General features: G+C 35.8%; 2 protein-coding genes across 5 annotated transcripts; both read right to left on the reverse strand.

Moving 5' to 3' along the window:
- Positions 1-2,610: 2,610 nt before the first annotated feature.
- Positions 2,611-14,611, reverse strand: LOC126818902 (protein madd-4). The gene is made up of 9 exons (XM_050546550.2): positions 14,416-14,611; positions 13,822-13,952; positions 12,952-13,056; positions 12,507-12,636; positions 11,723-11,933; positions 8,856-9,641; positions 8,208-8,393; positions 5,895-6,042; positions 2,611-4,736 (listed from the first exon to the last, which is right to left on the reverse strand). The coding sequence occupies exons 1-9, from the start codon at positions 14,427-14,429 to the stop codon at positions 4,624-4,626; spliced, it is 1,824 nt and encodes a 607-aa protein (XP_050402507.2). The 5' UTR covers positions 14,430-14,611; the 3' UTR covers positions 2,611-4,623.
- Positions 14,612-15,068: 457 nt separating this feature from the next.
- On the reverse strand, positions 15,069-57,651 carry LOC130012466 (ADAMTS-like protein 1). Of its 4 annotated transcripts, none has more exons than XM_056100469.1 (9): positions 57,060-57,650; positions 49,800-50,004; positions 25,556-25,726; positions 24,834-25,067; positions 23,978-24,131; positions 19,311-19,440; positions 18,727-18,943; positions 18,212-18,347; positions 15,069-16,707 (listed from the first exon to the last, which is right to left on the reverse strand). In XM_056100469.1, exons 2-9 carry the CDS (start codon positions 49,836-49,838, stop codon positions 16,601-16,603), a joined length of 1,188 nt encoding a protein of 395 aa, XP_055956444.1. In that variant the 5' UTR covers positions 49,839-50,004; positions 57,060-57,650; the 3' UTR covers positions 15,069-16,600. The 4 variants fall into 4 exon arrangements, with proteins under 4 accessions (XP_055956444.1, XP_055956445.1, XP_055956446.1 ...); XM_056100470.1 differs by having other exon boundaries at positions 15,071-16,707; positions 18,727-18,928; positions 57,060-57,649; XM_056100471.1 differs by lacking the exons at positions 15,069-16,707; positions 18,212-18,347 and having other exon boundaries at positions 18,788-18,928; positions 23,982-24,131.
- Positions 57,652-60,948: the final 3,297 nt, after the last annotated feature.

A 60,948-nucleotide genomic window follows, 5' to 3' on the forward strand; every position in this document is an offset into this window, starting at 1 on the left:
GTTCTGCACCGACTGGGTTAATGAAGACCGGCATACGCCATGCAGTGTGCTACGAGGGAAATTTTGCCGGTTAGGGGCGCTGTGGATTACTCTTATTTCGAATTCCAACTGTCAAAGGTTCTTTTAGGTGTACACGGGAACTCGGGTTTTTGTCCCACCCGAACGACTATACGTTATCCCTTGCCAGGCCACCCGTTTTACACCCCGACAAGGGGGAACCATGTCGGAAAATCGAGATGAACTTTCTCGGCTAACACTAGGATCGAAGACAAGACCTCCAGGTTAGCGAGCCAACGTCTTACTTACTGAGCCACAGTGGACCCCGAACCAAGTCCAACTTGAGTGTAAATCTGAAACAAGCAAATTGATAACGGGGAATTCCATACCCGTGGGCTAGAGAGCATTGAATGTTTTTTGGGCTGTCGGCTAAAACGTAATTATTTGGTATGCTCTTGTGCAAATCTTTAACATACTGAGAGTAATTACAAATCTCCAATCAAATATCTGTACAAAGAATGAATTATCATTTAAAAAAAACCCTCCGACTGGTGAGATAAAACTAAATTATTCTCGTAGGAGGCCCCTTTAAAACTATTTAACGTAACGTTAAACCGTTTCAAAGTTGGGTATTATAGTACACGGTACCATGTAACATAATTATATTTCATTGTATTATGATTCCAATTAACGTCTTCAATATAGGCTTTGATAATAAATAGGCTTGCGATAGGGGGTGGATTTTCTAAATTTAAGTCTTATTCATGTATGAAATGCTTATGTAGCATTAAAAGATATATACATCGTGGTTTTAGGCATGGCAGTACATTGCTTATTTATAGCTATAATATCCCTTTTCCCATCTAGAGGTATTAGTAAGTGTAGAGGGCTGCACCACACACAAACCCACGGACAAGACACAATAAACAGACACCACAAACAACAAATGATGATCTGAATTCGTAATGAAAATCTCACTGCAGCCTACCCTATTCCACGCCTTCTCTAACAGTACCATGGAAATACTATTTTGATGAGTGATATGAAACTGATACGACGTAGCAGTATCCTATGTCATTACAGCTTGATACCGTTGAGAGAATACTCGTCGAAACGTCGCCTAATACGAGTATGTGTTTTGTTTTTTAGTTCAGTTTTAGTGCAAAAGAATGTCAGATGTTGTCCTTTCTATGTCAGAATGCGTTCAGCCCAACGAAAACTTAGAGAAGAATTCGCCTAGTGGTGTCCATTATAGTCAACAAGCCAACAGTGAGGCTGATGTCCCCCGCCGAAATGGGAAAATAATTAGAGGACACATATAAATTTATCACAAATTATCTTTTACAAAGTATTGAACAATCAAACAGTATATCTTTACTTATAGTCTAACAATCAAATTGCGTATCGCTCTGCTTACCCTGAGCAGAAAATGCTCATTATCAAACTTAGTCAAGGTATTACTGTAATGAAACTATACACCAAGTTTCATCAATCTCACTTAATTAGAACTAAAGTTATCGTGTCCCAAAGCATCAACCAATCAAATTGCTTATCTCTGCTTACCCTAAGCGGAAAATGCTCATCTTCGAACTCCATCAAGGCATTGACCTAATCAACACATACAACAAGTTTGAACATTCTAGCTCAATTAGGAAGAGAGTTATCGTGCCCCAAAGTATCAACCAATCAAATTGCTTATCTCTGCTTACCCTAAGCGGAAAATGCTCATCTTCGAACTCCATCAAGGCATTGACCTAATAAACACATATACCAAGTTTGAACATTCTAGCTCAATTAAAAGTTATCGTGTCCCAAAGCATCAACCAATCAAATTGCTTATCTCTGCTTACCCTAAGCGGAAAATGCTCATCTTCGAACTCCATCAAGGCATTGACCTAATCAACACATACACCAAGTTTGAACATTCTAGCCCAATTAGGAAGAGAGTTATCGTGTCCCAAAGCATCAACCAATCAAATTGCTTATCTCTGCTTACCCTAAGCGGAAAATGCTCATCTTCGAACTCCATCAAGGCATTGACCTAATAAACACATACACCAAGTTTGAACATTCTAGCTCAATTAGGAGGAGAGTTATTGTGTCCCAAAAAGTGTGACGGACAGACAGACGGACAGACAGACGGACGGACGGACGGACAGACAGACGGACGAACCCATTTTAATAGTCCCCTGCTTTCTTCGAAAGGCGGGGGACAACAATATGATAAGATCTGGTGAAACTAACACTGTTCACGTCAATAAGAGATCAATGGCGGTCTGTATTCATTTCTCTTGAGTGATTATCTTGTTACGTGCACACCAACTATATTATAAGTTAGGGTAATAAATAAACATATTTTTTAATAAGATTGACAGAGAAATCAACTTATGGCGAGTGTGTGAATTTAAGGATTAACTAATATCAGCCAAATTCAAAGATAAGATTCCTGGATTTTTAAATAATGGTGTCCATTTTGAACTGTAATATGTTTCCTGGTGATGTCATGATGAAATGACCGACAGCTCAGTTTAATTTTCTGTAGTCTTTCCTTTGTTTTGAAGGTAACTATGGGTACTCCAGTGATACAGTAACTATATATTTTATAGATATTTATTACCAATATATTAAACTTAAATACATTTAATTTTCAATCTTATGTTAACACAAAGATAAATAACAATACCCTTGTTTAACGAGTCATATACATACAAATAACATTCACAGTTTACTTATAAATATTAACAGTGTCGCGTGTCCTACAAACAAAAAATACTAAGAAGCATTCTTTGAGCTTAGCACCCTTTCTTGAAATATCCTTAGGAGAAATGATATACATAAAATGTGTTGGAAACGTACAAAGGAGGTTGATAGCTACATAAAATATGTAAAAAAACCCAACAATTAAAATGACAGATGATAACAATTTTTGTTCGAAAATCATCCCCGGTATCCCCAGTGGTCTCATTCCGTTCTACTCCACTAACCCCCGGGTTAATCTATAGGGGAGGGGGGTGCACGTTTTCAAGTCATCTGCCCTTGATGATTGTGCTATTTTTATTGACCAATCCCATAAATCGTTAATTGCAAAGGAAGTTGACAAAGGGAAGTAACTCTCCTCAGGTAAAGTAAGCAAAACGCAAAGGCTCCCCTTCAAGAGACAATGTTAGAAATTAGTCAGTTAGTCAGAAGGTAGACTAAATGAGAGAAGTCCAATTAATTGCAAAGGAAGTTGACAAAGGGAAGTAACTCTCACCAAGAGACAAGGATAGGAATTAGTCAGATGGTAGCCTAAATGAGAGAAGTCCAAATTATGCTAAATGCGTATTTTTTAACAACAAATTACAACTATTATATAATATATTAATGAAGACCAGACAGGTGTGTGTATATATATATGTAGGTTCAAGAGTTTTATCGACATTGCCAATATAAGTTCAATAATAATAAACATAACAGAATGGAACATTTCAGACAAAGAACGAATAGTAATAATAATAACAAAAGTCAAACATATAGATGTTATATATATTTGAATCAGTGAAACATACTACAGATTAAATATAAATGAATTAGAAATATATACATTATTTACATAAATCATTCAGTAAATGGACATGGATAGGGTTACCTACCCTTATAAAAAACGAACACGAAACGAAGGCCGTTTCATTAGTAAGACTGGTTTGTAAACTGTTTTTGATTGGTTCGTAGAGTTTAGCTACAATCGAGACCAGGGCAGATAATTTGAAATCGTGGAAACCCTATGGATTAACCCAGGGTATAGTGGAATTGAATGGAATGAGATCACTGGGGATACCAAGGCTTTTCGAAAGTAAGCTACTCCAGAAATTCAACCTTCACCACCCACAGTAGAAGAGAACCTAGGTGACAGGATTTCATAACAACATCACAGCTTTATGAAATAAGAAAACAATTAATTTAGTAATGACGTTTTAGTAAGGCATCTCCAAAACCAAGTGGGGGCAGGCACCCATTCCAGGGGCATTCATCCAATACTTAATTACTGTGGTTGATTTATTTTGAATAAAAAGTTTATTGCATCTGTTTTTAATTTAAAATCTCTCCAGTTCTCACATTTCTCAGTGCAAGCCCTATATTGGGCATACAATCAAGGAGTTTGCCCCGGGCACCGACATACCTCTGCACGCCTCTGTCAAGACCCGGAACATTCAAAGTAACTGATATAATATCTCATACTAATTACATCTAATATAAAACATCTAATATCAAATTGCTCCATTTTTACTGAATATTTTATGAAAAAAGGTCTATGATATTTTCCCTATGCAGCAAAGGAATTGCACTAAGAAACACACACACACTTCGTAAAGTTAAGGCATAACCTTAAAATTATCCCTGAATTATAATTATGATATAAGAATTCATTAATATCAATATTTAGATCTACAGGTAACGCAGAGTTACTTCCCGTTCTGGACACGTCATACGGGTTCTGTATTTGGTTCTTCCACCATATTGAACACAGCGAAATCATTCAAATTTTTACGATGATACTTTAGTTGTTCCAGAAATTTTACCGATCACCAATTTGAACATGGTCCCTTTCATTATAAATACCATATATTAGACTAGTTGATGATGTCATCAAGATCGGGAATTTGTCGTGCATGTTTTACAACATGTTCGTTTAAATCTAGAATTGTCACAAAAGTTCACACGTTTCACAATATTACAATGCTCATATTTATCAGTACATTCTGAAAGAGAAAAGAGACAAGTGATCAGATCCTGTTTATAATGGTATAACATGGACTCAACACTTTTAAGGGGCAATAGGTCTATCTCTTTCAGCGAGAAAATAAATGTAACTAAATTTATATATCATATTTAGATGTCCCCGAGAGAGAGAGAGAGGGAGGGAGACAGAGAGAGAGAGAGAGAGAGAGAGAGAAATGGGGTTTAACGTCCACTCGACACAAACTAGGTCGATTCGGGACTAACATGGTTCATTTTTATTTCCATAATTCGCTTGCGCGTAGGGGTCTTTAGCAGTGGGAGGAAAAATATTATGTTGAAATTGACCATAGGAGATTCGCCTAGTAATCGGGAAGACTATATTTCGGCGATGGATTGACTGAGAGGGAGTGGGTGAGGATTAGGTAACGCCCACTCGACACAAACTATACCATTTAGAGACTACCATCGGGTAAATTTTATTTCAATTATTCACTTCCGTGGAAAGTCTTTAGCAGAAAACCCACCAGCCTTGGAGAGAGAGAGAAATGGGGTTTAACGTCCACTCGACACAAACTAGGTCATTTCGGGACTAACATATGGTTTAACTTTATTTACATAATTCGCTTGCGCGTAGGGGTCTTTAGCAGTGGGAGGAAACCGGAGGCCCCGGAGAAAACCCACGAGGTTAGACAGGCGACCCTACTCCTTGCCACGTACAACCGGGGATTCGAAACCCACCAGCCTTGGCAGGCGAACCTACTCCATGTTACCCTTAAGCTAGGGGTCCAAACAACGCCACGTGACTCAATGACAGACCACTATGCCTCTTCCGGTTTGATTAACTGGAGTATACAAATTAATTAACCTGTGGCCATTAGATATCTATGTAGCTTCATTAAGTTCACATCTTTCGTTTGTCAAAGACAGTGAAAGAATAAAACGACATCCCATCGAAATATTTCATCAACGTAGATTGTTCAGTGATTTTCCTTGAAGTTGGATTCATCACCAAAGATTACCCAGTCCTACATCTTAAAGGGAAACAACCTCTCCTACCTTAAAGGAATTCACTGGGGAATTCAGATTGGACATTTGGACAAGTAAATCAGGAAACTTAATGAGGTAGGAGACGCCATGATGGACCAAGCTCCATGTGCTATTTATTATTGTCGACTTACCTTGGGAGCATGGTTGTGCTGTACATTTTCTCATAACTACAGGTCTGAGCATATCAGCACAAGCTCTGCCAGCTGTTTTACCACTTACTGACCAAGTACAAGTTAACATACGAGATTGAAATCCCTTCTCACCACAATCTGCAACACACTGGAATATAGTATATAATATGCTAATGTTCATGTAGTTTACGCAATCAATCTGAGGTTTAACTATACTATTCAAAAAAAGTAGGGGATATTTGATTTTTAAGTGTTATTAAAGTCACCTAATGAAACTGACGAAGAAACAAATGACAAAATGAAATGAAGTTCACATTCATCGATTTATTCCAAATGATCGTTAGACTAAGTAAGGCACAGACTGACCATTATAAGGGTAAAATGATACCCGGGGTCAAACAGCAAAGTTACCACAGCATCACAACCAAGTCAGTAACGGGTAAATCCTCCTCTGTTTGCCAAATAAGCATTGATCCGACGTGGCATACTCCTAATGAGACGTCTAAGGTCATTTTGGTCCAGATTGTCCCATTCCTGTTGCAACGCAGCAGCAAGTTCTTGGACATTGGCAGGACGTTGTTGACGTTGACGTAACCTCTGTCCAAGCATGTCCCAGAAATGCTCGATGGGGGAGAGGTCGGGACTCAGTGCTGGCCAAGGTAATGTGGTGATGTTCTGTTGTTGGAGGTAACCTGTAACGATCCTGGCCCTGTGACATCTTGCGTTGTCATCCTGGAAGATGAAACGGCGGCCATGACGTCGTGCGAACGGCACAACATGGACTGCCAAGATGTTGTCCCGGTAGTACTGGCCTGTAACACGCCCTGCAACAACATGTAAAGCCGTTCTTCCAGCAACAGTGATGCCTCCCCACACCATAACAGAACCACCCCCAAATCGATCATGTCTGATGACGTTAACGTCTTGGAAGCGCTCGTTTCGACGACGCCACACCCTCCTACGTCTGTCCAAAAAATCAACAGTGAACCTTGACTCATCTGAAAACATCACATTGCTCCAGCGTCGATTATCCCAGTGTTGATGATCCCTACACCAACGACGTCTTGCCTGAATGTGATGATCTCTTAAACAAGGGATCACGCGAGGACGTCGGGCGCGAAGGTGATTCTATGCAGTCGATTCCGAATCGTCTGGCCACTCACTCTCACACCAGTGTCTGTTTGAAGACGAGCGCTGATCTGATTTGCTGTGATGACACGATTTCTCAAGGCCAAGGTACGGATAAATCGATCCTGGGCTTGAGTTGTCGCCCTTGGTCGACCTGAGCGTGGTCGGTCCTGTACAGATTGTGTATCACGGTATCTGGACCATAGCCTGCTTATGACAGACTGAGAAACATTCATCGTCCGCGCCACAACCGCCTGTGTTGTGCCGATCTGTAGCATGCCAAGGGCACGTAACCTTTCATTTTGGGTAAGCCGACGCATATCAAAATTTGTTTTCTGGTCACTAAAACAATTAAACTGATGTTTCCACCCTGGAATTCAATGCCACAATGACTGTAACATTCAAAGTCAGAGTCGTGCAAATCTTGGGTTGGACCCCCATGATGATCCCAAGCATCACCTGCATTCCATGCGGTAGCTATTGGTGCGTTTGGGCGTCACATGTAACTGGAAATGTTTCTTCTGTTAGGTTCTATAGTGACTTTTTTCGTAGTCATTTGCATATTTTAGTATTATGCCCCCAAAATCAAATATCCCCTACTTTTTTTGAATAGTATATTACCAGTCTGGTAAAGGCTATGACAATATTTAACTCTTGTGCGGGCGGGCAGACTTTGACATAACCGAATTAAAATCTACTGGACCAGCTAGAAACAAGAACTCCTGCATTTAGGTCGACCGCTTAACCGTACAAATGTTAACCAAGTTATATCTAAAAATAAAAAATCCAGACGTACTAAATCAAAACATAAAACCTTCATTTTTGACTCAAATAAATTTTTTTTCCCCCATTTTAAACTGCAAATGCGATTAACTAATGCACGTTTAAACGCTCCGTAGTACGTTTGTCATGACTTAAGGTCCAAGAGACCACCTTGCAAATTAGAATGCTTTCTTATTTCAGCTATTCCTGGTTTAGATTTACGATTCCTTTCATAATATTACACCCAGAATTGTAATAAAGACTGTCAACAGAACTCTGCATATTTACGGTATTATTTTAACTGCTTTTCATTATAAACCACTGAATAAAGATAAAGTTTTAATTGACAAAACACTACCGTAAACAGGAAATGCTGAACGCTGCATGTAATTAGGTTAACTAAATTCTATTGTTTATACTTACGTACGACCATTCTGAAGTATTCCATAAAGGTTTACATAAATCTAGTGTACATTCTTGACTATTTAACGGACGTGTGTAAGGATTGCATAAGTTTTCATCAATTACTCTTGCGTTACTTTCTTTGGTACAATTGACAGTCCTTGACTGTAGGGCGTGGCCTTCTCTAAAACAATTATCCACAGAGCACTGAAAAATAGAAAATAAAGTTTATATGCAGCATTTAGGATGGGAGGGTGGGGATGGCGTCATGGCCCGGTAGCTGAAGCCACATTATGTCATAAAAATTTCAATTCCATTCAAATCATCCATTTTTGGACACAAGCAGCTGATTCAAAGCAAAAGGGACATTTTATCTGGGCCTTTGTGGCAATTAACTTGTCTTTATTCTTGCGTTGCTATGTGTTCAGACCAGTCCAGAACTTGGTCATTGATTTTCTTGTTCAATTCCGGATTCCGGACATATTTTATACAATAACAAAGCCACGTGTGGATGGAAAAGCGGCCGATCGGGTTATGGCGTCATTTTGGGCAGACCGCTATACCGGTTCCTTTGGCTGTAAAAGTGTTAATAATATGTTTTGAAGTAAAAATTACACCCGAAATGAAACACTTTTAATTACTTTTCAAAAGGACGTTTAAAGAAATTACCTTGGACCAGTTTCCCACAGACCACTGAACACACATATCTCTGTTACAGCTTTTAGCATTTGAGGGTAAGACCATTCCAGCATTCTTACACACACGAGACGGTAGAATCTCAAAATAATTGTCTGTGATGATCTCACACGATACATTTCTACGTTGCTTTCCCCCACCACACGTTCTGGAGCACGAAGACCATTCTCCAACAATAATATTTAATGGTTTCTTCTTATGATCAAAGGGGTCCTTATAGAAATGAGTTTTGTTATCACTATTTTTAGTGTTTAATGCTTCCCTGAATGATAATTGTTGAAAAATGTCTATTAATTCACTAAACTGTATGTTTATATTTGCCGATACGCTATCAGCATAACATGTATAGGTCCCAGCGTCTGTGTCTGGGCGTATTCTTTTAAGTCTTAGGTTCCCCTTTCCGGAAATGTTTACACGTCTGCCCTTCTTTATTGGCCGGCCATCTTTATACCACAATATCATTCTTTTATTAAATCCTTTGGCAGGACATCGAACAATAACGTTAGTTCCAGGTAAGAGGAATGCTTTGGTTCCAACGACTAGTCGAATTTTTGACATTTTATTCAGTTGAAAGAACTTAATTCTTTGCTGTTTGATCCTGACAAGTGGGCAGACTGTTTCGTTACAAGGTCGGGATTGTTCGGGACGTTCACTTGGCCTACACAATGTATCACTGACATCTGTTATTTTGCCGCCTGCTGAATGTTTCTGGCAGAGGGTTGGTCTAATTTGGATTCCTTCACCACACGTCACGGAACACTAAAATGAAATAGTAGTAGATATGATATAAAAAAAAAATAAGCAGTTAAAATTTTCATAATTGGGAAAATCCTTATCTGGCAAGGAAAAGCGTCTAGTCGTTCGGATAGTACAAAAACCAAGGTTCCGTGAACACATTGTCGTTCACGTATAATAACATTTGTTAATTCGAATTCGAAATAAAAGTAGGCCGTATAGCGCCGCTGTCTGGGCAAAGTTTTCCTCACAGCACACAGTATATGCCCGTCTTCATTAGCCCGGTTGGTGCAGACAAGTATGGTATTAAACACCATGCCCTTTTCTATCAGTTAAAGCAGCTTGGATGGCCGAATGGTTAACGTGTGCGCGTTGCATCATAAGGTCTGCCATTGAGTCAACTGGCGTGGTTTCGATTCCTCGGTTGTACGTGACAAGGAATAGGGTCGCCTGTCCAACCTCGTGGGTTTTTTACGGGTCCTCCGATTTCCCCCCACTGCTAAAGACTCCTACGCGCAAGGGAATTATTGAAATAAAACTAAACCTTATGTTAGTCCCGAAATGACCTAGTTTGTGTCGAGTAAACGTTAAAGCCCATTTCTTTCTCTCTCTAATAGTTAAATCCTTACCAAGAATTAATATATTATGCGAGCTGAGTGTGTGTTTGCACTTCGTGCAGAACCCGAAAAGCTTTTTGTATCTGCACTAATAACTGACAGATGGCTTGAATAAGAATTTTGGTCTTTAAGAAACTATGCTTTCAATTTATTCGCTATTAAGACTTCATTTATTAAACCACATACAGGGCATTTTCCGTGGTATTATATGATACAGATACACTAATAAATAAAGTTTATAATATATACTCTTGAAAAAAAGTAGGGGATATTGAAATGAAAATACCTATGCAGGTTGTGATATGATAAATAGTCATGGACACTTGACATGCTTTGAGTGTATGTTCACAGATGAACCAACAGAACCACTGAGCTGCGCACAAGGGACACGCAATAACGCCATACACGTGGGAGGGGTTCATTGTCAAATTTGACACTTCAAAGAAGGGTTGATGGAAACTGCCGCGTGCTGGTTTATCCTATCCATGTTTGCTTTTCTATCGGTTCTTGCATATGATTTACTGTTTAGCGTATCTTTGCTTTAGTGTGTTACGTTTAATTTGCAATGAGACGCCTTCAACATGAAGAACGTCTACGTGCTATTGGCATGCTTCAAATGGGTTCTACACAGCGAGCAGTAGCCAACATGCTTAATTTGTCACAGTCTGTGATCAGCAGACTGTGGAACCGGTACCAACAAACACACAATGCTGATGATAGACCTCGTTCAGGTCGTCCTAGAGCCACTACACAAGCCCAGGATCGATATATTCGTACACAGGTCGTACAAAATCGAGGACAAACGGCCAATCAGCTTTCTGTAAACTTGTACCAAGTTACAGGAATTCGAGTTACACCCCAAACGATTAGAAATCGGCTGCATGCAGTCCATTTGCATGCGCGACGACCGCGTTATGGTGTAAGGTGGAATCGCCGTGGCTGGCAGAACTGACTTGCATATTGTTCAAGGAATGGTCACTGGTGTGTACTACCGTGACCACATCCTGGCACCGATAGTTCTGCCCTTTGCTCAACGTGCAGGTTGACTTTTCATATTTCAAGTTGACAATGCCCGTGCCCACCGCGCTCGTGTCGTGAATGACTACCTCCAGCGTCACCATATTGTCCATATGCATTGGCCAGCCATGATTCATTGATTCCTGACCTTTCCCCTATAGAACATGTCTGGGACATAATCGGGGGACGTGGCACTGCAAGAGGAGTGGGTCAGATTGCCCCAAATCGTGATTGGACGGTTGATTAGGAGCATGTCACGACGAATTGCTGAATGTCTGAGGATTGGTTGAGCAATTATTCATTATTAAGACAAAAATGGGGCCGTCTGATAAGACTGTTTATGTTCATGTGTAGGCAATTGGCCTGTTACCTCTAATAAAAACAGTAGTGCATTTCCGCAGTTTTGTATTGTTTCTGAATACACCCTACTTTTTTTGAAGAGTATATATATATAGGCTTACGGATACTTACACCTGACCACTGTCCTGTAGTCCATGATGCTGGACAATGTTGAACATTACATGATCTCTCCCTCTCTGGTACTGGTTGTTCACACATAAAGTCTGGTAGATTGAGTAGATTATCAGAACCATGGCTAAACTCTTGTATACATTCTACTTTTCTGATCATGAGACCACCACCACATGTTGCTGAACATTCCCCAAAGTCACCAATACGCCATCTATAAATATCGATTGTACATTCTGTAGGTTATGCTTCCTTTATCTGGAACATCTGATACGATTTCTCACGTATTTGATAATACCACCAAGCTAACAATTTATTTTGTGCTTTTGTATTTAAATGGCTTGGATTGAGCCCCAACACCACTGCGCTATGTAGACTCGAAATCCACGACCAAGCTAACTATCCCTTAATCTTTCACAGCCCAGCATCACTTTTCATTTATTAATATAAAGCCAAAGAAATATATTTCATTTGGCATTGCTGCATTATTAACTCTTTTTTTCATGAACACTACAATGGACATTACAATCATGCTGATAAGGTATGTTTGCTCACACAAAAATACAGCAAAAATGTTTTGTGCGAACTCCCAAAATTAGAAGCCGGTATCGGGTGTTTTAGAATAGGTAGACATATCCTGCCCCGTGTATAACGACCATTTGACAATGCCTTAGATCTAAATTTCATTAGATACACTGGACCCATATTCAGTTTAAATACTAAAGTAATCCGCCGTTATATAAATCAGTGATTCCAAGATACATGTAAATTATCAGATAATAGTTACCTTTGTGGACATGAGAAGTCGTTACATATTTTTCTCTCTATAGCAAGTGTTGGAGCTTCCTCACAAAAGTCATCTGGTACCATTGATCCATTGACTTTATGAACACAGATAAGATGGGTTTCCTGAGTACCTGATACAAAAATCATTCCGCTTTTAGATTATAATAGGGCAGTCTTAAAGATAAGATACAAGCAAGAAACACAAGCCCACAGCAGCCATGTCGCCCGTATGGTCCATAAATCTCATTTCACATTGGATCTTTAAATTTACACAAAGCTAGATCGGTATAGATGTACTGTATTCTAAAATTGACGCGTTGACAAAATTATATGACAAAATCAAGGTCAATAACTCTATAAATAGGTATAAATTGATAAAGAATATAAATTTTCTTGCAGAGTGATGTGTGACCAGTACATAATTGACGTAATTGTTATAAGCTCACCTCCTAAACAACTTCTAGTACAATCAGTGAATCCTGATGCCTTCCACATAAAATCATCGTAACATGGGTTCTGGATACATGGTTCAGTTTCTATTGGTTTAGAATCTGAAAGATTAATTATATATGTAGTAGACATATACAAAAACACCCGATTGGTAAAGCCGTTGCTCTTGATTATATTACTCTAAATACGAAGTCACTAAGAAGATAGCCATTTCGTTATAATTCCAAGGGTTTTCATTATTATAACTGTTTTAACAACAAAAGTTTGTTGGGCATGTTCATCTCACAGAACATATCATATTTAAAGTAGCTAAGTCTTTAACTCAGTATCATCCACACTCCACAACATTGCGAACACGACTTATTGGTCAATTTAAATCAGCATTGATGGTGTTATATCTTACCGTGAAAAGATTGTTTTCTGGTATCCAATATTTAAGACACAATGAAAATTTTAAACTTGACACACCAATCGCGTGCCAGAATTCTTGCGAGCGCCATTTATAATGAGCGACACGATGAACGAGGCTAAACATATCCCACAAGGGAAGACTACCGGAGTAGACTGGAATAATCAGACGGCAAAGAGTGCCATTCAGTTTGCACCCTTCGCGTATTTCGCCGAACATAGGTGATTAGAAATTACAGTAAAATCAGAAACGATTGAATGTAAATCAGTTTATATACATTCATATTACATTATTATATGCGTTGCGACCCATTTATGTCCACTTCTAGGTGCCACAGAATAGGGATTTAGCTCCTTTAATTATATATATAAAATTCATTCTTCAACAACACGGAAGCTGTCATGTTCATTTAATCTAGAATTCCAAAACGGAAGAAACGGTGTAGTTTTTAGCTTACCTTCGCATTCAGAGTCAGCTAAATCGACTATAGCTTGTAGATATAATAGAAAGACCTGACATCTGACATATCTTCTTGTTATACCAGTACCACATGTTACACTACATTGTCCCCAACTAGATACCACATACCTAATGGACGAAAATACATTAAAGGGGCATTAGGTAAGATTTAGATAAAGTACGGCTATAATATTTAAAAAATAAATAATTGAAAATTTCATTCAAATTACTTTATTTTGAGCTAAGTTATCAATGGATGTAGATTAGGCAAGCTGTGTGCATTGATCGTAACCAGCGTACTGGTCATTCAAGTCTTAGCCTCGCAACTTCATTTTTAAAATAAATCATTAATCTACTTAAAATCTGAACCATCCGTTGGCATTGGAGGTTGATTATAGTCTTGTCGTGTTAATAAATGTCTAATTAATAATTTATATAAACTTCAGGCAGATTCAGCTCTTACATAATACCTGTTTCAATTAAAATTCAGTAGTAATAAATCGCCGCGATTTGATCAGATCACAGGTTGATTACGAATGGGGCCGGTAGACATTCTCAAAATACTTTAGGTATCATTTGCAAGAACACTTACCTTGGCGAACTCATATCATGCCCTTGAACATCATCTTCGTGGACGATTGAATCATCATCTTCTGTATTATCAGCTTTAATAGCAGCTTGTCTTAGTTCGCCTAATGATATTTCTTGAACTTCTAAAACATGTATATTAACTGATCAAATAATAAGTCTATACGTATTAACCTTGATACCCCGATGTATGAATATTGTAAAGATAGTGGAATGCATCAACAATCTTTGAAATACTAGTCAATGTATATAATCCAAAATATTTTGACTTCAAAAGAATTAATGAATATAAAATCGTATACAACGTCATGTAACCAACAGATACTATCGAAAATTATTAATGTTTGATTGCAGGTTTTGTTGGGTTTATTGGGTTTTTTTGGAGGGGGGGGGGTGTTGCTATGTTGCTTTTTCAGGGCCTGGGGGTCATTTCCGATTCGTTCAAATTCAAATATTAAGCATCTGATTTCGCCTTTAAACCAACACATGTTTTTGTCCGCTTGAATAATCTTTTGAGTATAATAGTCGACGCTATTGTATGTATGAAACATGAGACAGCTGACTAATTGCTTATTGCGTACATAAAGGTTAACTTTAAAAACTTAATGTGTTTTATTTTTTCATCACACCATTAAATATGTAAATCAGTTATGAATGTGGTATACATATGTATTGAAAGACTATAAGATAAATACATAAGTAAGAATATAAACATTATATATACTATGTGATTATTGATGAGTTTTACACCTGTTACTAGTCAAATAACGGAAATCTGGATAAGCTACATCTTGTAAACATGATGTTACATGTTCGTCTACATTTCCAGGTATGCTAATAATTTACTCATATCTGTAGGATTGTGTATCATTTATGAGACAGCGGGTTGAGAAATCCTTTTCAATGAAATATCAAAGAGAATGTATGGGTATAATTACAAAAGATTTTTTTTATCTGAGATATGCAATGAATGAATTTTGCGACTATTTGTAGCCAAACATAACATGCTAATGCAATGCTTAAAACAGATTGTCCAGATCTCGGGTGGAGTTTATAATATTCACATTCCAGAATTTGACCTTGAAAAATAGTGTGTAGCCTTGGGACGGTTTCTAGAAATTCATGTTTTTTAATGATGAATAATTGCCTGCATTACAAATGTGCGATTTGCTGATGAACAACAGTTTATTTAAATAGGAAACATACATGTATTTCCAATGAGAGAGAGGGAGAGAGAGCGAGAGAGAGAGAATAGTTCAATTTTACTTCAATAATTCGCTTGAGCGTAGGGGTCTTTAGCAGTGGAGGGGAAACTGGAGGACCCGGAGAAAACCCACGAGGTTGGACAGGAGACCCTATTACTTGTTACGAACAACCGGGTAATTGAAACCACGCCAGCTGACTCAATGACAGTGACAGACCTTATGATACAACACGCGCACGCACTAACCATTCGGCCATACCCCCCTCCCCCTTATTTCCCAATGGCAAATAATCCATGATACGCCCGTGTTTCATTGATATAAATATTTTTTTATTAGGACTGGTGGAAGAAGTCTTGTTTCACTGAAGAAACTTGATTTTATTCGTGGAAGATTTGTGGTATTCCTACAGATAGACAATGTCTTTGAAAATGTACAGTGTCCGCGGCAGCTACATGGAGTCCTTGGAAATACAGATTCCTTGGACATACACAGTGTTCATGGAGATACATTGATCGGTGATAGATACAAAGTACAAAGTCCTTCCAGATATATAGAACTTTGTTAGATGAAGACGGTTCTCATGAATATACAGATCAATGGGCATTAGTTGATGATCAAGCAACTATATTGGTTCAAGCCAGATACACAATTTCTTGACAGATATACTCTACGCAACTGTATCGATTTAAAAACACAACACAATTTATATGGAATACAATCACTGGTTTATACACATATAGCACGACGTTTCGACAAGTATTCTCTTATCGTTATCAAGTACAAATGATCATTTGGTCGTTTGGTTTTGGGGGGATCGGGGATATGGGAGGTGGGGGGGGGGGGGTAGATTGTTGGCTCTCATTCTTTTGTTGAAATGTTGATATTTACTTTACCGTAAAGGTAGATGTTGGCACGTCGTAGACCGAACGGGCGTAATTTCTGAACCAGTGAGTACAAAAGTATCGCTACAAGATTCCACCAAGATCAATGGCTGGAAACAGTAGGGATTATTCTTTTAAAAGAAAAGGGGATGGTATGCAGTTCAAACGATACTTTACCTTTTTTATCGTGTTCAGCTACATAACGGCCATCTGCAATAACAAAACCCAACACAGATACATTAAAACTTTATTGTTTTAGAGAATAAACACGTGTTATAAAGATACACACGTTAGTATTTAATACAGAAAGAAACATGCAAATTCCATGTGCATATATACCACACAGATCTACCCCATACTGCTTTAATACACGTTCATATCGTTTTGGAAAGTCTAAAAAACTTAAAATAATCCTTTCAACATTCAAACGTGATTTTAACACATGTTCTGTGGTGTGTTTTCATTTTTTTCTGTCATGTTAGCATACCATTCATTCAACCTTCCAACATGGTTTGAGTTATATAAACTGTAAGGATTTTAAGAGTTAAAACAAGTTTTTGCTCGGTCTAAAATGGAAGAAACATAAGCCAGGTAGATTAGCCTGATAAGACACGTGGATTAAGGTAATTAAGAACATCTTAGTTTACATTAATTCACCTTACACACGTTCAAGGTGAATCTATACTTGAGACGTGAATCTATGACTGTCTATATTTTTTAGTATAAATATATGGTAATAATAGGACGAAAAGTGCTGAATAGTATTTATAACGTCCTTGGAAAATTAATATCACTTATTAAAAAGAATAATGTTTCACAAACAACCAAACTTAGAATTCACATAATAAAGTGGATCGCGTTAACATTCAAAATACAGAAATGAAACGAAATGGGGTTTAACGTCCTACTGTTCTGCTCCAACTGGGCTAATGAAGATGGGCATACGCCATACAGTGTGCTATGAGGGAAATTTTGCCCGGGCAGCGCCACGGCCTACTCATATCGAATTCCAACTATCAACGGATCTTTTAGGTGCACGTCAATGTGTACACGGGACCTCAGTCAACTGTCCATATCATGCCCTACGTCCTTCACCACTGACAAGGGAAAACCACGCCGGAAAATCCCGATGAACTTACTCGGTCAACACCGGGAGCGAACCTGCGACCTCCAGATTAGCAAGTCAGCGACTTAGCCACCGTGGCTCCCTATTCAAAATACAGCAACACTAGTTAATAAAATACATAATTGTCAAAGATACAATTTTTAAGGTGTTCAATATATTCATGTGTCCGCTAGTGTATGTCTCTTTTAACCTAATGTCGAGTTTCCATCTTTTATTTTAGTAAACGACTATAATAAACTCAATAAATATAAACCATGCCGCTTTGTCAAAATTTCAATTATTTATAGGATTGAAATTTATGTGAAACTTAAACGAGAAAAGGAATGAATGAAATAAGGTTAAACGTCCCACTTTTCTGTACCTGTACCGAATGGGCTAATGAAGACGGGGAACGAGAAAAGGAGTTTATATTATTGGTTGTTTATTTTGGTTACCTTTTATTCAGAGTGTAACCTTTTACCCAGCAACCAACACATGACACCCTTTTGAAATGCATTTAGTATTTTTTCTAAATTTCTCGTAACATAGCCAGGTCGTTAAATATGTAAACTTTGCTCATCACGATTACTACATTGTGTAGATTCTTACCTGTTTCAAAACAAGGAAAGTTTGTAGTACAGTTTTTCTTAGTCTCAGGTTTGATACTATCATTACAGAATGTATTGCCTTCATCCCGGCATACAACATCACGATTCTGTACTCCCCAACCACATGTTACGCTACACTGAATAATAAAATAAAAATAACATTGACAGGCTCGGTTGCTTAAAGTGGCATTAGATACGATTAGATCAGTTTCGATTATCCATTTTAACGGTAAATCTACTTAATATCGGAGCCACCCTATTGCATCGAGAGTTGATTATGGCCTTGGCAATTTAATTAATGTCTAATTATAACTCGTATTACAATTAAGACCTAAACAAAGACCTGCAATAGGCAGATTTAGCTCTTGCATAATGCCTGTTTCAGATGTCGGATGATGCTGTGATTTAAATTCATCTCATAGTATCAGAGGAGATCAATTATGTCCCCTTTCTCAATAATCAAAAATACAAAATCAGATTCTGGATTGATTGGATGAAAAGTAGTTCTATACTTACCGGCGACCATTCTCCAGCATACCATGTAGGACAAATCATTGTGTTACATGCTTTCTTATTGGTAGGTTTTGGACTAGGGCATAAACTGTAGTGAAGTGTCCGTTGCCTGTTATCCAGTAATGTATCAATACATACAACACTCCTTGTAGATATCCCTCCGCCACATGTCTTCGTGCAATCGTGCCATGGACCAACGCGCCACCTAGAAATTATGAGCCTATTCACAATCATATATTAATTAGTTTCATGCAGGATATATATAATGCGATATAATTGTCGTATTAGAGTTTTTTTTCTCGGGTTATTACTGCATTCCTATTATTTGCTAAACAGTAAATTAATCTATTTAAAACAACGTTTTTTGGGAACTCTGTTCGTTTTCTTTTTTATATTTGACAACTAGAATTCGGTGTAGAAAATAATGTGCAATCATTAGCCCAATCGGAGCAGAACAGTAGGACGTCAAGTTCCATTTCATTCTGGGGTTGGGGTAAATAAAAAGACATTAGTAATCATGTAGTTTTTAATAGACAGTGAAATCTACGACAATAAAGCAGATATCTATTTCAAAATAGTCAACTTACGATGGTGGACATCTTTTATAAAAACACTGTTTCTTTACGCTAGATGGCTTTGGTGATTTGGAACATTTCTGGTCTTTGGCGATTCTGCTGTGAAGTTTGTCTTTACACGAAAATAACTTCTCCTGATAACCTGTAATCAAACAATTATAAACTTCTAGTATAGTTCTGTAGGTTGAGCCATCTTTGTTATACGTGGTGGAGCTGGCATATCCCAATCCACGATCCACATTGAGAATATTTAAGAATATAAGTAACCGATTTCAGGGAACCCTTATTCAATTCGAAACAACTGATCGACCGTTACTTTTGCCCGTGAAATCCAGTCACCGTTACAGGTATATAGATTTACCTTTTATTAGGGTTTCATATTATTGTTTCAGATTATGGCTATTATTTTCCAACTCTCTATGTTCTCAGCAACTACTCGTAGGGTCGTGAAATTTTCGGTGTCGGTGAAAAATTGCATGTGGTTAAAGAACTCATCGAAATTTGTAATATGGCGCAAGTCAAACATTTACAATTTAATTTTGGAAAATATTTTCCTATAGCCAGCTTTCTTTTACCGTGGAAAAATAGGAATTGTGACATTTTCATAAAAACTTTTTTAAATCTAAATTCAATTTTTAGTTCGTCTTTTTATACCAATCCCCCCCCCACCTCCACCCCACCCTTTCCTCCCCTTTTGCAAACCCATTTGTGTTGATTGTTTTGTCTATATCGAAGAAGAAAGTTTGAATTAACATTTTCTGTCAGGTTGTGGTAAATATTCATAGGTTAGAGGCGACAGGATAGCCCAGTTACGAGGTTGGTTAAGGCGATATGTACGGCGAATGGCTACACGTTTTTAGTATGGTACTTAGTTTGTGTATCTCCAAATTTCAGGTGTTAACGGCATACAAAATTTGGAGCCAGTAGCAACAATTTATACATCAAAATCAAGTAAACAGTTATTTGCTAATTGCAGCCATTTCCGAGAATCATTTTGGCGTATACTGTATCTCTCTTTAAAATAGACGAAAATAAGTCTAAAAGCACATTAATGTAAAATGGGTGTATATAAAGTGATTTACACCCTTTTTCTCAAACTGTTATTGTAATTTTTTTTTAATCAATTATGTTCGGTGAAATACGTGAACAGTACCAATTGAACACTATTCGTTTGCGTGTGCTTAGTACATTCTAAGTACTTCCACGTTGTTTTCTGGGGTATTTTCATTACAAATGACACTCGAAACCATTATATGCGTAAGGTACACGACTCGTGTACTGATTTTAAAATATTCATTTTGTCTTAAATATTGTATATAAGGATCCTATATTTTAACAACAACAACAACAATATTAAATGAAATAGACTAAAATTGTACTATAATTCGAGTTTTAAATTTCGAATATCATGGACAATATTGAGTTAGAGATTTAGCTCCTTTAAATGTGCCAAGGCCAAGATCGATATTTTGTAACGAACGGAACTAAACCTAACACTGCACCGCGATATTATAGTTACGTGCCAAACCGAAGAGATGGGAATTTTTAATATAAATATTAAAACTAATAGTTTTCAAGCTCATAAATAACCCTTATTTGATGTTTTATGATAATATTGAAGATCTAAATCAAGATTTTGACATCAGATTTAAATTTGAAATGATTTTCTATCAACTTATAATAATTTCTAATAGTGATTTATATTCTTTAACTTGTTGCTAATGTTGATATAATCTGTGGCAATATCATTACTTTTTCATTTATCATTAACCATAACCCCATTCATGTCAATTAACTTCCTTTTAGTTGTTGTTGCCATTGTTATGTTATAGATTTATCTATATAGACATAGGTATGTAACAATCTGTCAACTGTCAATATTTATGTCTTATATATTTATTCATATAGGTATATATGTGATAAAATATTCAGATATAAGAAAATTGGTCAATGGCTTTGTATCATTATAAAGTCATTTGGGGTATTTGCTTAAGTTATTGGATTAATTTAATTTACTGAACGTTTCCAGGTAGTACTAGAATTTATCTACATTACTAATTATGTTATGACAAACTTATTATTATGTTCCCTGATGTCTCTATTTGACTTGGAAAGTTGTTTAGACTTGTGGCTTCAAGGTAAAATCTTACCTAATGAACTGGTTGTCCTTTTATGCCCAAACCAATATTAATCTATCAAAATCAAACGTGTTTTCTGGCTGCTATTTATGAACTTGGAATGACACATATCGTTTGGGTTTTTTGATCGGGAGCCTCGGAGTCTCAGTGAGTAGGGTACTGACTTACTAACAAGGAGATCTAGAGTTCGATCCCGCTGTTGGCCGAGAAAGTTCCCAGGGATTTCCCAGCCTGTATTTTCCTTGCCATGGGACCTGACAGGGAACCGTTCCTAGTCGTTTGTATGGGTCCAAACACCGTGGTCCCTTGTACGTGCTTGTTGCCGTAGGCCTCGTAGCGCCGATGTGCGGGGAAAAAACCCTGATCACAGTCACACCGCATAGCATATGTCCGTCTTCGTTATGCTTTGTCGGTGCAGTAGTGATATGATAACAAAATTCTGGTTTCATATGAGTAATCCCAGTTTCTTGTAAAATATAGACCAAGTTCAAATATCAAGCCCGAGTTGATGTATGTATGTATAAGCATGTTTTTCAACAATCCTATGTCGATAAGACTTGAACACGAGTAAGCAAACTAAATCATTTAACGATACGCCATTAAAGAAAGCTTTATAGTAAAACCGAGATAGTGTGAAGTGATTAAGGAGACACTCTATACAATGGTCATTAGACGGTCAATCTTTATGTGGACCGAACGTGCACGGGTGGTCAAGCTACCAAGTTTGGGCTACTGTCGTCGAAGTCTCGAGTTACTAACGACAGATGAATATTAAAAGAAGATATTTCAGGGGTAGCTTTTCACAGTGTTCTTCACTTTTGACACTTTTAAACATGATGCTTGATAAGAGGCCTTTGTACCCATCCAAGCTTCATCATAATTATCTATATCATTCGTTTGATCGAGCAAAGTCTGTCCCCGTCTGTTATATTCAATACAGAACTCTATAGAAATCACAATTCATTATATTGTTAAATTTGAAATAGCAAAAGGAAAAAAACGAATACGCCACAATCTGTCAATTATATATTATTAAAGAACAAATCATAGTAAAGTCAAAATTAAAGATGGCGCGACGCGACAAGAACGATGGGAAGAATTTGAAAGAATCTGGAGCCTGTTTGATGCTTGTCAATAACTAGAATGTGTGAAGGAGATTATTTGAATGAATATTTGTCGAGTTCAGTGAAATGGGAGTAAAAATGATAATACCAACGTAAAAAACATGGCGATAAACGTTTGATGACCTTTGGATATAAAATGTTAAAAATGTCGTATGTAAAGGTCGTTGCCATGTATGGTGATTGGCAGGCGGATGACAGTACCGCAGGTTTATTAGAAAAAGTCTTCCGCAAATATTTGGTACCGCCTTCCGTATCTATCAACCTCCATGTTATCATATAGTCTGTTTTGTTAATGAGCGTCATGTCAGTTTACAAAACATACCTATGCGTATTTTCATGGTTAAATTAACGTTTGGAACACCACTGATACTATTTGAACATGGTAGGGTTGACGTGCTGACGGACTGTATTGAAAGCATAGTAATTTATGTACATTTGATTACTATCAACTAAACTGGGTGGGTGCCGAGTGGAGATGTCAATGGATCTGGTCAAATATAACTATTCAACAAGATTTTATATTATCTCAAGCGAAGCAAAACTTTCTTTGTTTTAACGATATAAGCTCACGTCTCGGAAAATAGATCTTTATCATTTCACGTTTCATATTTCAAAACCTAAAAGGTAAGAACGAAAACAACATAAAACATGGCTCATCTAAATATAGTTATGTCACTTCCGGTTTTCATTTTTCACATGGTATTTAAAATTAAATTAAACGTTAAATCTTAAAATGGATGAAAAATGTCCATGTTTACCTTTTCATGGCAAAACAGCTCTTTTCATGGCAAAACAGCTTTCTTACGAGAACACCGTTGACATTTTATAATTTTTGTGTAGCGGTTTATTTGCTGATATTGTGATATTTCAATTCATTATGGAACATTTTACCTATGGCGATTCCACCTGGTTTTGTACAATTTTACATAATTCATTCACTACAATTTGTATTTCGTAAGATTGTCTTGGACATCAATAAAGCTATTTCACACTTTGTTTTAATAACCAAGTGCAGCGTATATACGGACTATACAAGAAACTAATTTAACTGGCTGACGGAGAGGATAATGAAATGTACATGCCCTCCCTAAGATAGCTGAAGCCTGAGATTTTAAAACCAACTGTTCGGACGGTCAGGTCAGCTTGGAAAATAGACCCATTCGAGGACAGGTAGCCCAATGTTTGCGACCAGATGACAAAGTTGGGCTAGGTTAACGATCATCGAGGTTTTTAAAGCCATTTTAAACGGAACGATATCTGTACACCAAACCATGTATTCTTTCGCCATATGTTAACTATTTATATTACAATTTATACACTCGTCAAGTTCAAATAATCACGAAGTCACTTTCCGATCCCAGGCTGTCACTCTAAATAATGATTCCTAACAAAAAAAACTGACAATAATCAAGTTTACCTACACCACAGGTGGCCGAACATTCAGACACGCCCGACTCCACCCATTGATATCTCCCCACAGCACCGTGTTGTAGACAAACATTCTTTCCTCCACATACACCGCACGAATCCACCTTTAACTGGGAACCCAGCACGTGATCACAACCAACGTCCTGAAAACAATAGAAGATGGAGAATATTATTTCTTGATAAATTAGATCTAATTTCTTGATCCATTTTCAAAACTATTACCCTTTACCTTAGTCAAAAACAGATAAGCCTTCAATTTTTTAGATATACGTAAATGATGCGCATCCTATTATCATCAAAGAGAATATATCAGATTAAGCTACGATAAGTATCTTGTGACAGGTGTTTTAAAGGGATTAATAGATTGATTGACATTTCGGTTTGTCATCTGAGCTACAGTATGTGATTTATATCGTATATTAAACGTTAGATTACAATGATGCTTAAAGCGGAAACATCACTGCTATGGTGAAGCTGATTTGTCTGTGATAAAGATTGATATGGTGTAACAGAAGCTTGGGGTACCTTGGTATGTTTGGGACGAATGTTGGTCATAAGTTCTCGTTTCTGATCCATAACCCAGATGTATGGTGGCTTAAACTTGACCTTTTTAACAAACAGTACGAATGTAGATTACGGGGGAAACCGTGTGACATTTGCATCATTTAGCTACGTTAAACTATAGCTACAATTCTATTTAGAAATACACGATTTTCTTAAGGTAGTCCATGAACTCTTTTTAGAACGCTTGATACCACTTTTCTAATTTCTATTATAACAGTAACTATATTCCCTTCCACTATATCAATGGTAATTATTAATTATGACATGGAATCAATACCTACCCGACATTTGCCATTGATGCACATATCCAGCGTCTCTCCCTTACATCTTGTACCATCTAAAACCTTAGGAGACAACATGGCTACCGTTCTAGTTCCCTTTGCTATGCAGTATAAGATACAGGAATTCTTTCTATCTATGTAAGGTAACCATTTAAAATATCTTCCTCCATAGGCAGCATCATTATAGGCAGCACATTGTTGTTTTCGGAAATCCTGGGACCCATGCTCACACGGCTACAGACATGAAAAAATGGAGATAAACACATCTGTACAACAATGTCTTTTTACAATGTTACTACTGAATATGATAGAAAATGCAGTTAAGTTGATTTCAAATTGAATTTGACACTACCAGTAGCGGTTCATTCTAAAATACTTCAATCATTGTTGTGTAACAGTGTGTAGGAAGTTGGCCACAAGTAACTTTCATCTCCCGAGCTCATAGTAGTCGCCAAACGTATGTGGATGCCACGAGTATAGTTGTAATTTAAATCTCCCAATATGACCATCACGTATAAAATTTATTAATTTAACATTTAATTAAAGTACAATTATGTACGATAAAGGGCTATACATTCCTTTGTGGCTCTAGAATATTCTAAAGATATATTATGATCTAGGTAATATTTCTGAATTATTATGGTTTCTAGAAACCTCGTTTGTAAGAAAGCAATTAACATACAATATTAATATGCATAACGACCTATTAATCAGCTAATTACCTTGTTATTACATGTGGCATATTGAATATTATCTCCCTTACATCCGCCATGTGATTTATAACTTCTCATACATTTTCTCAGTTGATAAGTGGCACCTCCGTCACACGTTCTTGAGCACGCGCTCCAGCTCGTCCAGTTCGACCAATGATCTGCCGATGATAGCCAGAATATCTGAAATAATCCAAAAAATATTTGTCCTGGTTAATTCAATACAGTTTATTTAACAAGAAATAATTTCTGCATTGCATTGCTATCATCTTTGTGGTCTTGCCAACCTCGAATTGACTGCCACTTGCTCGCCATTCACCAATCAGTCTGAAGTAATTTTAAAATGCGCAGATGGCATTGATATCGGGACTTACTATGAAGAAATATGAAATGAAATATGAAATATGAAATGAAATGAAATGGGGCGTAACGCCACACTGTTATACGCCGACTGGACAAAGGAAGATGGACATAAGCTATACAGTGTGTTATGAGGGAAGTTTTGCCCGGACAGTGGCGCTACGGCCTACTTTTATAGCGATTTCAAACTACAAAGGGCTCTTCTATATGCACGCCAATATGTACGCGCTTTCGGTTTTTTGTCCCATCCGCACGACAAGACGTTGTCCCTTGCCACAATCTAAACATGAACAAATGACACGGGTGTTTAAATTTATATTTAATATTAACGTTTATTTCAAAAACTGGTTTAAACATTGTAACTCCACCGACCGAGAGAAGGACAACGCAGAATATGCGCATCATTAAACTCATTCAAGTTTGAACATTCTAAATTCAATTAAAAGCAGAGCTGATGTGTACCAACAGGTGTAATTTAAAGACAGACGGGAAGGCGGATGGAGAACCCCTACCAAAACGTGTAACTTAAAGACAGGCGGATGGACAACACCATTTCAATAGGAAAATGGTATTGACCCTCTTACGCCTTGAGCCATTAACATATGGGCTACAATTCTGACTATTCTATCAGGGACAAGAGATTCATATCAACTATTTACCGCGGTTTCAAATTCTACGAAACGAAATACCAGTCAAATACCTATACAATCATTTGATAACACATACAATCTGTTACACAAAGATACACTGTACCCGATATGCCAACAACTATAGCCAGGGGTATCTACAGAAAACTGAGAAGAGGGGTTGTCCATGTGACAGAACAGAATCGACAATAAAACCATTGATGCCTTAGTAAGATAATACGGATATTACACTAATAAGACATAGAATACGAAATATGTGAGGTAATCTGAAACCAGGAATAGATATCCGTTACAACCAAATACGAAATAATCGTAAAGCGTACAATAGGTTTCTACAGTACCACTACCTGGTCTTTGTTATCCTATAAGATATATAGTACTTAAATAAACAGTGATGTTTTTCTTTTTATCCTTAATAATGTTCCTTAATCCTTGCTTATGTTCTCTAATCCCGTAAAACAAATCAATTAGAACATTATGAAACCCTAGATTGACGATCTTGTAACAAAACAAAGCGTGGTTATCTCGAATTTTGTGTATTTAGAACCGAACCTCATGAGATTTCCCACTATTTGTATCTCGAGGTTAAGGCATGACTGTTGGGATTAACAATAAGATTATGATTGATATCTCGGTGAATTAAAAGTTACAAGTCTTCGTCCCTGAATATTATTTAATTACGATTTCATGTCAAAACTTTCATTACAAGACCAGATTGGAAATCCCAAAGCGCCAACCAAAACCTGAGCATGACATTCAATTATTTCGATAACAAGGCACCAATGAAATGTGTTGGAGAGAACATGGAAAATTAGAATTTTACAGGATATATTGCGCATTCTGGATATTTTATGGAGTGTTGACATCATCAACAAGGAAAAAAGAAATTTTAATTTTAAAAATATCACTGACCCAAAGAGCAAACACTGATCTTTCATAAATGTTCGTTAAACTTTTGGAAAAGATACAGTTTGTCTCAACTTTTGCACATAATCCAACATGTAGCTGTGTAGTCAATTCATATCAACTTGGAAATTAGCTTTTGCTGTTCGAGGAAGACCTTTACGTCGTTAATACCTCTTAAAGGCAGACTAAAATTCTGAAACCAAGACGAAATTTGCGATTTTGTAAGGTTAACATACTTTTTATCTTTGCCAGCGAATCTTTGTTTTGCAGGGAACTCGCTTGGGCTATTGCTTCAGCCATAAGCCAGTCCTTTGGGTTTTACAAAAGGACGAAGTTCAGAATACTCTTTCTGATTAGGATTATCAAGAGTAGACATTAATATAATGTGGATACGGGCGAGATACATAACATAACTGTATATGGCATGTGAAAATGTGTAGGTAGCTTTATTGGTCACCGGATATTATGATGGTCTCACTTTTAAGTCGCATATTATATTTAGAACCCCGTTTTTACATACTTCAAAAGACCGCAAGAATTCTTACCGGGGCTTTTTTTACTGCTGTACCCAGTTCAACTTTGTTTAGCTACGAATAGGTCTAATGCTATTTAAACATTATTACTTCAAGGATCTTTTAAGTTTTTAAAAAGAATTTGAAACCTTTTAAAACACTAAAGAATATAATGAACCTTGAGGAAAGTTTTCGCAGTATGACCCATCTGCAGATACGATTTTAACACGAATTAAAAGATTGTATTTAGATTAAAATATAGAATAATATTTTAATTTGCCTAGATCTGATATGACATTCATCAAGAATAAAGAAAGGTATCAATGTCATAATCTCTTGACAGATGTAACCGTCTTTCGCTCAGCTTAAAATAACAGTTGGTATTGTTCATTCTATGAATTAAACGTCCGATCAACTTCAGAATAAAAATATTGACTTTAACATTTCAATGTTCGCATAGCGACCGCGATTGACAGTCACCGATGAACTAACGGTTCATTTTGTAAGTCGGTATAGTATATCTATAGTTACCTTTACCCGAATTGGAGTAAAAACTTCCCAATTCTCACGGCCACAAACGCTTTGGATATTGCTCTCTTTCAAAACAATCTCGATACAAATAAGGATTTACTCAAAATTATTTATGCCGAAATCGTCAACAATATTCAAAGAATATAAAGATAAGTGCTTTATTATCAATACTGTATATTATAGGTTATTAATTCGAGTACCTTGAACCCACAGCCTTGTCGGGGTCAATTTCATTGACTACAAAACCGTTCACAAGATTAAGACTTTTTATGACAAAACACTTCAAACAGACCCTTGAAATGGTTGTTTGTTTACAATAATGCTTATTTGTATATTAATAAATAGTCCCATTCATTCGAAAGCATAATAGCATGTCGTGTCTCTGATAGACAGCAATGGTTCTTTTTCAGAACCGGGGCGTATACTGGATGGTCATAACAAACCATACATTTAATAGCATTGTTTAATAGCATCGCTTGGTATAAAGTGAGATATTTAAAAAGCTTACAACATTATAGGTAATGGTTAATTTTATATACCCGGGGTATTTTTTATGAAGGGAAAGAAATCCGTGCCAGAATATTTTATTGTTAAGATAAAATTAACAGGAAACTGTAAAGACATTTTTATTGGAAAAAGAACAAAATAAAAAGTTGATTTAGGAGGCAGAATCCCACAGTTCCTAAGTATTGGTGAGTTTAATATACTTCGATGTTGCAACTATGTCTTAATACGGCACACAAAGCGTTTTACTTTACAAATTCTCTTTCTCTTATTAAACTAGTTCCCTTTCCCACCATAGGGCACAGCGTTGGTTTTGGAGAAGGCGTGGGTTGAAGAGTGGGGTGGGGGCATCTTATTTAGCCATTTGAACTTCTTCTTATGTGAAATATTTGCCAATGAAGTTCTAAATGAGAAGCAGTAATTGATCTTCACAAGCACCGATTTCTCCCATAAAGAATTATAAGAGTCAGAAATAGAATGAAATGCACTAGGAATACCTTTAAACAAAACACAGACAGTCCTGGTTCGATTTGTAACCTTTCAACACACATCTTCTGGCGACAATCTGTCTTGACTTTAACGACATATTTTATCATTGTCTTAAAGGAAAGTGATTACCTTGAAAAGTTCACGGGACAAAAATAGTTTCGCGTATTTTTCACATTGTCATCCAATTACCAGGTAACCGACATTCCGAACTGCAGTCTACAGACTATATATACACTATTTTAGTTATAATAATATAAGGTCAATAGTCAACAAAAACACGTAACATGCAATGTACAAACAGAATCGTTACATGTCACATACAATGTATAAACACAATTGTTACATGCCACATACACTGTAAAAACACAATTGTTACATGCCACATACAATGTAAAAACACAATTGTTGCATGCCACATCCAATGTAAAAATACAATTGTTACATGTAGCACATAATGTAAAAACAATTATTATTTATAACGTTTTCAGCCGAACAATATTTAATAAAGGGCCGAGGTTATCTCTATTTTAAAATGGTTTTGAAAAGACAGGAAAATAATGCAGTAGCACATTCTCATACTAGGCATACTGACAAATATATACATATGATTATGTAATATCAGCAACACCCACGCGAAATTCGAAAATATCAAAAGAAAAGAGCACTGAAAAGGCTCCCTCCTATTATACGTGCAATAAAAAAACCATATATATTACTTTCATAACTTTCCCAATATACTCAGCAGATGAAAAGAGCCGTTTTGATCAAATCGTGAACAGATTTCAATTGATAACAGTAGATACTAGAGCTTCAAACAGGCGTTTTGATGCATAAATATTATTTGTATGGGATCTAATATTCTCATTTCTATGTTTGTGTGAAGAAATTATAATCTATTTTGCTTCTGCAATGCAGGGTGGATACAGGATTTGGGAAACGTGGTGGGGAAGAAAACTAGGTAGTTTTAATCCCGAAAGGCGTTTCTATTGTAGCTAAGACTGTTTTATTTTTTAAAAAAAGAATGCCTTTAGAAAACTAGAAAACAAGAGATCTCCTCACAGACCCCCCCCCCCCTCATCCACCCAACCCACTCACGAGTTCATTATCGTGCGTTTACTAAAAAAAAACAAGTATTCATAGCGCCAATTAGAATCACAATGTACTACCTGAACTGTTAAAATTGGTCTATGTCTGGAAGTTACTAGATGTGGATCAAACAAAATATTTAATTGAAACTGTTATCTGATCATGTGAAAATTGTCTACTATAATATAAACTTTTGGGAATAAACTGTCATTATGTTTTATTGTGCTGAAACTATAGTAAATATCTATTGTATTTTCTATTTAAATGTTATGATGTAAAAGCTGTTTATTGATGTTTGATATGTTTATAAGTTTATCAGTGTATGTGTCAACTAGTAGTTATTTATGGTATGAATATTGTGTGAATTTACTTCACGTGGTGTTGATGGCTGATAAAGGCTACAACTGCTCCTAATCAATGTAACGTTTATCTGCCATGTCAAAAATGAAAAATGGTTTTTAGCAAAAATAATCGTGTAGATGAGTTTCAATCCAAGGTTAGAAAAATTTTGAAAAATAAAATAAAATGAAATGGTGCTTAACGTCCTATTTTTATAGACCAACCATGCTAATGAAGATTGGGGGGGGGGTGGATGGCTGAATGGTTAGCGTGCGCGCGCTGTATCATGGAGTCGACTGGCGTGGTTTCGAATCCCCGGTTGTACGTGGCAAGGAGTAGGGTCGCCTGTCCAACCTCGTGGGTTTTCTTCGGGGCCTCCGGTTTCCTCCCACTGCTAAAGACCCCTACGCGCAAGCGAATTATGTAAATAAAATTAAACCATATGTTAGTCCCGAAATGACCTAGTTTGTGTCAAGTGGACGTTAAACCCCATTTCTCTCTCTCTCTAATGAAGATTGGTATATAAAAGTATTTGACCCGAGGACGAGGGCATTTTATTTATTGTGAGTTTACTAATCCACTTCAATTTCCTCTCGTTGATATATAGGTGAGTGTATTCCCTTTCTTTTCTTGGTGATGGGGGAATATTTTTGATTATCGTTTGGAAAAATTAGATCTTACGTATTACTTTATGATTGTTGATCAAGCTACACTTTCGGCGTTATTGTATCTGTGAACCGAATATCTATTTACAAAGTGGAAAGTTGTTGATCCTTCTGAACATAAAAACAGCTTCCAGACTATAACTTTAAAATGTATTTGATGCATCTTTGTTCACCATGTTTAAGTAGTAATGCGGTCTCCATACTTAAGTGTCAATGGCCGTTTATTTAGAATATCAACAATTAACTTGGTTACAACAGGTGTATCTGTGAAATGCATCAAAAGATTAGAGCCGACTTGTTAAATAAATTTTAATAGTAGCATGCTAAGACTGGTGAGATTAACAGCTGTATTTAAGGTATTACTGTCGAAAAGACACGAATATTTTCCGACGATTTTTCTCTACAAATTGACCTACAATTAAACTTTGGAGCAGTAGTGACTTAGACCAGTGGGTAACTTAAGAAAATTGGAATCAATTAAATCCCGTTAAATTCCCAATCTGGTCCAGTCTAAGCTGTTTGTAAAGAATGGAACACTTTAATTAGATTTAAATAAACCTCCCGTTTCCACGTAAATATTCGTAATAAACTTTAAAGACTGCGTTCCTATATTAACAGATATTATAAATAAGTTGTTTATTTTCTACGTCAGGCTTAGCATAATTCATTCTATATATTTTCACACAACTGTCAGTTTTGTTTTTATGGGAAGTATGCAAGCAAAAAAATTCAAAATGGAGGCAGACGGCAGAGTCAACGGTGGAAAATAATGGGATAAAACATATGATACCGTTAAAATAGACGAAACACTTGAGAAAAAAACAAAATGGACTGTTTACAAATCTTTCAATAGTTAGATGTTCTACTGTTTCAACTTAACTGTGTTTGTTTTCACAGATCGCCACTTACTTGTCGGCCATCTTGAACTGATACTAACTTGATTGTCACGTCCGGAAACCGCCATGTTATGCGCGTTCACGATTCTAAAATAATATTTTCTCAGAGAGCAGGAGTTTTGTATGTGCTGACAACCTAGTGAAGTCTTTTAACTTTAACCAGATTGTAACAATGAATTGAATATTAAACACGTCTGTTCTGTACAACCATTTACACATGCCAATAAAACATTTTGGAAGGTGGGTGGATGAGGCGATGAGTAGTCCATTGCTCTTGATTTCCGGACAACTTCTCACATATTCATTGCCCAGGAATTAAAATCAATTGCTTAGCATTGTGATATCTTCGGCATTTATAACAGCAGCCGTTATGGCGAGAGTCAGCACATCCTGTTGACAGTCACATACACCTCAATGGTTGATAGATAAGATACAAATTGATGAATTAAAACTTGGCTAAGTAATTTGGACATTTACCTCTTGGTAAGAAATTATCATTTTGTGAATATTTCATCGACTAACCGAGAAATGTAAACCCCACAAGCAGGGGGGGGGGGGGTGTTTTGGGGACGTGAGGTGTTTTGTTGCATATGAAAGAGTAATAAATATTTAATATGTGCCTGAGATTATATAGGTTTATTTGCATACACAGTAGGACGTTAAACCCCATTTCATTTCATTTCATATTTACATACAAACTAAAAATAAAATAACGGGGAGAGACTGAGTGGAACATTGGAAGCAAGTGAGACCCAATCGGTACATATAGTGAGTCACAACAACTGAAGTGAAATAGGTTGAAGTGACATGATGTTGGTTAAAATGGTTACGTCCAGGTTACGTGCTTTATGTATACCAGATGTCATGATCTGTATTTTATAAACAGACAGGTTGACTATATATAAACATAGCTAAATTCGTATGGTTACTTTTTGTCGAGACTTTGTATTAACTACCCGTTATTTCCACCCAATGCCAGATTTGCGTTCTGCCAATAATTCGATATCTCTACCCTACTCTCTACTGAATGCAGCAGTAAGTCGTTACAATTTCTAAATCAATCACAATCAATCGTATAATGAATCGAAACCACGTATACCAGCTCACTGATTTAAACTGCAGCTTCTCTGAAGTAGACCGGACAGGTGTCGTTTGTGAGGCATGATAACATTTTACCCCCCACCACATCCCACCCTCCACATCTCCACTGAGGCGTTGATGCAGCAGAATACTTCTAAGCTAGCGTTTCGGGAAACGATTTTTGTAACATTTTCAAAATAAACTTTCAATGAATTTCAAGGTTGTACAGATCGGTGTTACAGTGTAGTTTTTAACGATTACCTACATCACCCTTATATTCCAGTTACTTTGCAAGTTGCCATGGTAAAGTGTTTGTATTATTTAGACCATCTTTTACTGTTATTTATGGGCTGTAATATAAGTGCCCTTTAGGCTCGATGATATTACATTTTATTCTATTTCCTTAAGACACGTGTTGTACTATTGTCGTTGTGCAGTTATCTTGAATCGTATATTAGGACAATTTATATTTACTCTTCTTATAACGTACGTGAACTGTTGATACATAATCGTTAGATTATCTTATTTGGTATTACATAAAACCACAGATATAGTATCTTGAAGATTACCTAACCTTTTATCCTTATATTCACGCGACGTGTTAAATACATTCAAAATTACAATTTAGTTAAGGTAATGTGTCTCACACAATCAAAATTCATTATTTACTAAGGTTTTTATTTGCAAACACTTCGCACCTATGTCGACGGCTAATCTAACGTTTCAATTGTAAGCAACGAATGTATTTTTACATATTTTAGCATAGGCGCAAAAGTGTAACGCCCAATATTTCTTAATGTAGTATTTATCAAGGTGTAACACTTGTATTCATCTATTATTTACAAACATATAATTATCATTTAAATACACGCGATCATTCTTAGAATGTGAATTTAGACTACTATTTACCTGTGAATAATGTCTCTGTTATTATACTTTGGGGATCTAAAAACAGGTGTTTGGACATTTTTGATAATTAAGACTACTTTGAGGCAACGTTCCCTTTCCATGTATACACACTATTTTAAAGCATCAGAACGACTAAAGGTAACTTGATAGTCACGTCATTATACAGGTGAGATACAATTGCACAATCCAAAAAACAACTAAGCACTGGGAGGAGGGGGTAGAAAAAAACGGTAAAATACCAATGAGTGTGAAGTAGTTTAATATCACTGACAGCGGCTTATTTTATTATTCAGAAATTGGATAATCCTATCCGGTATGCAAAAAAATAAGGCTGAAAATAAATCTGCTGGTATTCAAATAAAATGCCTAATGCAATTATTGCATGGACAAAAAAATAATCTTGGTAGGAAATGTAACAGCAAGGGGTTCCATATTTCGTATTCAACTCAAGTTAATATGCTATCGGATCATATAATGTATTATCTTATACACAGCATGTTAATTTACATATCAAAAGCGAATCGACCAAAAATAAACCCCTTTAATTTAAACAAAACTATTCTAGGAATGTTAAACATATACTTGACAGAATTGTTCATTCGAACACGCAACGACAAAACATTTACATTGAATCGGTTGTTAACCCAAGATAAATGTGTAAGAAAGCCACTTGAAAGTGCACCGGCATTCAACGTCCTTCTGTAGACATTTCTATCTTACCCTAAAGCTATACAAACCGCCCACTTCATGCTAAATGTTTCAGTGTAGAATACAAAACGATTCTCTTCTTATTTAAGTGAGTGCAGTGTCATTCCAGTTTTCAAGTGCATTACATAAAGATACAATCTATGATTATTTAATAGCATCCAATTGAAAGTCGTGCACAGGTGTCTGAACGATTCAAGATGACATCTCAACCACTGTTTTGAAGATCTGAGACGAATGATCGGTATTTAAACGACAGGCGGCATAATTTTTAAACGGATGAATGAGCTTCAATACAAGAAACGACTGTGAACTTTGTCCAATGTGCTGCGATAAATTTGTCAACTCCCCATGCTTGAAGCAACAGCACCTCACATGTAATCAAGGGATCGCATGTCAACCCCTGAGGCTGACAACTCTTACGATTTTTGTGGAATTAAATTATTATGATTCATTAAACCGTATTAAGCTCAAAGTTATTCTCTGCTTAATCGGTGGTCAGCCAACAACAAAGGTTTGATCTAAATCAGGTACTTGAAGCTAATCGAACTTGAATCCAATTAAACACGATTATAAATCACAACTAAAGGATCACAATAGAGCGATTTCTAATCAGTTGATATCTTTATCTTTGATCAGGTAAAGTAATGTATTCATATATCAATGGTATCAGCAATGGGATTAAACTTTTTCACAACCAATAAATGTTTGGGTAAGGGCTCTTTTCTAAAACCAACAATAGCCTAGTTTGATTTAAGCACCCAGTCAATGGTGGCCTTTGTAGTGGGGACTAAATAAAAGATGGCAGTATTTGTTTATTGATGATTGTTCATTTGGCTCGTGCCAATCTCTGGTCAATATTTATCTGTGCACAATCTTGAGCATTGAATGACAGGTCACTCACAATCCGGCCTTTGTCATTAACCTTTGGAATATTTGACAGCATTCTTTGATAAAGTCAAACGAAATTGCTACCTTCCCAAAACAGAGACTGGCTACCAAATTGGAAATTAACACTCCGGGGAACACCGCCCTGTCATTAGAATACTGTGAACAGAAATGCACCTTTAATTGCGTTCACGAGGTCAAAAGTTTCTGCTATGGTGACATATTAAAGGATCAATATTGTCCAGTAAATGCCATTTATTAAAAGCTTCTTTCAGTTTGAAAATGAGAATGTTCATATGACTATCGTTATCATGGTTTTGACATTAAAAAATTATGCCATTATTCCAGATATCAAAAGGAGTAAACCAAACTGGAAAATAAGTAACAAGTGTCCCAAAGGTTGCAATATGACCACAACAAGACCAGGAGAAACTAATATTGAAGCTTCTTGTTACTATCAAGAGAGATTAAATATGTCCTAGAATTGCCAACTAAAACGATTAATGTAAAATATAACCTTTTAGTATGTATGGGTGCACACTATATTCAATGACTTCCACCCCGTTGCTAACTCGTTTCGTACCGTTAAAAGTCCACTTTGAAAATTATGAACATGTGTCTCGCTTTCTTGCAATGATATCGAACAACAAACCGGTGTGATACAAGTAATGTATTCTTGAACACGAACAGATTAACTTATTAATGTATAGTCTAGATTGTACATTTTTGTATACATACAGCAGTTCTGCCTACACCAGGTAACCTCTTAAAGGCGATCTGTCATATTAGATAAGAATTTAAAATTTGCCAAAAAATAAGAGATTATTCACAATAGGATTAATTTTGATGGGTTCAATGCGTAAACCTCTCAATTATAAACATATTTTCTTCTGGTGTAAGATATGCCTTAAGCCAAACTAGTTACCAAGTGAGATCTGTAACCACAACGTCCATGTCGAATTCTTTATCGCAGTATACAAAGCTGTAATTGGGTACCGATAAAAAATGGAAAATATGTAGCATTGATAAAAGTTTGAATGAAAATTATTTCTTGGGTCTGGACAATTACTTCTTACTATTTCATTAATATTGCATTAAAGGCCCAGACCAGATTTATTGGCGTCAGGAGTCGATGGATATAGAATTTAGGCTCACCTAACATTTTGGCGTTTGACTGCTGCGATTAACCGTGTGTTGTCTTCTGGCAGATAACGTGCATATCTGATAAATCTAAAATCATATTCATGTGTGTTTCTGATGTACTAGACATTCAACACATGTATCTATCTGTTGAAATTATAGTGGATTCGATGGTCGTCTTGTACCAAATGAAACTAGGAGTGGGCCTTTAAATTAACTACGTTGATTGTTCCCCTTTACGGTCTGGTCTTGATCTCCGACATTAGGTGGAAATGTATATATTACAACGTAATGTGGTGTTAATGAGAACTAGATAAGTTTATACCTAGTAATATAGACAAAATTATATATATCAACACCATATACATCACGGCTGTCTGATATGTCTACACTGTGATATAACAATAATATAATATTATTCATACACTCATCTTTACAATGGTAAAATGCTACCTGGAAATGCGAAGTCAGTTTTGAACCAGTAAAATAGCTGTAAGTTTGTTACTAGAATAATCCCAAGGTAATAATATACGGGGTGTGGTGTAATTAATTATGACTATCCATATTGACATTACAGGTATCTACATTTAGAAATCTTTAACATCCCTATAGTATATAAACCACGTAACTACTGATGTCCAAATTATTCGAATTCTGTAGTACCGTGCGTACAGATATTCTTGATCAACTTTATGTGAGTATACAACACACCATATTGTGAGGCAGTGTGTGCTTACTCTTTATAGAGCATCTAATAAACCTACTCATTTGAGGTGTTCGCATTGCAAAGAACCTGAGGTTCTCTTCCACCAGGTAGCCCCGGCTTCTAAAGCCCATTGCTTTTCTTTGCTGCCAAAGACCGGGTATGCTTGCTGTTTCTAGAACACCATATACCCCTTTTCATTTGAGCTAACAAACCTTTGCATGTCTTTTGTTTGCTGACTTGCATTTCATTATCCCGGCATAAGACCCAAAGACATGAGATGGAATTTTTCTGCAACCTATATACTTTTCCTGCTACATTCAATTTACCCCGCACTATCCTCTATATACAAATCTAGTAGCAAAGTCTTGAACACAGGGATAGAGTATCTTATTCTAGACACGAGCTACAATAAGGATGGAGCGCAGAACTTGTAGCTTTGTCTGCGATGTCACCCTTAGTGAAAGTGGACGTAAAACCCCGAGAAAAAGAAGAACTCGTAGCTTGCTCGTTGTTTCCCCATTGAAATGTCCCTCGGATTTTTGTCTTCGTATCTCAATTGTTAGGTACATTACTTCGTATGCAAGCTTTCATAAATTACATGTGCTATAATTACAGACTTGATGTCTGTGATAAATTAGAAGTAATGACTTCCGCACAACATCTGGACATAAATTCTCAAGACAGAAACATTTCAAAGTGGTTAATCAATTTTAAAGCCCATTCTGGTGTGTACACCCTTCCAAATTAATGTTGAACTAAAGGATGTATTAGTGTAATAGTATACGGCATATTGGGTTCCATTTTACAACTTTACAATGAAGGTAACTGCACTTTAAATTAGTGTCAACGAAGTGATAAAAAAAAATTGCCGAACACACCCTTAACCCGAGTACAATTGAAGAATTAATTTTAATTTAACGCTGAGCCATTCACTGTCTTAGACTACTTAACGTCTCCATTAAATGATATATTGTATTGCAAACTGTCCGTACTCGACAAGTTAATTCCTATATTTAATTCCTTCGAGCCAGAAATGTCCGTCTTCTCAATAGCCGTATTTGCTTGCAAGGCTCCAAACGATCAATTGAAGTATGTTCTGTTTGTTTTCGTATATTTCTTTCTTATTTGGCAGCTTTCCACTTCCGATGTTGGGCAAACACCTCAAGGGTTCTTCAGACTAGCCGTACATCTAATTTAATTTGTTGAGGTACACTCCTTCCCTACATCAGTCACTTAAGATTATTCTATGGGCGATCTAGCGGCTATCAAGTGCGATTGTATGTCGATATTGAAGTATACCCTCGTTCCGTTCTATCTTAATCTATCTCATTATATTCCTGAAAGGTCGATTCTATATTGTTATTCAAGGCCTTACCCTGTACTCAATAATCCGGGTGTAGTAGTCATCATTCGGTATTTAGGCCGTGAAAAAGTCGAGCACTTTTGTATTCAGTTAGCTTTGGGAGAGTCTGCGTATAAATAGCTTCGGTACAAGTAATTATACCTAATCGAAGAACCATCGGTCTAAGTACATGATGGGTGGATTATTTATCAATTGTCATTAGATACAGTTTTCATTTTCTTTTTCCGTATTAAGTAGCCGCTGATACGATATATTTTAAATGTTATGGTATATCTACATGTAAGAGAACTTTATGGTGCTCATTTAGCTTATAGAAGCTTACCTACCATACAGTATCATTCCGAACCTTTTTGTTTTGAATTTACAAAAGGTAAGGTCGAAGCGGGATTTTTCGGCAAATCTGCAAATACATTTATCTGTATTTACAATAAGTTAATAGTGAATTTAGGGTATAGAAAGGTAAATCGCTGACCAGACCAAATATTGACCACTGAATTATCCACGAGTGTTTTCAAAATGAAGGATTCGCTGCAAACGCGAGTGAAATAAGAGAAGTAATGAATGAACTTAACTTTGCTCTATTTTAAATCTAGAATAAACATCTAAAATACACAGTGAACGACCAATTACGTAAACAAGTGAAAAACCCGCAATAATTAACGAAGGATAATTTCTGTAAGCTACACATGTTCATGTCACTTACTAAAATTAGATTCCATGGTTTCTATACTTAATCACTTACTATAAAACACGTGAAAAAATTACTGTTGAGTAATCAGATTCGACAATTAGTACGAATAAAACCATGTTCTATACAAAGCTAATTGGGAGAACAGACATGCAATGTGTAAACAAGCTCTGTTTATGTTTGTGGTGATATGGAAGAAAATACTTGTTGAATATTGGTGTTAAAGTGACAGTATCTCGGCCGCCATGATTGACATCATCAGTAAAAAGCATTCCACATGTACCTGTTAACCGAAAGTATTCAAACACTGAAGCCCATAGTAAACATCGTCACTCTATGAAGACAACGTTTATTACGGTAGCACGAAAGATTTCAGGCCAATTTACCTATTATACATAATATATATAGGCGGTTACATGTCCATTGATACCATTTTCAAACCTATATATATATATTCATGTATTATTTATTCTCATCAAATGTAGAAAATGGTTTCAGTAATGTTTGGATACAATCACTGCTGTACCAACATACGGACCATCGTGTATTAAAGGTGGGGCAGGTAACCGAAATTATCAACGGTGGAATAGGTTTATAGGAAATTTAGATCATCACGGTTCTAAGAATCAAAATTTAAAAATACATTCTTAATTCGGGACAGAAAACGGAATATTTCTTGACTACTTTCCGTTCTCGGTGAAACACGGGACCACAGTAGATTTTCACCGATCACGGTCCAATGGACAGCGCTAAAATTACAGTCTTGTGCCAGAATTGTTGGTATACGCGATAGTTGTTGTTCCAGGACTTTTAGATATGGCATTAAATTGATAATATATGGTTACTAAAAGAGGTATCTTATGGACAACATCTATTCAGTATCAGTATATGGAGTATCTGACATACCCCATCACATTGCATCATTGATAACCTGGCATCGGCCTGGTTAATGGAAATGCCTATATAGCAGAAGTTATCTGAAATTCCACACACGATGGTTATTTGATATCCCCAAACACATTGGTTATCTGAAATTTGAAATTCCCAAGTTGGTTTTGCACTTTGCCTTTCTGAAATGCCCAGAATATAAAGCCCGGCATCATCGCGTTGGAAATTGCGAAAAATGTAACACTTATGATGAAGACTGTCCATGGAAATCAAAGAAATTGACTAATTAGATGTTTGTTTATCGAGGAAACTGGGGTTAATTAAAAGACAGAAATCTCATGAGAAACATGGTTCCTTCGATGGGGGCAAGATGGTTCATATCAAACACACATTGCTACAAATTCCAATGTTTTAAGAAGGGGTGGGATTGCTTCTTCATACTTTACTGATATAAATTTATCAAAAATTGTAGTTTGTCGTAGACCAACAGCTTGACACGTTGTTATTGTTTGGTTTATATAACAACATAATGTCAATACTGGTAGATCAAAGTTAAAAACACCTGAGGGGTAGCTTGGATCAACTTTAATCCTTCTACAATTAATTTCTTTTTTCCACGTGTGGTAAGAGATGCGGAAAACAAAACCGGTTCACCCGTCCTATCGTGTGCCATTATTGACCCAAAGTAGTTGAAAGAAAGAACTGTTGGTTAAAAAGGTTTGGCCATCTGTGTGATGCCGAAGACGTACCAGATGACCAGTAACCTCGTCCCAATTCTAATGTTAGCAACATCAGCAGGCTTAACACCTCTCGTGTAATTTCATTATTATCCGTGTCATCAATTTCGCAAAAACGTAAATTCTGGATTAATGATTTTTTTAAAACAAAATTCTTTTTGGAATTACCGAATTACTATAAATGGTTTAACTGCACTCCTAATTATCTATATGCACGAACCTGTGCGGGTTAACAATAGATATTATCAATAAACATGTAGCAACGTACATCATACCAATAGTTTAGATAATAAAGAATAGGATTAGGGTATTCCGAAATCTACTTTTTTCTTTTAAGATATCAATATCAAGAAATTGACATTTCCAAGTATCCAAATCCTAGACAAATGTCTCGCCAACCCCTCTATAGAACTGTGTATCAACCCAAAGCGAGATTTTTTTTAAAAAAGTAAAATGTATGTATATACATATATACCAAGGCACTCAATGTATGTAAAACACATACTTTGATAACATACCCCGTGCTTTTATGAGTATGATACAACAAGTTCATATAAAATTGGTGCCTTTGATATCCCCATTGTACACCGCAAAATCTGTGCTCTTTTAGAAAAGATTTCCAATAACATCACATTTGAGTCTTTTACAATAAAATATGAAAGCAGACAGATAAACATAACATAAAGACACGGGTAACATAGCACCCTACATAGAAATCAAAAATAATATTTTTCTAATATTCGCCAGACGATATTGACAACAGTATCATCTATCGACGGGAGAGATGGGACACTCGCTCTATAACTGTTACGCCTAGACTAACATACCTTCCCACACTATTCGTATTGTGCCGGATCACGAATAATACTGTTGATTAACGCCACGGTGTAAATAGACATAACGTTAAATAAACGCCAACTAAGTTATATTACGGAAATTTTATATTCACAGTAATGTGTTGAATACGCATGATACCTGTCTATCCTATCGAGGACCTTTAACTATATAACAAAAACTGTTTTTTTTGTTTTCCTTCGTATCCATCTACGAAGTCACATCACAATTAACATACTGTAAAAACAGGTAGGCTTTTTTGGTTTCTTTCGAATCTATATTTAATATTAAAAAAACGGTATAAAAATTATATGATTTTAATTAAACACAACGATAGTCACACGTGTTCATTTTCTGGCTTCTTTATGATGTCTGAACAGTTCCCACATTATCCACCTGTAGCTATAGTGTTAAAGAAAATGATGCCATGGTTCAGTAAAGGTAGCAACAAAGGTGGTGAAACAAAAACTGCCTCGATGTCCATGATAGGTGTGTGTTAATCATAATGACAGAGCCAATAATGATATGGGAGTGAAAATGTCATTTAACGTCTACTCAACACGGGGCGTTTGTGGACTAGAATATGGTAATGATTCGCTTACGAGCTTGATTCTTTATAGAAACACGGGGTATCAGGAGAAATCCAGAAGGCTAGGCAGGCGTGCACACTCCACGTTACATAAATACGCATGACTTGCATAAGTAACAGGCCTTTTGATCAGAACACATCAAAATTTGAGGGATGAACCCTTGGTACCAAGATGGATGCCTTAGAGATAAAGGGACCAAAATACGTTACATTATTTTTGCTTTCGGTTTCTGGCCATTGACAAGCTTAATCCATACAAGTACATGGTATGATCTCAAACGTGCCAATAAGTTAAAAGTGCACTACGTTATTTTTCTTGTATAACAAATAAAATAGCAGCTGTCCTCCATATAGCTCATACATTTGTAATTTGATTGACATCGTTACAAAATGTATATCAATACCTCTAGGAATCATGACCCTTATAACAAAGGGAGATAACAAGTTACGTGGCTAGGTGTTAATAGAAATCTAATATCATTATAACAACCGTGGAAAAACGTGAATAGATGAAAATAAGAGGCAAATCGCGGTGCGAACAGCGGGTAAGAATCACACCTGAGACTCGTTGGCTGTACAAAACAATGTGCCAATCTTACGTGACAAGTGTCTTCATAAAAAGATTTCACATACATGTGATTTAGAAAGCATTCTTTGTATTTTAGTCAACAGAAAGAACTTTCTAAATCTAACTGACTTCTTTCTACATGAATATTTATCTTTGGTAATAACAGGTTCTAGTTTGTTACTTGTTACCTGTATAATTACTTGATGTGCAATATTTAATTACTAGAAATGAGAATATCGTAATCACAATAACGGTGTAGAGATCACGATTTTCTGCCTGCTCTACAGTGATATGTGATTTCCTTTCAAACTGTTGTGTTCAGACTTCTCAGTATCATAGCTATTTGATTATTATGTTGCATATATCTAGCCAGTATGGATATTTCTACCAATGTGCCCTGTCTGTCTTGATAATTATTGGGGGTTTTTTTTCACAAATATGTACATTAAGAAACAAATGGGGAATACAAAAAATATTTCTTAGGAAATGTAACATTTAAGTATGGGAGAACGCTAGTTGTTTGTTTCTATACCTAAACTAGTCTACTGTTCTTATGAAATGTTTCGTTAAAGATACATTATGTAAGATTTAGATAAAGAATTTGCCATTCTTGCTATAATAGTTCGAAAGTAGATGATGTAAAATGAATAATTTGAAAATTTCATTCAAATTACTCTATTGCAAGCGAAGATATTAGCCTTTGAAGGTTTGACAGACGTGTGCAATAATTTCAACCACCGTACTGGTTGATCGAAGCTAAGTCTCGGTCCTCCATATTTGATTAAATCAAAGTATCGCTGAACCATTTTAATCTATTTAATATCGGAGAAATCTGATGCCATCGAGAGTTGATTAAGGCCTGGATCAGTTAATTAATGTCTAATTAATACTTTAGAAAATATTTCAGGCCTAAAGAAAGACCTGCAATAGGCAGATTTAGCTCTTGCATAATGCATGTTTAAGTCTTTGACGTCGTATGCATCTTATCAACCCAAATTAATGAATAAATTTAAAAAGTGTTTAATCCAAAGTGGCTTGCGAAGATGGAACATTTAGTAAAAGAATTAAAATACACAAAACAGGTTTGATAAATTAAGTGAAGGCGCTGGACATGTGTAGATTTTACTACACATTACCACGAAAACTTTGAGCATGAATTTCAAAAGCAGGGGTGTTTACCTTTTTTACTGTTTTCTTATAGAATAAGAGACCTCCCTGGTACAGTTGGTTTACAAACATAACATTATTTCGACTGAGTTTTTATCCTTTCAACATGTCCGACAATACGATCTACCATCAGCTGACGGGGACTACACTCTATTCAAGTAGACAAAATGGTATCAAACATGTAAAGATAAATGTTTAGGTTTCCATTCAAAAAATGCAAATTGACACGCAAGTGTCTGTTTATTTAGAAGCGAGTGATTAATTCATTAAAACGATTTGATCAGATCAAATGACCTGTCGTGATTTCTCCGCGCAATTAAATAGAATGGGCAACGTAAAGTATTCAGTAAGCAGACAAAACCTTACGTTCCTTTCTCGAATTATGTCCCACTTATGACACGTGGACAATGAGCGCCACTGGGTGAAAGTACGTTTCGAGTCTCTGTCTTCAAAGCAAATCATCCTCGTTGCCAAGAAATTTGTGTATGTTTATTCGTGTCTGTTGAGATCAAAGGTCGCGTGTCATATAGCCGGTAAGAGAATTATGGTAATAAGCTAGTTCGACTAAAACCAACAGATCTTTAAGAACAGATATGTCTACAAAAGCAGTTTAAACAGATGCCGTTATATTATATAGCTATGCTAGTTAAAATAAATTAAAATGCATCTTCGTTTACATAATACATACATACGATATTTCACAGTGTATGGGTACATGGTGGTGTTTCTATTAATTGCCTATTTTATTACGTATAATCCCCTTATACGAAATTGGACACGATGCAACTACAGAATAATGTAGCAAGGTATAATTGTCGTGTCTTCACAAAGGTTGTATTGCTGAAATCGTGTATCTTTAATATGAATAATTATGGTATCAAATGCTACCCTTGTAGCATACCAATTATAGTTTACTCTAACCTAACGTTTTACGACAGATAGAGTGTAGAGGCATTGAATTGGATAATTAATTTGGGTAATTGACTCTTGGGGTCAAATGTGAAATTAAATGAAATGGAGTTTAAAGTCCTACTTCTCTAGGGGTTAATAAGGAAGTGTATGCAGATCCCGGTGAAAGACATTTGAATTTTCGTTTTAAATCATTTCAATATATTGTTAGGAGACGAAGTATGCAGAATAATGTAGCAAGGTATAATTGTCGTGTCTTCACAAAGGTTGTATTGCTGAAATCGTGTATCTTTAATATGAATAATTATGGTATCAAATGCTACCCTTGTAGCATACCAATTATAGTTTACTCTAACCTAACGTTTTACGACAGATAGAGTGTAGAGGCATTGAATTGGATAATTAATTTGGGTAATTGACTCTTGGGGTCAAATGTGAAATTAAATGAAATGGAGTTTAAAGTCCTACTTCTCTAGGGGTTAATAAGGAAGTGTATGCAGATCCCGGTGAAAGACATTTGAATTTTCGTTTTAAATCATTTCAATATATTGTTAGGAGACGAAGTATGCGATATCGTATCCTTTCGATTCGGGTTGAACGTTCTGCGAATCTACGGGGGTAAATCGTAGCAGCTGTGTATTAATAAAAAAAAACATAATTTTCACAAATACAAACACGTGGACTAATTCATCACAGTCAATATAGAATGCATATGTTATGTATGAATGCGTTAAATAGTTTAGTATAATTACCGCATCTCATATGTAGGCTATTAATTCATTCTGTCAAAATCAACCTTGTTACACTATAAACAAAATAACTTCAAAGGAGAGAGATTTGTATTCAATTTTACTAGATGAAAGACCAGGAATTCAAACGACTAAAGTAATCAATAACGCACGTTACATAGATAATGTCAACCAGAACCATTTAACTCTATACAAATAGCTGATTTTCAGTTCTTGTTTTTCTCGTATGTTTTAGCAACATAACCTTGGCAGAACGTATCACTTCTTCTTTGAACATTTGTTGTTGTGGGTCTTGTTGGTGTTTCAGTTTTCGTATATTATGCAGTTTTGATATCTTACCCTGCATACTAAAAATTCTCTACATAGTTACTTGATCTAGAAAAATGGGTTTATTCTTACTATATTACCAAGAGATATTATAATTACAGCGACGCTGTCTTTCAAATACGTAAAACTATCCCAGTAACCTACATTTAAGTAAAGGCAGTCCCCAGTCAATATCATCCTCCATCTTTATTATTATCCCCAATCTCTAATTATAACAATGGGAGGGAAACAAACAATCCCATCACTCAACTTGGTTCTAGAAAATGTTTTGTTGGTATTTGAAGATTTTCGAACGTCCGCTGTGCTATTGTTAAACGCAATGTGTGTTTAATGTAACAATCATTGAATCTTTGACGCAGTTTTGACTTAAAGCGCCTTTAATATAATTCTCTCGTAACATCAATTATTCTTTTGAATCGTAATCGTAATGAAATACGTCTACTTTTCGCCCCAGTAGTCCGAGCATGTGCGGTATGGGACATTTTTTGAATAAGTTGAAGGGATTATTTTGTGGATTTTATTGAGTGTATCACGCTCCATTTAGTTGGCTGTGTTTGGTTTATTCTTGTATTTGAAAAGCAGACGATAAACTGAGTGAGTTCAGGGCCAAGTTGTTACTTCGAATATGTACCTGTTATGCAAACTGGAGAATGAAGAAGCTCCTTTATTCAAAATGCCAAGCATACGATATAGGCTGACTCAGCATGATCAAGTAATATAGTAGAATAAAGATAACTTTTATTAATTGATCGTTAATTACAGTTAATTACTCATAACAAGATTCATTTCTTACATCTGTCAAAAACAACAAAACTAAACTGAATGACTAGCTAAATAATTTCCACATGATTTCTTTTAAATCAGAAATATTAATGCTTCTAATCATTAATCATCATCGTGGGGTGCTGAACAATATAAAATAAGTATCAGTTTCCTAGTGCTAAATGTAATGTTTATAGTATAGCCAGCAGATTCGTAATCATCATAATCTGGTATTATAGTTTTTAAAGTTCTCGGAGATGCTTTGGTATTATAGTTTTTAAGTTGCAAATGTGAAAAAAAGTGTGGCTGTAAACTGTTTAAGTGACGTTATGCCATTCAGAAAATCGGTATGTATACCCATCGGTATAGCAAGGGTTCTTTGCGCCCGGGGGCAAATATACTTTTATGAGTAATCCTAATTCCGGCCTGTTTTGAACAAAAATATTAATCTGAAATAGGGAAGAGAATATGGTAAACGGCAGAAAAAAATGTCAGTCTTTTCACTCATGCGGCGTGGGATATTGTCTGCCCCTTCATCGTTACTGTGTATTCCAAATAGTAAAACATCAGATTTATATGAATCAAAGTATAGTACAAAACACCTGTGATAATTACACTAATATCTTAAATGTACCATTGAAAATATTCATAAGTAATTCAGTCGGGTAAAGAGTACATAGATTGTCTTTAGTTGTCGACTTTAAATCGTCTTATTTGCTCGTATTTTACGACAAAAGTGGAATAAACAGGTTAAAGATTTAATAGGGTCATGTCACTTTAATCCCATGCTTAGTGAGGCTTTTATCAATTTATTTATGATGAATCTCTTGTCATATATAAATATAATATACACCTCAAATAGCATAATGAATTCTGACAAGGCAGGGCCATAAATCTTTCCTTTTTCACACAGACATTTTTCCTTTCAAAATTTTTACTTTACTTTCTTGACGTAAATGTCCTACAGACCTAAAACGTTTACTGAATAAAATTTATGAACGCGCTCTTTACGTAATTATGTGTATTTATAACAACAAAGGAATTTAGGGACACTTGCGACAATAATGCCGATGCGTATTGCTATCTTTGATGCGATTCCTAAAAATGCGTTTTGTCAGTCTATAGTCTACGAAATTACAGCACACCAATGTTTCTAGTTCTTTGGGTTGTCTGAGAAGAAACTGCGTCAAAATATTAGTGAAGATGACAAATTTCCACTTCACTTTGCACATATTATGTTTAGTTAATTATGTCTGTTCTCTCGATTTCAGTTGATTATGGGTTTGTTGGTGTTTTTACTCTATTATTTGAAGAAAGCTAACCTGTTCTTGAAATCACGTAACACAAATAAAGAATTTAATCAAAATAAAGAGATGCAATCAAACTTCCATTTTCAAATAACATAAACATCGATTTCAACTTATTTCTGTCGAATGCATTAAGCTTTGAAAACATGTATAATGTTTCCACGTCCCACATCAAAGCTGATTATTTGAAATATTTGAGTAGCTAAATGGGTTCGTATCGACTAATTCTTATTAATGATATTATCTTATTAACTTGTCAGATTCACTGAATGTTGTCATATTTCGGCAGCCATAATACTTTTAGAAATCTATATAAAGCTAGCTATAGATCTAAAAATATTGATACTTGACTTATCAAATGCTTACAAAATAAATACAAAATAGTAACAAAAAGGGGGATTAATATTTGGTCGTGAACATTCTATGCTCTAGGATGACGCGATGGAATACAAATGGCCACTTAAGAAAATAATGGTTTACAAATGACATTATTAGAATACCTAGCGACATAATTGGCTCCTTTCAAATGTTGTTAAGAAGAGTATAGTGGTGTCTAAGATAAACTTGCTGATCTTAACGTAAAAACAGAATTACAAGATAAAATAACCCAATATATCATAACCCACATTTCTAATGTGGTATAAATAACTTTAATAATATTGCAATACCAACTGAAAAACTAAACATTCTTTTATAAGTAACTCTTAAAAAACTGCACTACTAACACAATAAGATATGTGGGTTTGAGACCCTATGGAATGATGGCAGTACAAGATAAAGTAACCCAATATACCTCATTCCGAAGGTTTTTTTGTATTCCCAGTGACTGCTGGTACCAGATAAATCTGACGATCTCTTAAACCATCATAGAAAATAGTATAAGTGATGACAGTATAATCTTCATCACTTCTTCTGAACAAATTATTGTTTAAGATGATGGATGACAGAATAAATTGCTGCTAGATGATGATAGCAATCATAACAAATTAGAGAAAAAAAACTTACCAATGTCAAAATAAAGAATCGTATTCCAAGACAGATCATGGTTAAGTTTTCCTTGGCATCGTCCCACAAACATACACCTCTGCAGTAGCTTATCCCATGAGATTAACAGTACAGTCTTTTAGGAACATATCTCTTACAAAGTCTGTTTTTGATATACCCTTCGATAGTAACTGATAGAAATTTTCACATCTTTGCTAAGATCTATCTGAAAAGACAAAAACGCAAAAAATACAAATAAAACGATTTTCGGGGTTTTACATAATATGTCTTAGTATGAGGACACTGTGATTACTCTATGATTAAATTAAATGTCAAATTTATGTCCATATCACTTTATGATTCGCTCGATTAATTCATGCATTACTACCAGAAACATCCACTAATAATGCGACAAAACGCTTTCTAAATAAATACAAAGACGTTTCTGGTTAGTTAGCCATATGATTAATCATAATAATAATATTTTCTATTTGTAGCGATCTTTAAATACAGATTGAATACCATAATTAATATATAGTTTACGTTGGTTCTCCAGCACTACATGTACCTTTATTCCGGTTTTGGATTTCAAATTAAATGTAATAAAAAACCACGCCTATTATAGTTATAGCAAATATTTGGGTTCAGAATAGTATCCATAGCGCACGATAACAATGTACTGTAGGTCATTGCTCAGAAAGCTGCTAATACAACAGCCCCGTTAGCACAATATATAAATATGTCTAACATTCACTTCATGTATATAAATACAATATATGATCTTATCATAACAAAATAGGTTTTCTCTATGTAGATCTAGGCTAACATGCATTATATAGCGTACAATAAAGTTATGTTTATGATATTGTCCCTGCCTTATATTACTAGTTACATGTCACTAGACCCGTTATTTCAGTTATACGACATACCGTAGTCAACAGAACTGGTTTCACATTTGTTAAATTATTTTAATGTAAAATATGTTTAATATATATTTAAAGAAAGTATCCGGTTTCATAGTATTCATAATTGCATATGGAGTCACAATGTAGTAACATGCGTAGAGCTGGTGCCATGTTTATGCTAGTATGTCCAGAACAAACGTTACTATTCAAAATATAAATGTCATTTAATAAAGAAGAATAATTTTTATTTTAACTTCTTCATACGGACAACGTCAAAGTTGCTAAAATATACTATCCAATATTTCAAAGAAACCAAAGCATTCTTCTGTTAGAGGCAATGGAAACAGGTTTACCCATAGCGTTGTATAGTCTTCCATATTCAGATCATCAATATCGAGAAATATCATCTTCCCAAAGCACAATGAAGACAGATAAGACATGACATATTTTTTGTTAATTTCATCCTGAATGTGGTGGCACCGACGACACACATTTTTATTGCTGCCCGTCAAATCAAAAAGTTATGAAACCATTAAAGACTGCATGCAATGAAGAGAGTGTAAGTTCGTGTCCTTGGCAAAGTCCTCTACTGACCCAGTCAGTATTCAAAATTGATAAAAGTCTTCTTCGTCTGTTAGCCGTGTCACTTCTGATATTATGTAAGCCAAATAATATAGCCGGAATGTTGCTTTGGTGATAGTGCTTATTCAGATTTGTTCAAATGGGGCTGGGCACCTAAAAAACAAGTTATGTTACATTTTTACTTCTTCTTCGGAACCACTTGATGGATTTCAACTAAATTTGGTGGGTATAATAGTCCGTGTATCGTACTTCTTTGTTCATACCAAGCACACCCCAGCTCTTGCATTGAAAGCCTGTATTTTTTAAATCTAATATCCCAAAATGATGAAACACATGTTGGAAATATGAAGTAGTGCAGGCAACCAACATGTGTTTAGACAGCAGGTCTTGTGAGCTTTTCCAGAAAAGACATAATGAACATATGGCATGCTATTTACATTATAATAAAACCCACATAATTGCAATTATAATTTATAAATAAAACTGAATATCATTACAGACATTAGTCTGGAATGTAGTTTAATTATATTTGTTACGAAAAGGGCGGCACAAACTATAAAAACACCTTCATCAGACAGTTTATACAAAATAATTGCAGTTCAACAATTTGGCTTTTTTTATTTTACAATAAACTTGTCGTTGATAATGAAGTTCTGCATCAGATGAAAACAGCTATAATTTCCAATGGTTCCTTCAATACGGTACTTAGGTAATAACATCGGTATGTGTCACAAAAAAACACCTACTTTTACAAGCGTTCACTGAATTTTCTAAGTCTATTTGCAAATAGTCATGATTTATTGATATATTTTTGTCACATTAAAATATAGAAATTAATATATAGCCTTACGTGTAGTACAATTTCTATCAAATGTGTCAACCGCATGTCCGCCCTGGATACATCAAATTAGATGTCCCAGAAAATTTATAAAACAATGTTAAGTGGTTTTAAATTAAGGTGGTTGTTTTACATTCCTTCTGTTGAGTTCGGGTACATGCAATATGTTAAGTGTACATGTAGGTCGAATCAAAATTATTTTATTTGCATAGTGCATACTTGTATGATAATGAAGACGGGGTTTATCACAATGAGATCAAAAAGAACATTAGTCATGTGTTACAATTGTCTTTCATATATTTGCATGTAGCCTCTACATTACACATTTACATCTAGGTTTCTATCCTTACCAACAGGTACACCTAATCAACAATTGGACGATTATTCTACCAAACACGAAGCTTTACGTGACACCAAATAAACGGTTTAAATATAGTACTTCGTTTAACTTTTTAACACAACGTCTGAGAATCTCTAGTATTTAAATAGTAATAAACAATGTCATTTTTACATTCATCAAAAATAAGAGAAGAAATAAAATATGACATAGCTTTAGTAAAACATATGTCCTACACTACTTATAAAACTTACTTATAAACCTGATACTAGTATGCGTAGCTTCCTTAGTACACCAGAGCTTTTAAATCGATCTTCGGGGTCTATTTGATTCTTGTGTGCGATATCCTCCAAAGTCGAAGGAGATGTTAACCCCTAGTATTCGTACTCTTTGCTTCCGATCTTCCAACTAATTAAATCCGAACAAGACCTGTTAATGATGGTTGTCAACAGCGTCTTTAGAAGACAATCGCCCTCCCTTATCATTCCGTCAGTGGCCATTCATACATTGATCCTTGTTACGACCATGTTAATAGAGTTAATTTAGATCTTGCTTGTCGATTTCTCCTTTCAACAGGCATATATAGAAAGGTTGACGAGTTAATTTAGATGTTTTTACGGATATGGTCGACCATCAATTAACTAGCTGAAAGAATCGTAACTAGCTTCTGGTAACTTTTCTTTTTGAATAGTTTTTCCGTTTAACTGGGAACGGCTGTTTCCTGTCTACATGTTATTTAACTGATTGTAAATCGCTCACCAACTCACTCATGTCTCTCTTTTAATCGCAAAATCTTCATAGGCTACTGACATAATTTTATAGACTTTCCTCTATAACTCGTTTTCTTTGTAAGTAAGTGCAAAAGGAAACTTTTCTATAGGCAAAAGTCAAAAAGCAATTCCCAAGCTGATTGATTATAACGGTTCGTGTTAGGTGTACTTTGAATTTTGTAATTATGCGAAACTCGTGGGTTTATGTGGTTATACTATCTATATACCATGTGGTGATGAATGAATATAGAGACTTGCGCGGGTTGAATTCGTTTTTGTACCATCCGAACGACTGGGCACTTTTTACTTGTCAGCCTCACAGTCCCGGGCTATTCTATTGCCCTTCCCGCTCGACTTACTTGGAATGCCAGTTTGTTCATTATCAAACTTTTTGGTTTTCGTTGCTTATCTGGTCTGGTCTGGTCTTTCAACGTCCGCTTGCACAATAGTGACATGGTAGGCCTACTCAATCATTGCTTATCTCAGCAGTGTAGTTGTTATACTCGTGTGTTTTGTTGGGTGTCGTTGGTCTATCACTCATTGGTCCGAAGATGGTGGATTTAAGGGGGTTCTATTACTGCATTAAGAGTGAGTGCATTTACATAATTTTCGGAATAATTACCTTAATTAACGTAAATTACGTTTTAGGCGTATGTCACATATAATTTTATCAGCAAATAATAGTTAATTATCCAGTAACACACGTCCCCACCCTCGTCCGACCAGCGGGCCGGACCAAAACCAGGACCCCATTTTTATACCACCAATTTACCTTCATTGATAACACATTAGTCTGATATTTTAGACCGCAATATTATTTACGACTGTGTTATTCTGAATTGGGGGAATGTTTAAAATAACTGTAGCCAAAGTACTTGATTCAAAAAATGAATTTAAAAAGGTACATCCATCATAATGGAGGCTTAGTTTCAAAGCCCTAGGGCTAAGAGGGGATTATGGTTACAGCGCCATGTTATGGTAAAGGTTGTACCTATAGACCTACAGATACCTATCTTATTTGCTATTTAATTATAGTGACATAAGTAGAGGCTTTAAACGATAAGTACATATACAATGATAAGAAAATTAGTAACTAAAAGTTGTAGATGCCAAACAATAGTACAAAATGACCTGCGGATCAAAGGAAAAAATTATCTCAATAAAAGAAGTTAACATCTTTCTTGGCTACGAGTTATAAAATTCAACTGTACGGTGGCTTTGTAAAACGAACTTAAAAATCGTACTTTCTGCACTTTGTTGATCCAAGGCAATGACTTCTTTATTACTTAATGCCAGTCTCTCGGACTTTATACTTATAAATACACTGAATGAGATTATATGTTTTCGTTGCTGAGCACATCAAACTATAACAATCATTTTATAACATAAACAAATCTTCTGATCTCGGTTTGATTTGAGCCGATATGCATAATAATGGCGCTTGTATTGAATGCAGAATTCTAGCATTAAAACTTATATTTGTTCATACTTATTTATAAAGTATATATAACAGAAGTTATGAGGGGCTAGTTTTATGTCTAAAGACTATAAAAATATCGTAAGTAAACTATATGATCACCAAGGGCTCAACATCAAAGGCAATGTCACTCCCCATAATAGCGCTCCAGGTGTCTTAAATGGCAAAGACTTAAACGTTTTTGCACCTTTGACACAATTTTGGCGCTATGGGATATGTACGTAAAGTACTATTTGGTGTATAGTGTTTTGAGGTTATAGGTTTTTCCATGACTACTCGTTGACTACCAGTGTTTGAATAGAACTTTAAAATAAATGTCACCCGTCATAGAGTGTAAACGATGATCTTCTTGGGATTTTTTTTTCTTCTTTCTGAGTCGCAACTTCTTACAAAACAATATCTAGTTGTGTGGGTATATGGTTTACATTTGTAACAATATTTTGGATTAAAACAGTTGTACGTGAATCAAGTATTTCTTGGCTGTTGGGTAAAGAGCTGGTTATGAAATGAACGATGTTCGTAGACTGTTGACTCGCACGGTCCATTCTTGTCCGAAGAATTAAATGGTTAAAGATTCTCATTTGAGCTTCTTAAAGTAGTTCTCAAATATATTAATGGTCGTCAATGTTATCAACATAATAATGACCGTTGTCGAATATATGCTTTACATAGCACATTCTTTACAAAACATTTTTATTTATTTATTGTATTTGCTATAAGTTATGTAACTTTCAACAATAAAAGATATTTACTTACGTAGATTCGGAATAAGAATAGATCGTAGCGCCGCTGTCTGGGCACAATTACCCTCATCGCACATTGTGTAACGTATGTTCATTATCTCAATTTGATCAGAAATGCAGGGCGTTAAATCTCATTTCATTCCTCTCTCAGTTGTGGGCTTAAAATTGACCGTAACTGATTTAACTAGAAATATATTTAGTTTTTTCTCGATTTTATGCCATTTATACAGAATAGTGTCCATAGACCGGGAACAATAAAACATTGTATATCATATGATGAGATAAACGTTTTTAATATTACTCAAATAGATAGGTAGATATACAGACTAAAAAATATACCATATCATAAAATACTCTTCTTCTCAACAGTAAGTAATTGTATATGAAGGTAATTTTATCGCTATCAGTAGTTTAAGATTGCTCTCTTCAACGTAATATAATCATTATATCAGAAAGCATACTAAAAAATATAACATGATATCAGAGAGACTACTAACAATTACTTGTTCATAAAAATACCAAAGATACTCATTATAACTAGTGTACGACAAACTTATTATATTTTACTGATAAACACATAAAAACACCACACCTATTCATTTACTTGTTCGCCGTGCTATAGCTTGATTAAAATGTGAAAAGACAGGCTTGGTAAGATACTAAAACACACTATAATACCACATAAACTACAATAGCCCGATTCTTGAAATGAAATGACAAAATAATTATTCGTGTTTTCTGAAGAGGGGTTCAGTCTTATAATGGTTAGCTACTCGTTTCAGTCATTGTTATATTCAATAGTACACAAAGCGATAACTTCTTCAGTTTTCACGAAAACATCCTTTTTGTAACATTATAATCTTATGCAGTCGTCTTAGAAACGCACATCCGTTTTGGGACTTTCTTTACAATAAAAGTAACCACTGTTATAATATGTTAATAAATATTAAATTAAAGCTGTAAAAACCAAATTGAGCTCTAATTGAAATTTAAAAAATTAAACCGCTAATACGAGAGACCAGTTGGTAGACTGAATTGTTAAGAAAAAAAGGGGGCTGTCAGTATTTTGTTTGCTTTTAAGGTCTAAATATATCAGAAATCTTTATACTATTATCTTTCAATTGGGTCTGTAAACATCAATTTTAACAGGTATAAGTATGTACGTAATAGTAAGTAAACTGATAAACTTCAACATATAAGGGTAATATATACCGATTAAGATTGCATACATTATTGAGTATATAACAGATTACTAAATAGTAGGACATTCCCCAATCAGATATGTGACCATTAAATGAAATCCAAATATTTAACGCTAGTGAAAAAATGATAAAATAAATTAATTAGCATAAGTTCTTGAATATATAGTCATGGTCCACAACAAAATTATTTTAACCAGGTATACTCAAGTTAAATAATAAACTTCAGTTACATGGTACTTGTTCAGATTGCAATCAAAAACATTAACATTGATGAACAAAAGCAATCACTATCTAATATTATACAATATAGAATCTAACACCTATTCAAATTATTATTGAACAAAGACAACAAACTGAATGTACCGATTACTTCAAATTAGTTAATTAGTCAGATTGGGATTAAGAATATAAATGAATAAAAACTTACGAAATAGTATTCTTGAATTAAGATGTAATAATCCACACGAAATCCAAATATTCAAAAATGGAAAAGCAAACTTTTTGTCTTATGAATACTTGATATTGTTATTTCACTGTGACTAAGAAATACATGAATATCTGGTAATAATCCTTATAGTTTGATACACATCTCTAGTCGACCATATAACACTCATTGACGATTGGTTAGCACTCCTGTCGTCTGCTATTATTTTAGCCTACCACAGACTGGGAGCAGAAGTGACCAATGGCTAACGGGTATTTAGATACAGCTGAAAGATATGACTGAAACTTCTTAAACTTCTTTTTAGTTAAAGCGCTATTTCAGCCCAGTCTTCGTCACTTCACTACTACACATGCTACACGCGATCATGAATACTCTACTACAAGTGTTCTAAATATCGTAAAACCACAAACTGACAATGGCCTCTCTTGAGTGAAAAATCTGCCCCACTTGTATTATTCAGCAGTGGCACTTCGGTCACCTAAAGCTCAAGACTTCACAACTTGTAGGACGATTACGTAAACGGAATTAGCTGGCGAACATTCCAATGGTGCGAATACGTCAGAATTGGGTATTCATCTCAGACATGCCCGTCACACTTGGTTGAAATGGTTGAATAGAGTCGGATACATACATTTCAAACTTAAGACACTTAAAGGGGCCCAAAACAAGTAAAATAACAAGGTATTGCATGTATGTGTGAAGTTATTTCGCCACGAGGTATTTCAAGGGACCTCATGTGTTTTTGCCACATGTAATCTACCTAATCTAGTCCGCCGTTTTGAATAGTGTATATTTGGTTAATATTTGAATGAAGTTAGTACAGGTGCCGATTATGGCCTTTGGTGTGAACCAAGTGGAACATAAAAAGTGTTTTAATTTTGTGTACCCAGTGTATGTTATGTAACTTGCAAATACCTATAAGGGAACTATACGAATACTTGGGTAATATCAGTGTGGCCTCTGAGACGCTGTTATTATTCACGCACATCATAAAGTTCCTCGTATCCATGCTCTGACTCAGATGATATGAGAGAGAGAGGGAGAGAAATGGGGTTTAACGTCCACTCGACACAGACTAGGTCACTTCGGGACTAACACATGGTTCAATTTTATTTTAATAATTCGCTAGCGCGCGTAGGGGTATTTAGCCGTGGGAGGAAATCTGAAGACCCGGAGTCAACCCACGACTTTGGACAGGCGACCCTACTCCTTGTCACGTACAATCGGGAAATCGAAACCACGCCAGTTGACTCAGATCATGTGGATAATAAAATGTTTTAGTTGACAAAAGAAAGTACATCCTAATTACATATATTACATAACTAGACCATACTTTGTTAAATACATGAACACCAAAATAAAAGGGTGCCCTGGTGGTTCAGAGAGTATGACGCTGGCTCAATCCCGCGACAAGATTTTCGAGCGTGGTTCCTCATGTCGGTGGTGCAGGACGGATGGGACGAAAACCGATGTTCCGTCTAAATGCTGGCGTGCACGTAAAAGAACCCTTGAATTGATTTGCTGTTCGGCTAAAATTTCCCTCACAGCACATTGTATGGCGTATGCCCGTCTTCATTTTTCCAAGTTGGTGCAGAACAGTAGGACGTTAAACCTCATCTCATTCATTGATTCGAAAGTAAAATCTTTGATAAATGACCTGACCCGACCTGTCATCTAGCCAATGAATAGGCCATTTTGGCTTCGACAAGAATAATTTTAACCTGTCGCAGTGGCTAAAATCATAGATTCGATAAAGAAGAAGTGGATTCGTATGTACTGTAAACCAACGAAAATTAAACATACATTATGCAAGAGCTAAATCTGCCTATTGCAGGTCTTTCTTTAGGCCTGAAATGCTCTAAATTATTAAGTAGACATTACCATAACCAACTGTCGATGTCGTCGCTAGCCTACAATGTTTATTGGATTAGGTTCCGATTTGCTATTCGACTTCCATTCATAATTTAATCATGAAATAGATAATCGAGACTATATTTTTTTATCGTACCGAATTTAGTAATGATGATCGAGGCTAGGCCGAAAATTCAATCGCTAAAATCTCGGTTCAGAGTGGATCAATTTGACTTAAATTTTCAGCAAATTCCCTTTACATTATCTAGTTTTTAACTATTATAGTGAGAAATGCCAGCTCTTTATCTAATCTCCCACAATGTATCTTTAAAATCGGAATGATCAAATTTAAATTTTTGTGAATGGCTCTCTTCTTTAATACATTTAAATTTCTGTACAATCAGGGACTCCTGAAAGCATAACATCAAAGTAACGCTAATTGGAGTTTACATTGGAATATTTACACCTAGTGTAAGTTAATCTATATATTTACATTCATTTACTCAAACTCACGTTTTAATGAATTTTTACTTTAAGTCAATGAAATGCCTGACAATCCAGATAAACCCCTTTCATATTTAGTTAGACTATAAATATATTGAACGGCAGATACGCCTACTGGTGTACTTATGTTTAGTGGAGCCACGGTGGCTCAGTGAGTAGGAAGTTGGCTCGCTAACCTCGTGGTCCCGTGGTTGATCCCTGCGTAAACCGAGAAAGTTCATCGGAATTTTCCGGAGTGGTTCCCCCTTGTCAGTGATGTAGGTCAGAGAATCTGTCAAGGGACAACCATCGGTAGGATGGTCCAAATATCCGGGGTCCCGTGTACACATTGGCGTACATTTAAAAGAACCCTTGCCAATTGCAATTCGATATAAGAGTAGGCCATAGTGCCGCTGACCTGGCAAAATTTCCCTCATAACACACTGCATGGTGTATGCCCGTTTCCATTAGCTAAGTAGGAACAGAACAGTAGTCCGTTAAACCCCATTTTATTTCATGTTTGGTGTACGTTGACTTTAAAAAGGGAAATAACTCCGTGATTAATCGACCGAAAAACACCCAAATTCGAACTTATCCGAGATATGGATATAAATAAAAACACACAGAGGTGCATTAAAGCAGGATGAAATCTGTATACGCCAAAATATTCGCAAACGAGAGTCGTCGGAGTGGGCCTCCGTCTACAAGACCCACGAACTGGAGAAAATGGGTTACGACAATATACGTAAAATTATAAAACTTTACGACGCAGTATGAATGAAATATATTCAGAATTCTAGATAACGTTTTAAGTGGTGTGTTTCTGCATATAATAGCGTGTGATATATCAACAATAAAAACTATTGTATGATAATCATCAATTCTATACTGTTTGGTAATTACGTGTATTTTATGTTTTCGTCGGAGACATAACGTCCCTTCAATAAGAAACTCTCCCCGAAACAAGTGCTAAATGAAATAAAATGGAGTTTAACTTCCTACTTTTCTGCTCCGACTGGGCTAATGAAGCATACGTCATGCAGTGTGCTATGAGGGAAATTTGAACGAACATCGGCGCTACGGCCTACTCTTATATCGAATTCCAAGAGTCAAGAGTTCTTTTACGTACACGCTAATGTGTGCACGGGACGTCGATTTTCCGTCCCATCCGAACGACTAGACAGTTGTCCTTGTATGGCCCTCCGCTCTGCACCATTGTGAAGGGGAAACAACGCCGGAAAATTCCGAGGAACTATCACTGATTTATAACTGCTTTATAACATTATTCCACAAATAAATGCAAATTTTAACTACAAGTGTTTTTGTGTAAACTATTTTTCTCATCTTTTGCACAAAACTCGTAGGTTTACACTGGTTGGTGGGCGAATGGTTCCAGAACCAAGTAAAATCGCACTGTTGTAAATCTGCCTGGTTTCAATGACTTATATAATGGCACCCGGGGAGTTAAAATAATATACAGTATATACTAGTCTGATCTTACTTAATCAAAACACAGAGTATATAAATTACAATAATA

Source organism: Patella vulgata, chromosome 4, assembly GCF_932274485.2.
Source record: "Patella vulgata chromosome 4, xgPatVulg1.2, whole genome shotgun sequence".
Classification (NCBI taxonomy): domain Eukaryota; kingdom Metazoa; phylum Mollusca; class Gastropoda; family Patellidae; genus Patella; species Patella vulgata.

Bases quoted from the DNA above. Each gene is read 5' to 3' on its own strand.
- LOC126818902 (XM_050546550.2), bottom strand. The intron at 11,934-12,506 runs GTAACTATTATC...CGATATTTATAG, and splicing joins GACTTCTCATGTCCACAAAG to ATGGCGTATTGGTGACTTTG. The intron at 9,642-11,722 runs GTAAGTATCCGT...ATTTCATTTTAG, and splicing joins CTACAGGACAGTGGTCAGGT to TGTTCCGTGACGTGTGGTGA.
- LOC130012466 (XM_056100469.1), bottom strand. From the start codon at position 49,838: ATGATCTGTCTTGGAATACGATTCTTTATTTTGACATTG. The intron at 25,068-25,555 runs GTAATTAGCTGA...TCATGTCTGTAG, and splicing joins ATGCCACATGTAATAACAAG to CCGTGTGAGCATGGGTCCCA. The intron at 24,132-24,833 runs GTAGGTATTGAT...TATTGTTTTCAG, and splicing joins GCATCAATGGCAAATGTCGG to GACGTTGGTTGTGATCACGT.